This window comes from Heteronotia binoei, chromosome 5 (genome assembly GCF_032191835.1).
Source record: "Heteronotia binoei isolate CCM8104 ecotype False Entrance Well chromosome 5, APGP_CSIRO_Hbin_v1, whole genome shotgun sequence".
Classification (NCBI taxonomy): Eukaryota; Metazoa; Chordata; class Lepidosauria; order Squamata; family Gekkonidae; genus Heteronotia; species Heteronotia binoei.
In genome coordinates, this window is record NC_083227.1 from 22,413,616 (window position 1) to 22,484,116 (window position 70,501).

General features: G+C 45.5%; 4 protein-coding genes across 4 annotated transcripts; all 4 read left to right on the forward strand.

The window, feature by feature from the left end:
• Positions 1–730: 730 nt before the first annotated feature.
• Positions 731–4,717, forward strand: LOC132571834 (zinc finger protein 75D-like). The gene is made up of 2 exons (XM_060238628.1): positions 731–1,690; positions 4,577–4,717. The coding sequence occupies exons 1-2, from the start codon at positions 941–943 to the stop codon at positions 4,715–4,717; spliced, it is 891 nt and encodes a 296-aa protein (XP_060094611.1). The 5' UTR covers positions 731–940.
• A 122-nt stretch (positions 4,718–4,839) lies between these two features.
• Positions 4,840–26,222, forward strand: LOC132571835 (zinc finger protein 420-like). The gene is made up of 7 exons (XM_060238629.1): positions 4,840–4,852; positions 7,318–8,106; positions 13,715–13,818; positions 16,982–17,111; positions 17,567–17,757; positions 21,137–21,266; positions 24,316–26,222. Exons 1-7 carry the CDS (start codon positions 4,840–4,842, stop codon positions 26,220–26,222), a joined length of 3,264 nt encoding a protein of 1,087 aa, XP_060094612.1.
• Positions 26,223–47,308: 21,086 nt separating this feature from the next.
• LOC132571836 (zinc finger protein 665-like) lies at positions 47,309–48,882 on the forward strand. Its single transcript, XM_060238630.1, has one exon. The coding sequence runs from the start codon at positions 47,410–47,412 to the stop codon at positions 48,880–48,882; it is 1,473 nt and encodes a 490-aa protein (XP_060094613.1). The 5' UTR covers positions 47,309–47,409.
• Positions 48,883–57,372: 8,490 nt separating this feature from the next.
• On the forward strand, positions 57,373–65,817 carry LOC132571156 (zinc finger protein 709-like). Its single transcript, XM_060237834.1, has 5 exons — positions 57,373–57,460; positions 58,386–58,515; positions 58,939–59,069; positions 59,786–59,915; positions 62,009–65,817. The coding sequence occupies exons 1-5, from the start codon at positions 57,380–57,382 to the stop codon at positions 64,549–64,551; spliced, it is 3,015 nt and encodes a 1,004-aa protein (XP_060093817.1). The 5' UTR covers positions 57,373–57,379; the 3' UTR covers positions 64,552–65,817.
• Positions 65,818–70,501: the final 4,684 nt, after the last annotated feature.

A 70,501-nucleotide genomic window follows, 5' to 3' on the forward strand; every position in this document is an offset into this window, starting at 1 on the left:
TTATTGGCATAGAAATAAAAAGTACAGCATAGCAAATTCACATAGAGTTTCAGCTATAAAAACCAGTCAAACATCAAGAAGGGGAGCTAGTCATTTGCTCCCTGATTATTGTGGCAGCCAAGAAGTACTTTGCAACTAGCCTTGTGATTTGGGGACATTGGTCAGATAGTAGAAAGAAAACTAACTTTGCCTCAGGTAATCCATAAAGATTAGACAAAATAGGTTTGATTACACAGTCCTGCACTTCCCCATAAAAATCACAGTGAAGTAAGACATGGGTGACTGTTTCGAAGTGCCTTCCATTACATGGGCAGAATCTTTCCTGATAAGGGATATTGGCAAACCTCCCAGACAGTACTGCTGAGGGTAAGTTAATTTATGTGTCCTGATGGGTTACCCTGAAGTTTCCTTGATGGAACAGTAGTGGTTCTTTGGGGTAAGTTCTGGTCAGGAAAATGGCATGCCGGGTAGAGCTTGAGCCATCTTCCCCACAAGCTGTGGTCTCCTTTCAAGTCAGGCTGACACAAGCCTGAGTACTCCCTGGCTTCATAGGACACAGGCCAGATGAATGTATGGTCAGTTCCTCAGGAGGTTGGTTTTGTGGGAGACTCTGGAGAGTTGATAACAGTCAGAAGAGTTGATACCAAGCTAGATGGACTGATTAAATACTGGGATTTCTCCTGGCTCTTCTTTGACAGTCTGTTCTCTCTCTCTCTCTCTTTTTCAGGGCAATGTCATTTACTAGAGCCACAGCGTTGTCATGGTCTACAAAATGTCTGCCAGTCTGGGAGCATTAACCACCTGATGCATCTCTCAGGCATCCTGCCATGTTTTGGTGGGTCATTCTGTGAGGTAGATGGCCTTGAATCCAGCCCACATGAACAAGGGTTGAGAAGAAGAGGTATTGGGCTTGAGCTGAGATTGGCCTTTTCTAGGTGTCATGGCCACAGAGCTTACACACAAGCATAATGATTCCCCTAGGATTAAACTGGAAGAGCCTGATCCAACCGCCCTTGAACCAGGGGGAGGGTTGGAGTCTGATGGAAAACCCCTACATCCTGTTCAGGCCGGGAGTATCCAGGAATTTCTCCACACCACAACACCCTCGCAGGTGAAGCAGGAACCGGATGAGGAATTACCACAGCTTTGGGAAGCCCAGTGGCAGGAGTTCCTGAAGGTGGTAGAGACTCCCCGTTCAAGGTGGGTCCACCATGCGAAGCGGCCAGAGTTGACATTGTGGGAAGATACGAAGATGATTCCAGCCCTCTGTGAAGGACAGGCCAATGCTAATCGACTCCTTCAAAGAGAGGGCAAAGCAAAACCACTGGAAGGCCTCCTCATAATAGATGGAGGTGAGGAAGATGATAGAAAAGTGAAGGAAGAAACCCTTGAGGAGAATCACACCAATGTGGTCCCGCAGGGCCACCAGTTCTGGCACTTCTGCTATCAGGAGGCTGAGGGTCCTCGAGAGATGTATGCCCAGCTCCGGGAATTATGTTACCAGTGGTTGGCGCCGGAGAGGCACACCAAGGAGCAGATCCTGGAGCTGGTGATCCTGGAGAAGTTCCTGGCCATCTTGCCAGCAGAGATCCAGAGCTGGGTCCGAGAAGGAGGACTGGAAAGCTCTGCCCAGGCTGTAGCGCTGGCGGAAGGCTTCCTGCTGAGGCAGCTGGACAGACCAGTAAAGCAGGTGAGAGCTTGAAAGAATACCCAAGGGCCCAGAAAAGAGCAAGAGTACAGGAGCACCTCGGAGACTAACAAAATTTGTGGCAGGGGGGAGGAGCTTTCGTGCGTCACTGCTCACTGCCTCCAATGCAGCTGGAATATGAGTCCTTCTGTCATATATTGGAAAGTGGAGTGATTTCAGATGCTGAATGACAATAGCAGGCAAATGATATTAGCAGGTGCGATTGGATTAGATGTGATCAGGAATTTTTTGAGCAGGAACACCGTTCTGGCTGGCTTGGTGCTGGGGGTGTGTGGCCTAATATGCAAATGAGTTCCTGTTTGTAGAAAAAGCCCTTAGCGAAACAATGGTGACACCAGGGGCTAGGGCCTAATATTCAAATTAGTTCCTGCTGGACTTTTTCTACTCCATGGAGGTCCCTGCCCTCTCCTGCCGCCATTCCCAAACCTCCAGGAGTTTCCCAACCTGGATCTGGCAACCCTGCTCCCCCCGCATTGCCCGCTGGTGGAGGGCAGGAAGGACCTGGCAGCCCCTGTTCTCCTTGTTTATATTTTGTTCTGTATTGAGAGCATTAAGCGAACACCTGTTGTTCTAGAGCAGGGGTGTCAAACATGTGGCCCAGGGGCCAAATCAGGCCCCCGGAGGGCTCCTATCAGACTCCTGAGCAACTGGCTCTTGTGTGCTTCTTTTGCCCTCTCTCTTGCTTTCTTCTGCATCTCAACATCTCAAGGCTTGCTCAATCGCACAAGGGGGGTGGCGGCGGCCGCAGGCATGGACAGCTTCAGGAGGGGAATGGATGGGCATATGGAGCAGAGGTCCATCAGTGGCTCTTAGCCACAGGCAACTCTCTGTCTGGGGCAGTGATGCTCTGTATTCTTGCTGATTGAAGGGGGTCACAGTGGGAGGGCTTTTGGAGTTCTGGCCCCACTGGTGGACCTCCTGATGGCACCTGGGGTTTTTTGGCCACTGTGTGACACAGAGTGTTGGACTGGATGGGCCACTGGCCTGATCCAACATGGCTTCTCTTATGTTCTTATGAGTTACAGAGCAAAAGCTCGATTTTCTCCATTGGTTGAGGGTTCTCCCCCTCCTGGTCCCCTGGGGACGGAGGGAAATAGCCAGAGCTTCTTAGTTCCCTGGATCTCATGGGAGAAATACAAAGAAAGCACCTTTAAGACCAACAAGTGCCAATGTTTTAGGCATGTTTTATTTTAAGGGTTTTTTTTAAAAAGCTCTTTAGTCTTGTTTGTCTGTGTCCTTTGAAATCTTAAATAGGTACAAACATGGCCCAGCCCAACATGCCCCGGCCCAGCCTAACAAGGTCTCACTTATGTCAGATCTGGCCCTCATAACAAATGAATTCGACACCCCTGTCCTAGAGGCTCCTTGCAACTACATTTGGATTGGCTGCCCTTGTGGATCTGGTCAATCAGGTAACATTGGGTTGAATGAAGCCCATGCAAATGAAGGCAGCAGGCACCTGTTTTCCTATTGGTGAGTTTGTATTCCACTTGTGTTTCCTATTGGTGACTTTGTATTCCATTTGTGTTTCCTATTGGTGCGTTTGTATTCCGTGGGGGGGTGTTTTGGGTTGAGGGTTTCTGTATATATATGTGGCTTGCCGCTTGTGTTGTAAGCCAAGCATCTGAAGAAGTGAGCAGTGACTCATGAAAGCTTGTACTCCGCCACAGATTTTGTCAGTCTTTATAGTGCTGCTGGACTCTTCCTCATTTCTAATGCTGCAAACAGATGGGGCTCCCCATCTTGACCTGTCTCTGGAGAAACAGTCCAACGTGGAATATACAAGCAACACACCATAGAGTTGACCACAGGGGGGAGAGTAAGCTGTGGTTCAGGAGAATGAGACTTTAGTACACCCATTTTATTCCAACAATTTAGACCTCCTCTCTTGATACCCAGGGCTCCACCAATCAGTAGATACAGAGCTTTTTTTGTCGCAGGAACTCCTTAGCATATTAGGCTACACCCACCTGATGTAAGCAATCCTTCAAGAGCTTACAAGGCTCTTCTTACAGGGCCTGCTGTAAGCTCCAGGAGGATTGGCTACATCAGGGGTGTGTGGCCTAATATGCAAAGGAGTTCCTGCGACAAAAAAAGCCCTAGTTATACACATTCCAGGCTCTGCCACTGCAGTACCAGCTCCCAGAGTGTCAGTCAGCATCCAGTTTCTCCCCTCCAACATGGCTTTCCCAGCCCCCTTTCCCAGACCTGAACAGGATCCTCTTTGCCAGGGGTGTCAAACATGTAGCCTGGGGGCCGAATTAGGCCCCCGGAGGGCTCCTGTCAGACCCCCAAGCAACTGGCTCTTGTTTGCTTCCTTCTCCCTCTCTCTTGCTTCCTTCTGCATCACTCCATTCAAACCTGCATCACAGCTTGCATTGCAAGGCTTGCTCAATCGCACAGGAACTACAGAACTACATCTATTTTCTCCATTGGCTGAGGCTCCTCCATGGTGACAAAGGTCGGGAGGAATAGCTTGCTGTGCCAGGCTCCCTCAATTGCACAGCAAAGCTGCTGAGCTATGCCTCTCTTCCTTCTATTCGCTGAGGCTCCTCCCCCTCCTGGTCCCCTGGGGAAGGAAGGACAGAGCCAGAGCTTTCTTTGCCCAGTTCCCTGGATCCCACAGGAGAGATACAAAGAAAGCACCTTTGAGACCAACGAGTGCTAACGTTTGAAGCATGTTTTAAGTTTTTTAAAATATATTTGTGTTTGTCTGTGTCCTATCTAAAGTGTATATCTCTGCTACCTAATCTTAAAGAGGTACACACATGGCCCAGTCCAACATGGCCCGGCCCAATAAGGTCATTTATGTCAGATCTGGCCCTCATAACAAAATGAGTTTGACACCCTTGCTCTTTGCTATTTCAGGCGCTGAGCCCATTTGAAGAAGGAGCTTTAAATTCCCGGGCGCCCCTGCTGGCCGTCACAGCAGATGTTCGCAGGGATGCAGGCTTGCTGAGTAAGACTTTGAATCCCAGAATTTCACAGATACCTGAGCAAGATGTTTGACTATTATTAACATTCCCATTAGAAGCTCTGTGTTCTTGGGAGTTGGGAGGAGTCAGGCTTACTGGGAAGGGCTGTGGCTCTGTGATAGTGCGTTTGCATTGCATGTGGAAGGTCCCAGGTCCATGGCATCTCCAGGTAAAAAGATCGGGGAGTAGGCAATGGGGAAGATGTCTACCTGAGACCCTGAAAAAGGCCTGCCAGTTTGAATAGACAGTACTGACCCTGGCAGACAAAGGCGCTGACCGTCTACAAGAGATAATCATGGCTCTGTCTTCATTTGCTTCATATTTGGCTCAGTGGTGAAGGCCCTGCTTTGCCCAGTTTACTTCCCCTGGCATCTCCATTTCAAGAATATCCACAAGCAGAGACTGAGAAAGACCTTAGAATGGGGGTCTCTCCTTACCCGGGCAGCTAAGCGGTCCATGACTCTCAGCCGTTCCTGGCAACAGTGGTGATCAGCTGGTGGTGGGGACGGTGACATCAGTTTGGTATACAGTGCAGTACACCACTGGTAGGCGGTGATAGGGACAGAGCCAGTTTGGTGTAGTGGTTAAGAGTGGCGGACTCTAATCTAGTGAACCAGGTTTCATTCCCCACTCTTCTACATGCAGCTACTGGTGTGACCTTGGGTCAGTCACAAGTTCTCTCAGAGCTGTTCTCTCAAGAGGGGTATAAATCCAATCTCTTCTTCATTTAACATCCTAAGAACATAAGAGAAGCCATGTTGGATCAGGCCAAATTTCCCACCCAGTCCAACACTCTGTGTCACACAATGACCAAAAAACCCAAGTGCCATCAGGAGGCCCACCAGCGGGGCTAGAAGCCCTCCCACTGTGCCCCCCCCCAAGCACCAAGAATACAGAGCATCACTGCCCCAGACAGAGAGTTCTAACAATACACTGTGGCTGATGGATCTCTGCTCCACATGCTTATCCAATCCCCTCTTGGAGCTGTCTATGCTCGTAGCCGCCACCACCTCCTGTGGCAGTGAATTCCACGTGTTAATCATCCTTTGGGTGAAGAAGTACTTCCTTTTATCAGTTCAAACCCAGCTGCTCAGCAATTTCATTGAATGTCCACGAGTTCTTGAATTGTGAAAAGGGGAGAAAGGGACTTCTTTCTCTACTTTCTCCATCCCATGCATTATCTTGTAAACCTCTATCATGTCACCCCGCAGTCGACGTTTCTCCAGGCTAAAGAGCCCCAAGCGTTTTAACCTTTCTTCATAGGGAAAGTGTTCCAATCTTCTCTCTAGGGCCATCCTAATCAGAGTTATCACTCTTCCAAGCTCCTTGAAGTCAGTGGGCTTAGAAGGAAACAGCTTTGGTTAGGGGTGCCTGGCGATATTCCCTCTAAGCTGCAGAGTCTTGTGAGCAAAAATTCCACTTTGTGAGCTCCTGGCATTAAAGTTGTGAGCTCCTGACATTAAAGTTGTGAGCTACTGCATAAATTATTGTGCTCTGGGGCCATTTTTTCCTGAGCTAGGACAAAAATGTGTGAGCTGGAAGCTAAAAATCTGTGAGCTAGCTCACGCTAACTCAGCTTAGAGGGAACACTGGTGCCTGGTAAGTTTCCTGCCCAGGGCTTTTTTTGTAGCAGGAACTCCTTTGCATATTAGACCACACACCCCTGAGGTAGCCAGTCCTCCAAGAGTTTAAAGTAGGCCTTGTACTCCGTATAAACTCTTGGAGGACTGGCTACATCAGTGGGGTTTAGCTTAATATGCAAAGGCGTTCCTGCTACAAAAAAAACCCTGCCCATCTTTAACTAAGGAGAGGCAGTCATCTAATTTTTTTGTCCTCAGTGTCCCTCATCTGGAAAATGGGTGTATTGATTGGGTTGCCTGTGACCAGTTCTCCATATAGCATTTTTAGTTGTTCCTGGAATCACTGTGCATAGAAACTGAGAGATGAATTTGTAGGGGCAGATGTTGCGGTGTCATGATAGGTAATTGCAGGTCTTGAATTCAACAGGAGCACAGCTCCTGAACCCTTCCAAAAGTTCCCAAGGTGCAGTTGCATGACAATTCCTGGATTAGGAGAGCAGCCGACCAGCCAGCCAGCAGGGGCTTTGTCACCACCACCCCCCACAGCCCTCATTAACCTCTGGAGAAGCCCCCACCTCCCTTTCTCCAATTCTTATGTGATTTTGGATGGCGGGTGGCTTCCTGGCCTTTTGACTGGGCGGTCGGTGGCCATGGAAAGCCCCTAGCAAGTGAGGCCTGCTTGGGCTGGCTGGATCTCTAGCCAGCCCAAGCAGGCCTTGCTCGCTCACGGCTCTCCTTTCCTGCATCGGGTTGCTTTTGGCTGGGGGGGGCATATGCTAATGAGTTATGCTAATGATCGCCGCCTGTTTTTCTACAAAATGACTCCTGGGTAACTGTGATTGGCTCCATCTTTTGAGGGGGGAGCCATTTTGTAGCTGGCCCCGCATTTGGGAGAAGCCTTCAAAGAGCAGCTCCGCCACCGAGGAGGACCCTCTTTGCAACTGGCTCCAGCTGGTGAACTATGGTGTTTTAAAAAAAAGCTCTCTCTAATCTCATGTCTTGTATGTACTGTTGTAGAGAACGATCTCAAGCAGGAATTGTGTCTTTGTTCCAGGAGGTGGACCACTGAGAGAAGGTGGGAAGCTTTTGCAGGGGGAAGATTCCAAAGCTGCGCGTCGACATGGAACGCTTCCAGAAAGAGGACAGAACGGAAATCAGTCAGAAATTGAGAGGTTACGGGAAAATAACTTGGAAGAGATGGTGGATATTTGGGAGACAGGCTGGAACGAAACCAGCCGTCGGCGAAAAATCCATCAGGAGACTACTCCAGAAATACGTGCTGAGAGTTGTGAGAACTTAGGCCCCGTCTCAGTCTTGACAAAGCGCAAGAGGATTGAAACGGGCGAGAAGCTCCATATCTGCTCAGAGTGTGGGAAAAGCTTCAGCCGAAGGTCGGACCTCATCAGGCACCAAAGGATCCATACGGGGGAAAAGCCTCACAAATGCTTCGACTGTGGGAAAAGCTTCTGCCAGAGGTCGCAGCTCCTTGGGCATCAGCGGACGCACACGGGAGAAAAGCCGTATGTGTGCCTGGCCTGCGGGAAAAGCTTCGCCCACCACTCGACCTTCATCGCCCACAAGAGGACCCACACGGGGGAGAAGCCGTACAAGTGCTTGGCGTGCGAGAAGAGCTTCGGCAACCGCTCGGTCTTGATCAAGCACGAAAGGATCCACACCGGCGAGAAGCCGTACCAGTGCTCCGAGTGCGGGAAGCGCTTTAGCAACCGGACTGGTGTGTTGAAACATGAGAAGACCCACCAGAAGGAGAAGGCCCGTGGAGGCCCAGGCCGTGGGAAAGACATCCGCTTCTTCAGTCACGAACACAAAAGTGTTGGCAGAGACTGACCTGATCCCCCTTTCACCTATGTTTTTTGGTCAGGGAAGCAAAAGGGGCTGAAATGATGAGTACTTAGGCTAACAACTTAGGAAAAGCAGAAATTGAAGGAGCTGGAGTTTGGGAGAGTATGTTGGTTCATGCTTGCAGAAAAAAAACAAGGAAGCAGTGATGCTCTGTATCCTTGGTGCTGGGGGGGCCACGAGCAGGGGGGGGACTTCTAGAGTTCTGGTCCTGCTGGCGGACCTCCTGATAGCACCTGAGTTTTGGCCACTGTGTCACTGTGTTGGACTGGATGGGCCATCGCCCTGATCCAACATTGCTTCTCTTATATTCTTAAATATAGAGGAGGAAGAATGAACTACACCCTTTCACACTGCCAACAGAGGAATCCCTTTTTTGGACAGCTCCCTCCTGTTTAAAAACTCCTTGCTATTGGAAACACATTGTGGCATACAATGAGAGCAGATAGAATTCATTTTTTTTTCTTTGTGGCTACTCTTCTAACCTACCTATGTGCGGGTGATGCTTTTTAAAAAAAAAGTTCTTCAGGACTGATGTCTTTGGTTTCGAGCTACTTTCCACATTCTCCCTTCCTCCTCGCTTAAGAAACTCTCAGACACAATTGTTTCACTAAATGTGCATGTTTGTTTTTTTTACAAATCTGCTTTCTCTAAGGGCCGTGTGGGTTTCGTTCCATCCTGCCTGCAGTAGGGTTGTGGTCTTGTACTTCTTTGTTGGGGTATCCTGATGTGCGGGAGCCAGTGAGGTGTAGTGGTCCAAGTGTCCGATCAGGACCTGGGTTCAAATCCTTACTCTGCCAAGGAGCAACCTTGAGCCAGTCACACTCTCAGCCTCTCTTCCCTCCTCAAAAGCAGTATTTTTTTTTAACATTATGGAGTGAGTCTTGCAGAGCTTTTCATCTGCCTTTGCTTGAGCTTAGAAAAAAAACAAACCATTTGAGTTCTGACATTATGGCCTTAGGAGTATTTGCTATTCTCAAAGGAGAAAAAGGTATGCTCTACAAGATGACTTGTGCAAGAAATGACATGGGTGCACCCACATCTGAAATTTCATATGGTCTTAAGAACAGGGGTGGAATTCTAGCAGGAGCTCCTTTGCATATTAGGCCACACACCCCTGATGTAGCCAATCCTCAAAGAGCTTACAAGGCTCTTTTGTAAGCTCTTGGAGGATTGGCTACATCAGGGCTGTACATTAAGCTGAGTGTGTGTGTTTGGGTCTTTTATAAAGTTTATATCTCCCTGATCTGGCATTACATTTTATGATACACTTGGCCCATCCCAACAAGGTCAAGATCCAGCCCTCATAGCTTATGAGTTCGACACCCCTGGCCTAGAGCATCCCTGACAAGTGTTTGTCCAGCTGCTGCTTAAAGACTGCCAGCTGAGTCTACTGTTCAGCAATTCTTACTGTAAAAAAGGTTTTCCTAGTATCCAGTTGGTGCCTTCCCGCTCTTAATATAAACCCATCATTGCAAGTCCTCTCTTGCTTCCTACAGGAACAGCTCCCTGCCCTCCTCTAAGTGACAGCCCTTCAAATATTTCAAGAGAGCAGTCATGTCCCCCCTCAACCTCCTTTTCTCCAGACAGAACATTCCAGAGTCCCTCAGTCTTTTCTCACAGGGCTTGGTCTATCTAGCAAGATCCACCTGAGCCCACTGAGGGACAGGCAGGTTATAAATATAAATAAATAGGCAACCTTATTGGCAGCCCTAATAACATTACTACTTCATGGTACAAAGGAAAGATCCTTACTGACTTTGCCTCTCCTGTTTACCCAGCAGGAAGGAATTTGCCCTCCAGCTCTATTTTTGAGACATGGCCTTGTCAAGAGTCGCTCCATTTTGCTCATTTTGTTCCTCTTGCCATATGTATTCAATTATACGATGCTATGCTGTGTTTTTTATGCTTTTGATATACGGTAACTGTTACTTGCTACTTATCTGGAGGGAGGTTGGCATGTCTGGGAAATGGCTAGTTGCTACGTAACCAAGGTCAAAGAGCTGGAGGAGACGCGAACCATGAACTGATAGTAGGCACCTGTGGTGATGAGAGCTTAGCAAAAACCCTGTGCAAAACCCCCGCTTTTGCTTGGCGCGCTTTGGCTTGAATTATAACGGTCAGGGCAAAGGTTTATAAGTTGGAGGGACTGACAGAGAGGTCAGTTCCGACAACACGTGTGTATGCCCATGAAGCTGGAATAAAGATCTTGCACTTCAATTGTCTTTTCCTTGACTCTGGGTCTGACAGGCCTTCCTCTGCCCACAAGTGCCCATCATTTGAAAGGGAGAGAAATATGGAATCTTTCTTACCTGCTCTTGGAAAAACTATTCCCTTTAATAGGTCAATGACTGGGAAAGTGCAACATGAGAACAAAGTGCCATAAGAAATCCTGAAGATTTGGGTAGAAGATTTTTTCCTTCTCCATCACCTTTGTCTCTTTTTCAGGATTTCACCAGCAGGTCTCATGCAGTGAGGCCATCATAGAAAGGTGCCCCACACAGCCCTTGATGTTTGAGGAAACCTTGACTGTTTCCACATACGTCCAGACTTCCATGCGGTGTTCTTAAATCATCATTTTTTGTCAGTTTTTCTGCAGGACTTTTGGCTGCTCCAGGAGTTGTTCCAGATCTGTTGTCCCGTTAACACGCAGTTTTCAGACTCGCTTTCCCCATTTTCTCTCTCCCCGCCCCCCTTAGGTATTCTTGCACTTTTCCAATGTGAATTTCCCAATTTCAGTTTTTGTAGCTGCCCTTGTAGCGTCAGTATTGCATTGACACCCAGCCCACTGCTACTCCTTTATTCTCCCCGTTGAACAAGCTACTTAATCTTTAATCCTTCTACTGATTGTATTGCAATGCTGATTTTCAAAAGGAACAAATTACAATATTACTGCATTGTAATGCTGAGACAAAAGGGGCAGCGTGGTTCAATTTCCGTGGAATTGCCCATCCGTGAACACTTGGTATAATTTTTACGGTCTTCTGTTGTGTTGCAAAGCTGATTTTTTTAAAGAAAAAAATTACAATAGTACTGCCCTATAGTGCTGGGACAAAAATAAAGGTGATAGGGATGCCGCCCTCCAGGTAGGATCTGGGGATCCCCTGGAATTGCAGCTCGTCTCCAGATGACATTGATCCGTTCCCCTGGAGAAAATGGATGCTTTGGAGGGTGCACTCTGTGGCATTGTGCCCCACTAAGGTTTCTGTCTTCCCCAGGCTCCACCAGGGCCAGATTAACAATTAGGCCAAGTAGGCACTGGCCTATGGGTCCCCACGCCTTTAGGGGCTCTAGGACGGCTCCCCCCGCCCCGGTTTTCCCTCTGCTTGCAGCCCTCCCAGCCTGCACACACTGAGCTGCTCTTTGCCCGACTTGCCTGGTGCGGCTGCCGCTGGCATCGTCACCAAGTTTCCCTCTCTCTGCCTGTCCCCCGCAGCTTTGTCAGAGGGGCTTTCGAGAAGATGCCTGCAGGCTGCAGCGGGGCTCCAACTCTGAGATAATTTGCAAGGCCCCCCTAGAATTCTGAATGCCTACGGGCCTCCACAGGGTTGAATCTGGCACTGGGCTCCACCCCCACATCTCCAGGAGTTTCCCAACCTGGATCTGGCAACAGGACAGGCCTAATTTTGGGCAGGAGCTCACAGGACCGGAGCTCTGGAACCTCTAAATCAGGGGTGTTGAACTCATGAGGGCTGGATCTGACATAAATGAGACCTTGAGGGGCCGGGCCATGTGTGTACCTATTTAAGATTAGGTAGCAGAGATATAAATTTTATAAAGAACACAAACACAAATATATATTTTTTTAAAAACTTAAAACATTCTTAAAACGTTAGTGCTCATTGGTCTTAAAGGTGCTTTCGTTGTATTTCTCCCATGGGATTCAGCGAATGGGGCAAAGGAAGCTCTGGTTCTTTCCTTCCTTCCCCAGGGACTGGGGGTGGGTGGGGAGCCTCAGTCAATAGAAGGAAAAGAGGCTTGGCTCTGTAGCTCTGTTGTGCGATTGAGAGCCTGGCAAAGCAAGCTATTCCTCCCCACTTCCTCCCCAAAGGAGGAGCCTCTGCTAATGGAAAAAATAGAGGTTTTGTTCTTTAGCTCCTGTGCAATTGAGCAAGCCTTGCAAAGTGAGCTGTTATGCAGAAGGAAGCAAGAGAGAGGGAGAAGGAAGTAGATGACAGCCAGTAACTCGGGGTCTGATAGAAGCCCTCCGAGGGCCTGATTCAGCCCCCGAATTGCATGTTTGACACCCCTGCTCTAAATTGTATTATGCTCTTTCTTTCTTATCCTCCCCCCCCCCCCAAAAATACTTGCTTCTGGGCTTCATTGTTCAACCCCCCTGTGAGAATTTTGCTGAACTTTTAAGGTTTGACAAACTTTCCCATATTCCCTCCCCCGCACACAAAAAATGGGAAAATAACCCAAATATATAAAGCAGACAGTTGGAAATCTTCCTCATGCCACTGTGGTCACCTGGGAGAAAGCAATTTAAAAAGTATGATGGGAGTCAGGTTTTATTATAACAATTATAATTCAAGAAGCATTTGAAGGCAGATGCTGAGCTGATATAATTTAGTACACCTTCTGGTAATGTCAGGGGATGTGTGACATATGCAAATGAATTGTGCCAGTGAGCTCCAGCACCTCTTTTTTTCTACAAAATGACCCATGGTAGGAAAGACCTGGCACCCACTGTTCTTCTTCTTGTTGATATTTTGTACTTATTTGTTTTTCCTTTCTTTAATCAATTTCGGGCTTTTGCGGGTAGGGTAGGTTTTGTTGCCTATCGCTGCTTTGTTTCTTCAGTCCCATCACCCCCACCCCTCTTTCCCAGTTTCTGTCCCTATGTTTTTGATGAACGTTCAGTCTTGGAAACAGTTTTATTAATAATGGAAAATTAAGATGTGTAGTGTTTCCAATTAGTGTAAGGGTTGCCAAGTCCAATTCAAGAACTATCTGGAGACTTTTGAGTGGAGCCAGGAGACTTTGGGGGTGGAGCCAGGAGCAAGGGTGTGACAAGCCTAACTGAACTCCAAAGGGAGTTCTGGCCTTACATCTAAAGGGACCGCACACCTTTTCAATGCCTTCCTTCCATAGGAAATAACAGGAGCACCTTCTTTTGGGGCTCATAGAATTGGACCCCCTGGTCCAATCTTTTTGAAACTTGGGGGATATTTTGGGGAGAGGCACTGGAAGCTATACGGAAAATATGGTGCCTCTACCTCAAAAAACAGCCCCCCCAGAAACCCGCAGATCAATTCTCCATTATCTATGGGAATAAGTTTCCATAGGGAACAATAGCGTTCCCAGCAGACATTTCCCTCCCTTCGCCTCCGCCCCGCTTTCTGATGACCCTGAGGATTAGCAACCCTAATTCGCGTCCATTTTTCTAAAAAAAATTATTAAACGGATGCAGTTACCCTGCTGTGTCCTATACAGTTCGAGGAAATGCTTCTCTTCACTCCTCGGGAGGGGGGAGGTGTCGGGTTATTCCAGGGAACTACATTTCCCAGAAGGCCTTGCGAACAGCAGGGGCTCCCCTTCTGCTGGTGGACCGCGCGGAAGGGTTTTAGGTTTGTTTGTTTTTAAATATTGAGGCGGAGAAGCAAAAATGGGAGCCGTGGAATCTAGCAGCGCTCCTCGTCTTCCTCCTTTGCCCCGGCTGGAGGGAGAATCCGGTTTCTGCACCGTTGTAGGAAAGGTGAGCCGAGCATTTCCTAAAAGAGATCATTTGCAAAGAGATAGATCCTGGTGAGCAGCCATGTTGGTCTGAAGCAACAGGACAAAGTAGGAGTTCAGTAGCACCTTTAAGACCAACAAAGGTTTATTCAGGATGGAAGCTTTCGTATGCATGCATGCCTCAGCAGAAAGTGGAATGGGGCAAAGTAAACAACGCTACTTGTTCTCGGTTTAACCCAGACTGCAGGAACAATAGAGCAGAGGTGGCCAAACAGCGGCTCGGGAGCCAGCGTGGCTCTGGAAGCCCCACCGCCCCATCAGCCAGCTTGGAGAAGGCATTTCTCTCTTTAAATCACTTATCCAAGCAACCAGTGGCCAAATGACATGCATTTAAAGTTAAAGTTGCTTTTATCAAAGTTTTCAGGTTTTCACGGCTGGTAACATCATTAGGGTTTGTAAAATCTTTCGGGCTCAAGTGCCGTGTTCTACTGGAGAAAGTTTTTCTTCCAGACGTTTCGTTCTCGGCTGCGGAGAACATCCTTAGTGGCGGAGGATGTTCTCCGCAGCCGAGAACGAAACGTCTGGAAGAAAAACTTTCTCCAGTAGAACACGGCACTTGAGCCCGAAAGATTCTACAAACCCTAATAAAGTTGCTTTCTTTTCATCTCTTCTTACCCAATTTATTTGCCTTTCTGTTTTGCGGCTCTCAAGCGTCTGACATTTATTGTATGTGGCTCTTATGTTAAGCAAGTCTGGCCACCCCTGCAATAAAGATGATGATACTGGATTTATGATATTGGATTTATAACCCACCCTCCATTCTGAATTTCAGAGTCTCAGAACCACTCACAATCTCCTTCACCTCCATTCCCATAACAGACACCCTGTGAGGTGGGGGAGGCAGAGAGGGCTCTCACAGCAGCCGCCATTTTAAGGACAACTCCTACAAGAGCTATGACCCAAGGCCATTCCAGCAGGTGCAAGTGGAGGAGGGGGGAATCAAACCCGGTTCTCTCAAATAAGAGGCCGCACATTTTACAGCAAGTTGGCTCTCAGAGCAATTAAACAGACTGCATTTATTTCCTTGTGACACTCTCACCATCATTCTCCAATTCTGCCTTTGTTGTTTTCCCATGCAGACGCTATCCAGACCAAATGTTCTTTCAATTTGTTAATTCCAACTATTTTGCTGTTGGATTCTAACTTTATACCACTTTGCATTCTGAACCACTGCCCACCAGCTATATGTACCACAGCCCACCAGCTCACTGCACCCCATTTCACTGCACCCCATTTCATTGTCTGATGAAGGTGCTTGTTGTTGTTGTTGTTCAGTCACACAGTTGAGTCCGACTCTTTGCAGCCCCATGGACCAAGTCACGCCAGGCCCTCCTGTCTTCCACCATCCTCTGAAGTCTGCTCAAATTCGTGTTTATTACATCAGTAACGCTGTCCAGCCATCTCATCTTTTGCCACCCCCTTCTTCTTTTGCCTTCTGTCTTTCCCAGCATCAGGGTCTTCTCCCTTCTCATTTGGTGGCCAAAGTATTTGAGCTTCAGCATCTGACCTTCCAGGGAACAGTCAGAGTTGTTTTCCCTTAGGACAGACTGATTTGATTTTCTTGCCGTCCAAGGACTGGACTCCTACTTCGTTCATTTGCAAGGAGGGAAGAGCAAATCCAGGTGAAGGGGAGTGGAAGAAAAGGAAGAGGGGGAGCATCCAGACACAGAGAAATCTAATTTCTCCAGTAAGCGTGCTGTACATACTTTCCAGCTACAAGACGTGGTTAGGTTTGTCACAGCAAGTTAAGTCCCTTCTAGGTCATTCTAGATTAGTTTAGTTTATTTGATTTATATCCTGCCCTCCCCGCCGAAGCAAGCTCAGGGTGGCTCACAATACATAATAAAGTAACAATAAAAACAGTTAATTTAAACATTTAGATTAAAGCAATCTGAAACAGTTTGGTGCTAATATCATACAATTTAAAGATGGCATTCAGTGTTCTTAAACATCCATTTAGATCTAATATCTCAGTTGAAAAGCTAATTGAAATAATATCCTCTTGCAGGCCTTGCGGAATTTGGCAAGGTCCCGCAAGGCTCCAACCTCAGGCAGTTGGTTCCACCAATGGGGGGCGGCGATTGAGAAGGCTCTTTCTTCAGTCTTGCCTCCCTCAGCCCGGGGATGATCGATAGTGTTCCTGACCTGAGTACCCTCTGGGGAACATGTGGGGAGAGACGGTCCCTAAGGTAGGCAGGTCCTTGGCCATGTAGGACTTTAAAGGTAACAACCAGCACCTTGTAGCGAATCTGGTATACCATGGGGTGATTAAACAGCTACCATCCAGTTCAAGAAACCTTCATATGTTGATTGTAATTTGTACAGTGCCATTCTGTGCAGAATTGCTCCAGACCAAGAGCAGCCCCAACACCTGCTGTTTTTTCAAAATGCAAGTGTTGTAGTTTCTGTCTCCAGGCAAGAGCAACTTTCTGTAGTCACAGAGGGAGAGCTGTGTCAATCGACTGCTGCAAAATTACACAGAAGATCTGTGCATGAGCAGTGGGGCCGGTGGGGGATGGGGAATGCTTCTTTTTTCAGCCCCTCCAGTGTGTTCCCTGAAACCGGGCTGGACTTCCCTTTTATTCGTAACACCTGGACGGACCCCCAGATGGATTCAACAGGCTTTCTTGCCTGCTCTTCTTGGGCCCTCTGAGATGGCTGCTCTCTTAGCTGGCCATTTTGACATTTAATTGGACTGGACCAAGAGTAGCCTGATTATATGCAATTTTCTGAATTTGTATTTCTTGGAAATTTTCAATGTATTATAACCCGGGCTTCTTTTGTAGCAGAAACTCTTTTGCATAGTAGGCCACACACCCCTGATGTAGCCAATCCTCCTGGAGCTTACAGGGCTCTTAGTACAGGGCCTACTATAAGCTCCAGGAGGATTGGCTAAATCAGGGGTCTGTGGCCTAATATGCAAAGGAGTTCCTACGACAAAAAAAAAGCCCTGATTTATCAAGCCAACAAAAAAAATATCAAGCCAAAAAAGTTAATGGAATTTTCCTTGCTACCGGTTTGATGTCTGGCATTCTTTTAATCAACTGAGTGGGTGATAAGATCCTTCTTCTTGAAACTCAGGTACAGGAATAGATGATCAAGCAGGCCCTATTTTCCTCTTTCAGAGATCCCGAGTGTCCTTTGAGGAGGTAGCTGTTTCCTTCACGGAGGAGGAATGGGCTCTGCTGGATCCAGGCCAAAGAAAGGTCTTCTGGGAAATAATGGAAGAAAATTATGAGACGGTGGCCTCTCTGGGTAAGGCTCTTTCTCCTTTTATTATGAACATGGCAGAGAAGGGAGGGGGTGGCATCTTCCTTGACCCTCTTGGATTTAAGAACATACTTTCGCACTCCCCCTCCTTGTTGTTCAGCTTCCCCTTAGTGACAAAATGTTCTTAGGGTAGGAAGTGTAAAGGCTTTGGGTTGCTGCTATGAGTTGAGTGTTGCATTGATCCTGAAGAGATCACTGATGAAAGGGGTTTGATAACACAAGAAAGGAGGGTTGAAGAAGAAGACAACTGCAGATTTATACCCCGCCCTTCTTTCTGAATCGGAGACTCAGAGCAGCTTACAATCTTCTCCTCACCCACAACAAACACCCTGTGAGGTGGGTGGGGCTGAGGGGGCTCAGGAAGCTGCCCCAGAAAGTGGTAAATAAGCATGTTCCTCAATACATAGTTGTTTTCTTCTGTTTGGGTGTTGATGTTGCAGGGGACTACATTTCCCAGAAAGAACTGCAAGCGCCAGAAGGGTCATACCTGCTTTTCCCAGGTGTCCATGGTATGGTTCTTCCTCATGAAGGATGCGGAAATGTTTGGGATCTGCAGTTCCGCAGGGCCTCTCTTCTTTCTTGTTTCCCCCAGCTGGAAGGAGAATTTGGGTCTTGCACATCTGCAGGAAAGGTGAGTTTTATCTGGAGCTCTTGGGCAAGAACAGGGGAGGGAGAGAAGATATGTGTGAAGAGGAGTGGAGGAGGAAGAGCTGACTGAAGAGAATCGCTGCTGTGGAGGTTGGGTGCTTTTGTATCCGCTCCCTACAATCAGCCTGGACTTCGTTTTATTTTTAACATCCAGACAGACCCTTGGTCTAATCCAACTGGGTTCATTGCCCGTTCAAACTGGCCTTTGTAGCTTGCTTCATTCTCCATTTTGTTTTTCCTATGCTCTGCGGGCTAACCTCAAAAGATGCATTGGGCCATATTCTGCTCCTATGATGGAAGTATTTTAAACACCTACTGTTGCTTCTTCTAGAGCAGGGGTTCTTCACCTGGGATGGATTTCAGGGGGCCTTGAGCTTGATTGAGAAACAACTTACATTTTTGTTTTCCCTTCCTGAAAGTTAGCATTTTCTTCAATGGTGACTGAAGGCAATGAACAACAGTTGTTGTAGAAGTGCATGTGACTTTGTCATCAGTAGGAATAACATGGTTTCGTAGCACATTGTGTTGTTGCAGATGTGTTGAGATATCATCTACACTAATTAAAAAAAACATTTTGAAGAGGGGTCTATGTGCTTCATGGGAATGCCAAAGAGGCTCAGGGTACACGAAGGGTTAAGGCCTCCTGCTCTAGAGTGATTCCAATGAGCCTCTCCCTCAAGAACATCTCTGAATTGAAAACCCCAAGGATCACATTGCTTTGTTAGGTCAAAAATGAACAAAAACCATTGAGGAAGAATCAACATGGATTGTGAATGGGGACATCTTGTCTCACTAACATGTTAAAAGTTCTTTGAGGGGGTGAACAGGGCTTTTTTTTGATAGCAGGAACTCCTTTGCATATTAGGCCACACCCCCTGATGTAGCCAATCCTCCAAGAGCTTTCAGGGTTCTTAGTGCAGGGCCTACGGTAAGCTCTTGGGGGATTGGCTACATCAGGGTGTGGGTGGCCTAATATGCAAAGGAGTTCCTACTACCAAAAAAAGCTTGGGGGGGTGAACAAACTTGTGGTCCAGAGTGACCCAATAGATATAGTTTGCCTAAACTTCCAGAAACCTTTTAATAAAGTTCCTCATCAAAGGCTCCAGAGTAAACTCAGCAGACCTGGAATATGAGGACAAGTCCTCTTTTGGATTAAAAACTGGTTAATTAACAGGAAAGAACAGTGAGTCTAAATGGGCAGTTTTCACAGTGGAAGGTGGTAAGGTGTGGGGAACCGCTGGGTCCAGTGCTTTTTTAACTTTTTAATTAATGATTTGGATCTGAGAGTAAGCAGTGAAGTGGCTAGGTTTCCGAATGACACTAAATTGTTCAGGGTGGTGAGAACCAGGGAGGATTGTGAGGCTCCCCCAACGGATCTGTTGAGTCTGAGCAAGTTGGCAATAACATGGCAAATAAGGTTCAACATGGGCACATGCAAAGTAAGGCACACTGGAGCCAAAAATCCTAACTTTGAATTCACAATGATGGGGTTTGAACTGGTAGAAAGTGTCTAAGAGAAAGCTTGCAGTTGTGCTAGATAACTCACTGAAAATGTTGACTCAGTGTGCAATGGCAAAAAAAAAGGGCCAATGCTATGCTGGGGATTATTAGATAGGGAACTGAAAACAAATCAGTCAATATCATAATGTCCTGTATAACCTATGACCTAACAACTGGCTGCTGGTCGCATACCGGGTTCGGTACAAAGTGCTGGTTATTGCCATTAAAGCCCTATATGGTCGAGGGCCTGCCTACCTGAGGGACTGTCTCTCCCCATACGAACCCCAGAGAGCACTGAGGTCAGTGGGAAAGAACCAGCTGAACATCCCTGGGCCGAGGGAGGCCAAATTGAAGAACACAAGGGAACGGGCCTTCTCTGTCGTAGCTCCACACCTGTGGAATCAACTTCCGGATGAAGTGCGGGCCCTGCAGAGTCTTGACCAATTCCGCAGGGCCTGCAAGACTACTCTTTTTAAGATGGCCTTCACTGAATGCTGAGTTAATGATAGATTCGCTGCTGTTGTATTCTGCCATCAATTTATTAAAAACCTGAAATTTAGCACCATAAATGTTAATTTTAATTGGAATGTTGATTTAAACAATGGTTTTATAATGTAGTATTTATTGAATTATATGATTTTATTGTATTATATTGAATTAATATGTTGTGAGCCGCCCTGAGCCTGCTTTGGTGGAGAGGGCGGGATGTAAATAAAAAGTATTATTATTATTATTAAAGGGATCTACATGTTTTATGAGGGGGGAGCAAAATTAAAAAATGGCACCCCCTTATGGGTCATTCTGTCTTATGGTCCTATAGAATATAATGGGCTCCATTCCCAATTTGGCATCCCCCTCCGTAGGCGCCCTCTGCCCCGCCCCTAGATCCAGCCCTGCTCACAATAGAAGAACTTGTGGACATTCAATGAAATTAATGAGAAGTAGGTTTAGAAAGATAAAAGGAAGTCCTTCTTCACCCAAAGAGTAATGAACGTGTGGAATTCTCTGCTGCAGGAAGTGGTGGTGGCCAATATTCCCTCCAAACTGTGGAGCCTTGTGAGCAAAAAAGGAAGTACTTCTTCATCCAAAGGGTGATTAACACGTGGAATTCACTGCCACAGGAGGTGGTGGTGGCTACAAGTATGGGCAGCTTCAAGAGGGGATTGGATGGACATATAGAGCAGAGGTCCATCAGTGGCTCTTAGCCACAGCGTATTGTTGGAACTCTCTGTCTGGGGCAGTGATGCTCTGTATTCTTGGTGCTTGGGAGGGGCAACAGTGTGAGGACTTCTAGTGTCCTGGCCCCACTGATGGACCTCCTGATGGCACCTGGGTTTTTTGGCCACTGTGTGACACAGAGTGTCAGACTGGATGAGCCATTGGCCTGATCCAACATAGCTTCTCTTTTGTTCTTAAAAACAGAACAAAATACATAAAGACTTTAATTAGGCCAATTCATGTTTACAGAGCTGGATGCAAGCTTTTGAGTAACACAGGACCCTTCTGTTGACAAAAGTGTTCCAAGAAGAAACCACTCGAAGCACAATTTCCATGTATTTCTGGAGTTTAACATACAAAGTAGTGTTATTTCAGCTATATTGTCTATCCCCCCACCCTGCTTTTAAAGGGTCTTGACCAAGAGAAGTCCAGTTCCTTACAACAGTCCAAGTTGATGTTTCTTGGAGACTTTCAGTAGACTATACGTGTCAAAGGCTGAAAAATGAACGAATGCAATCTCCTTGCTATCAGTTTGAAGTATTGCATGTTTTAATTTGTGGACTAGCCAATGGGATTCTTCTTTCTTTCTTAAATAGTTGGAGAAAGGAACAGATGATCCACTGGGCCATATTTTCCTCTTTCAGATCTCCCCAATGTCCTTTGAGGAGGTAGCCGTGTTCTTCACGTTGGAGGAATGGGCCTTGCTGGATCCAGGACAGAAGAAACTCTACTGGGATGTTACAAAGGCAAATTATGATACTGTGGCCTCTCTTGGTAAGGATCTTTTCCATTCTGTAACATTCATCTAAGAAAAGGGAGTGGGGCATCTTCCTTTGAACCTCTTTCATTTCAGGGCACACTTTGATTTGCCACAGGGGAAAGAACAGAGTTCCCACATTTGGGGATCTTAAAGCTTCTGAGGGGGAAAAAGCATAAAGTACATTCACGTGGTAAAGAGAATCATGTTGGTGAAGAGAGCACTAATTGGAAGAAATGGTCAGTACCCACTCAAGTTCCTGACAGGAAATCCCAACAGATTCTGCTTTATTCTTCTGCCTCTGTGTTTTGACCAAGAATGACTTTCCTGCAGTCCTTTGAGTGAGTGAGGCTGACAGGAAGAAAGGGGAAAAGGCGTCATTGATTTGACTAGGCCAGAGGAGGGGCTCTTGCTCAGTAGTGAAGTTTATGATCTACCTATTGAAAATTCACTCCACAGCCATTGAAACGGAGATTTGGAGGAGAGACTCTTTAGTTTTACGGCTGGGGAAGCCCCTGTCTGAGGCTCTCCTGAGGCATCACCCTTTGATTGGAATTGGCTGGGATGCATGGAAAGTTCTAGAGAAAATCTTGGTGGAGGAGAACAAGAGAGTCAACTGTGAGGAAGTTGGTAGGCAGGGGACTAGAAGCCAGGCAAGAGGCGCTGCAGCCTCCGCCCTCCTTCCAGGTGATGAGTGGGGATTTTGGAGGCAGAAGTGCTTTTCCTCTTAACTGTACGCTCTTTCTTAGCTAGTTCACAGCAGGCCCCAGTCAGTGTTCCCTCATAAGCTAGCTCACAGATTTTTAGCTTCCAGCTCACACATTTTTCTCCTAGCTCAGGAAAGATGACCCCTAATTTTTACTGTAGCTCACAACTTTAATGCCAGTAGCTCACCAAGTAGAATTTTTGCTCACAAGACTCTGCAGCTTAGAGGGAGCTTGGAAGACAAGTTGAGTTAACTCTCCGCCCTGCCTGCAGGAGTGTGTGTGTGGGGGGGAGAGGCGCGATTCAGTTCAAGCAAAACCCAATAACCAGAGATGCCCCCTGTGCTGCAGCACTCACCTCTGACCAAGGCCACCAGTGATCTGTGGCGGGGTGATGCTGGGAGTTTAACCCAGGGGACTACCTTTACTTTTAACCCTCCAATGTACTCCTCTCCCAGATTTTTCTGCAAGCCTGGGTCATTTTCCAGCTTTGTAGAAAGATGTACCTTGTCTGTTCATGTCTCCAGTCTCTAGATGTGTTTTATATTTTACTAGGAATAAGGCCCAACGGTCTCTAGAAAGAGGCTCTGGGTTGGTGCCATCCAACCTCGCTCTCTTCCCACCCACCCAAGTGAAGGCATTCACTCCCCCACCCCAAAGGGAGCTGACCTCTGCCGTCTGGAGTGCAGTTGTAATTCTGGGTGATCTCCAGCCCTCCCCGGGAGACTGAGAACCAGAGAAAACTGCCGTGTATATAATAATATTTGATAACAGTGATCACACTATCAATTACAACGACTTAACAGCCAAAACTCACTTACTAGATCACATTTACTAAAATATGTTTGTCACTTGTTTCATAACAATAAAGTTCATAAAGTTTGGCAAAATTACATAAGAGAACAAAAAATACTTCAAATCTGCATGGAATGCTCATAACAGAGTCCAATAAATTAAATTGATTTACTCTCTCCTTGCGATTGCTGCACTATCCAACTTGTAACAAAGGCACAAACAGTCTTTATGCAGACTGAAGATGCATATAGGTGCTGAATAATTGTGTTTCTAAGTTGCAGCATGGTGACGTGCTTCCTTAGTTCAATCTTCACGTGTTTCGAAGTGACCTTCACACGTAACGTTTATTCTGGAACTGAAATAACATATTTCAGTAAAACGCAAGATTTTTTAAGCGTTTCTTTTCCTATTCTGTTTTATGTGTTCCCTGAACAAACGCCAGAAAATGTACTAATCTTAGTGTGATTTCAAGATCAACTTTCTGCAACAGAAGCAAGAAATCTGCCTCTTCCTTTGGTCATCTGTTTCTCCTTTCCCAGCTCATTCTGGTCTGTGTTTAAATATTGCTGAGGTTTTTAGGACTGAACTGGATAGTCCATGCAAGTCCAATCTCATCAGATCTCGGAAGTTTAGGGCCAAGCCTGGCAAATATTTGGGTGGGATACCTCCAAGGTAAACCAGGGGCAGGACACAGAGCAGGGGTGAGGAACCTTCATCTCGAGGGCAGTATATGGTCCTCAAGGTCACTTGGTGTGGCCCTTGGGGATTGCTGGACAGATACATAGATTGCCATGTGGCAGCCTCCCTGGGGCCTGGCTAGCCAGCGAGGATCATGGGGCCCAGCCACTCAGTGCAGCAGCTTCCCCGGGGCCAGGCAGGGATCACAGGGCCCAGATGTACTGTGCAGCAGCCTCCCTGGGGCCTGACTGGCTGGCCAGAATTGCTGCAGGGCCTGGAAAAGTTACTGTCACAGTTCAGTTTGCACTTGATTATCCCAGATGGTGTGGCCTAATGTGCTAATGACTGTGTGACCTAATATTAGGGGATGTGGTCTAATATGCTACTGAGTTCCTACTGGGCTTTTTCTACAAAAAAAGCCCTGGACCTACCTATTTGCCTAGGGTGGTGGGCTGTATGTGTGTGTCAGATTAGGCTCTCCCCACATAACTTCAAATAGAAGGACACTTATTTGCATTAATTTTGCTGGCCTGAATCATTCTCCCTCGGCGGAACACTGTTTTTTAAGTTGATAATTTTTTATGGCCCGCGAATGATGTTTTAAATATCCATATGGCCCTTGGCAGAAAAAAGGTTCCCCACCCCTGACATAGAGACAGGCAATAGCAAGCTACCTCTCCTCTCTGAAATGTTCAGGTCCACTAGGGGTCACCAGAAGTCAAACCAGAGGTTTTTCCAGGCCCCACATTCTCCTGATAGAAAATAACATTCACTACTCACTCTAACTATTAACTGGCTTATGTACCTGCTGATTCTTAATGCTTTGTGAGTGTGAGTGTATTATCTAAATAAATAAATGAATTACTAGATTTCTGTCTCTCTTCTGCAGTTGTAGATGTGACGAAGATGCGTCATGAGAAGGAATCAGGAAGGAGACTTGTGGGAAAAGACAGCAGTCTGCAGGTGGAAGCAAAATCTGGAGATCAAGTGGCCCCAAAGAGATATTGCAGAAGAAAAAGGGAAATAAAACAAAAGCAAAAGGAAGAATATACCTGTCAGAGCAGAAATAAGCCTGAGGTATCAGCCCAAGATGAAACAGGCAAGAGAAAGACAAGGTCTAAGGGTGTCATGAACCAGAGAGGGTTCAGCTCCAAATGCAGTGTTAAAACATATCAGAATGCTACAACATGCTGGAAAAGGTATAAATGTGTGGAATGTGGGAAGTGCTTCCATTGGAGCAGTGCAAGAAGTAGGCGTCAAAGGATTCACATGAAGGAAGAGCCATATAAATGCTTGGAGTGTAGAAAGTGCTCTCAGAAGGGTGAGCTAACTGTACATCAAAGGTGTCACACAAAAGAGAAGCCATATAAATGTGTGGACTGTGGAAAGTGCTTCTTTCAGAGACACCACCTAACTGTACATCAAAGGATTCATACAGGGGAGAAGCCTTATAAATGCTTGGAGTGTGGAAAGTGCTTCTCTAGCAGTAGCAACCTAAAAACACATCAAGAGATTCATACTGGGAAGAAGCCATATAAATGTTTGGAGTGTGGCAAGTGCTTCCCTCAGATTGGACGCCTAAAAGCACATCAAAGGGTTCATACTGGGGAGAAGCCATATGAATGCTTAATGTGTGGAAAGTGCTTCTCTAACAGTGGCAACCTAAAAACACATCAAGAGATTCATACTGGGAAGAAGCCATATAAATGTTTGGAGTGTGGAAAGTGCTTCCCTCAGATTGGACGCCTAAAAGCACATCAAAGGGTTCATACAGGGGAGAAGCCTTATAAATGCTTGGAGTGTGGAAAGTGCTTCTCTAGCAGTAGCAGCCTAAAAAAACATCAAGAGATTCATACTGGGAAGAAGCCATATAAATGTTTGGAGTGTGGAAAGTGCTTCCGTCAGATTGGACGCCTAAAAGCACATCAAAGGGTTCATACTGGGGAGAAGCCATATGAATGCTTGGAGTGTGGAAGGTGCTTCTCTAACAGTGGCAACCTAAACAAACATCAAAGGATTCATACTGGGACGAGGCCATATGAATGTTTGGAGTGTGGAAAGTGCTTTCATCACAATGGTGACCTAACTAAACATCAAAGGATTCATACAGGGGAGAAGCCTTATGAATGCTTGGAGTGTGGAAATTGCTTCTCTCGCAGTGGCTTCCTAAAGAAACACCAAATGATTCATACAGGGGAGAAGCCATTTAAATGCTTGGAATGTGGGAAGTGCTTTTCTCGGACTGACTGCCTAAGACTACATCAGAGGATTCATACTGGGGAGAAGCCATATAAATGCTTGGAGTGTGGGAAATGCTTCTCTCGCAATAGTCACCTAAAGACACATGAAACGATTCATACTGGGGAGAAACCATACAAATGCTTTGAGTGTGGAAAGTGCTTCTCTTTGAAATCCAGCTTAACTACACATCAAAAGACTCATACTGGGGAAAAACCATACAAATGCTTGGAGTGTGGAAAGTGCTTCACTTTGAACATTGGCCTTACTTCACATCATAGGACTCACACAGGGGAGAAACCATATAAATGCTTGAGGTGTGGAAAGTGTTTCTCTCACAGTAATGCCCTAAGGATACATCAAAATAGTCATACAGGGGTAAAGCCATATAAATGCGCGGAGTGTGGGAAATACTTCTCTCAGAATGCGCACCTAACTATACATAAAAAAATTCATACTAGAGAGAAGCCATATAAATGCTTCGAGTGTGGAAAGTGCTATTCTCGGAAAGACTGCTTCAGAGCACATCAAAAGAGTCATGCTGAGGAGAAGCAATAGAAATGCTTGAAGTGTGGAAAGTTCTGTCAGGGTGGCTGTCAAGAAAAAATTTATTCTTACCTCTCCCCCACAGGGGAGATCCAACTGACAGGTGAACCCACAGAGAAGGGGCTGACTTATTCAGCTCTTTCTCATTCCAGCAGGGGCAGCATTGGAGAAATGGAGGGCTTCTGCTGCTAAAATCAACCTCCTCAACTCTTGTTATCTTTTCTCTCTTTTTTAAACCAACCTGTAATATATGTGATCTATGGCTGATTTTTTTTTTACAAATTATCAGATTACAATTCTAACAGAGAAGATGAGGAGACTGCCAGCAGTGCCTAACCATAGAAGTACGAGGAGACATCTTGAAAATGTATGGCTTTTAAATTACAGATATTTAACAAAAGGTTTATGTGAACAGTGCAGAGATAAATGACTGAACTGTCATTGCCTTCCAAGAAAGCCTTTAGGAAGCAGAGCAGAAATATTAACTGAGCCAGACCAAAGTATAGCAAGCTTTTTTTCCTTTTCCACTTCTGGATGAAACCTATTCTGTATCATTGTGGATTATCCTTTCTGCGGATCATACAATGGGTTACATTTCTCTTTTCTCTTGATTTAAAAAAACCTGTTTATTTAAAAGATTCAGTGCCTTGCCTATGGCATGAGGTAGTAAAGAAAGCAACAGATCGATTGGCTGATTCCCCAAAAGGCTGCTCAAGGGAAATGTGGGCTACAGCTTTAGCTGGGAAGGCCACAAGCATGTTTATGTAACATCCTTAAGGGTTAACAGTGGCTTGACTGAGAAGAAGTAAAGACAGACCGGTTACCAGCATTCCAGTCTTAGCAATAACATAAATATAACCTGCACTGTGCCTTATTGAATCTGTACTAAACAATAGGATTGCCAAATCCAATTCAATATCTCTGGATTTTGGGGGTGGAGCCAGGAGCAAGATTATGACAAGCAGTGTTTCCTCTAAGCTGAGTGTGAGCTAGCTCAGATTTTTAGCCTCCTGCTCACATATTTTTGTCTTAGCTCAGGAAAAATGGCCCCAGAGCACACTAATTTATGTATTGGCTCACAGCTTTAATGCCACTAGCATACAAAGTAGAATCTTTGCTCGCAAGTCTCTGCAGCTTAGAGGGAACATTGGTGACAAGTATAATTGAACTCCAAAACGACTTTGGGCCATCACATTTAAAGGGACCACACACCTTTTAAATGCCTTCCCTCCATTGGAAATAATGGATAGAGGGACCTTTGTTTGCAATTCATAGAATTGGACCCCCTGGACTAATCTTTTTGAAACTTGGTGGGTTGTTTGGGGAGAGGCACTGGATGCTGTGCTACAAGTTTGGTGCCTCTACCTCAAAAAACTGCCCCCACAGAGCCCCAGATACCCGCACATCAATTCTCTTGTATCCTATGAGAATCATGGAGTGCCCAGCAGACCTTTCCCCCTCCCCTGCTTTCTGACTACCATTAAGCATGAGAGGGCCTCCAAGCAGGGAGCATCCCCTGCCCACACCTAGGTATTAGCAAAACTCCTAAGCAACCATAAAGGTAAGGGGGTTCTCAGAGCCCAAACTGGATTTATCTGGTCAGGGCGGCACATGCAAAGTCAATTTCCTGCATTAATTAATCCTGGCCAATAAGCTGGCAAAGCATATCAGTCCTGTGTAGCTGGCTCTAGCAATTTAATTAAGCTGGCTGCTGCAACCAATTAGTATGTGTATTATTAATGGCTTTTGTGGCTGGTAGGTTTCTAGGGCTGCTTTCTTTCTTCATTCCGCCCCCCCCCCCCGCCACTTTCCCTATGTTTGCAATGACTGTTCAATCTTGGAAGATTTTAGAATAATGGACATTTAAGATGTGTCGTATTTCCAGTTCGCTTCCATTTAAAAAAAAAATATTAAAAGGGCGAAATTACGCTGCTGTGTCGTACACACTTGGGTCGAACTACATCTCTGCAGCCCCCCGGGTCTGGTTGTTGCGGAGAACTACATTTCCCAGAAAGCCGTGCGAGGGACAGTGCAAGTCAGTCCTGCCTTTTGCAGGTGGGCAGCCGGAGAGGGTTTTTTAAAATGACTGAGAGGGAACAGCAACTGTAGGAGGCGATGGCATCCACCAGCGCTCCTCGCTTGCCTCCTTTGCCCCGGCGAGAGGGAGGATCCGGCGTCTGCACTTTTGCAGGAAAGGTGAGTGGAGCGTTTCCTAAAAGAGATCATTTGCATGGAGGAAGCAGAGAGAGGCTTCCCCTTCCCCGGGCGAGATTTGGGCATCAGCGGAATGTGGGTGCGCTTTTTCCAGACCCTCCAGTGTGTTCCCTGCAGCCAGGCTGGACCTCCCTTTTCTTCTGAATCCCCTCGTAGACGGACCGCAAGTCTGACCCAACAGGGTTCCCCGTCTGCTCTTCCTGGGCATCTTCGCGGGCTGCCCTCCCGGTGTTTTTTCGCACATTCCGCGGGCTGACCCCGCCCCTCCCTCCAATAATCTGGCCTTGTAATTGTATAAATTAAACACTCATAGCAACGCCTTATTATTTTCTTCTTTCATAGTACTATATGTCTATCTTGATTGGCTGTATTTTGCTACAGAAATGATTGCCATCATTTTAATTCTGCATAAATCTTGCCCTTTCTCTGTGGCAAGAGATATCTTTTATAATTAGTGTGTTTTGTTACATCGATATAGGGAAGTTTTTTGTCCTATGATTTTTTTAAGAGTCGAAAACGACTGGTGCTTGCACAGGGGACTACCTTTATCTTTATGTATGTATTTGTGCTTGTATTAACTTGTTTCCATAAGATTTTTTAGATGTATGTTTTAAAAAATACATTTTTAGATGTATTTTTTAGATGTATCATATTTATTTGTTTCCTTCAAAATTAATAAAAATGTTAAAGGTATATTCAGTACATCCTGTTGCATTAATGAGCATCACCCTCAAGAAGACCTCTGAAGTGGAAAGGGGTCTAAAGATTGGTTTTGTGAAGGAGGGAATGCGCTCCCCTCTCTCTGGCTGGGCTGTCTCCACCTTCCTGCCTTCTTGGAGGCAGTTTGGTGTAGTGGTTAAGTACATGGACTCTTATCTGGCAGAACCAGGTTTGATTCCCCACTCCTCCACTTGCAACTGCTGGAATGGCCTTGGGTCAGCCATAGCTCTGGCAGAGGTTGTCCTTGAAAGGGCAGCTGCTGTGAGAACCCTCTCTGCCCTACCCACCTCACAGGGTGTCTGTTGTGGGGGGAAAAGATGTAGGAGATTGTAAGCCGCTCTGAGTCTCTGATTCAGAGAGAAGGAAAGGAAAGATCCCCTGTGCAAGCACCAGTCGTTTCCGACTCTGGAGTGACGTTGCTTTCACATTTTCACGGCAGACTTTTTTATGGGGTGGTTTGCCATTGCCTTCCCCAGTCTTTTACACTTTCCCCCCATCAAGCTGGGTACTCATTTTACTAACCTTGGAAGGCTGAGTCAACCTTGGGCCAGCTACCTGAATCCAGCTTCCGTCAGAATCGAACTCAGGTCGTGAGCAGAGAGTTCAGACCACAGTACTACTACTACTTGGGAGTCAACCCTCTCCTTAATTGCCAAATACTAAAGGGTTTCTGTGGTTTTCTGGTGCCTATGTGGACCAGGATATGTTCAGTCCCTTTGTTTTGGCATTGTAGCTCCCACAGTCATACAACCCAACGCCGAGGCTCCCAGCTTGCACTTTATTATGGGGAACCCCCCCTTTTGGTAATTTCCCTGCAAGTTTTTTGTTCTATTGAGATGGTGCAGAGGTAGCTCACTTGCTGTTCCTGGGCATGTTGTGCAAACTGCCAACCTTCCACCAGGCACAAAATCCAATGCAGGGTTATAGGGTGGGGGAGACTTGTCTTTGTAGTAGTATGTGCAAAAAGGATCTAGGGGTCTTAATAGGTCATACACTAAACATGACTCAACAGTGTGATGCAGTGGCTAAAAAGGCAAATGCGATTTTGGGCTGTATTAGCAGAAGTGTAGTGTCCGGATCACATGAAGTGATGACTGGAGAAGGCAATGGCAAACCACCCCGTAAAAAGTCTGCCATGAAAATGTTGTGAAAGCAATGTCACCCCAGAAATGACTGGTGCTTGGCTGCACAGCTTTACCTTTTTTTGTTTACTGAGCAGGGTGTAAGTTTTAGGGTAACCCAGGAAGCCTCTGCAGAAAGAAATGTTTAAAGCAGAAAGTGGAGTCCCTCAAGGATCTGTTCCGGGGCCTGTTTTGTTCAACATCTTTATAAGTTATTTGGATGAAGGAATAGAGGGAATGCTTATTAAATGTACAGATGGTACTAAATTGGGAAGGGTTGCAAATACAGTAGAAGACAATATACAGGATCTTGACAGGCTGGAAAACTCAGCTAAAACCAATAAAATGAATTTTTTACAATGCAAAGTTATGCATTTAGGTAGGAAAAATCCAGCACATGGTTATAGAACGGGGGAGACTTGTTTGCCAGTTGTATGTGCGAAAAGGATCTAGGGGACTTAGTGTACCGTATGCTGAACATGAGTCAACAATGTGATGCGGTGGCTTAAAAGGCAAATGCAGTTTTGGGCTGTATTAACAGAAGTGTAGTGTCCAGATCACATGAAGTGATAGTATCATTTTGCTCTGCTCTGGTAAGACCTCACCTGGAGAATTGTTCAGTTTTGGGCACCAAATTTTAAGAAGGATATAACTAAACTGGAACCGGGGTCCGCACATGCAAGTTGGCAAGGTAGGCATTTGTCTAACTCAGTAAACTTTCCAGAAGGATCTGGCTGCAAGTTGGCTTCTCCCCAACCCCTGCCATGCCGATCTGAAGCCCCTACAGCAGGGGTGGCCAACGGTAGCTTTCCAGATGTTTTTTGCCTACAACTCCCATCAGCCCCAGCCATTGGCCATCCTGGCTGGGGCTGATGGGAGTTGTAGGCAAAAACATCTGGAGAGCTACTGTTGGCCACCCCTGCCCTATAGTAAAAATACTGCTCTTGTTCAGAGTGGCGGCAAGTGGTGTTGAGCAAAGGGGGCAGACTGGAGACTCTCCAATGGAGGGGCCATACAGATGGAAGGGGGATTGAATGGGCGGCCTCCCCCCCCCCCCCATGGCTACGGGCCTGACCGACATGCCAAAAGACTGCTCAAGGGAAATATAGGAAACAGCTTTAGTTGGGAAGACCACAACATAAGAACATAAGAAAAACCATGTTGGATCAGGCCAGTGGCCCATCCAGTCCAACACTCTGTGTCACACAGTGGCCAAAAAACCCAAGTGCCATCAGGAGGTCCACCAGTGGGGACAGGACACTAGAATCCCTCCTGCTGTGTCTCCCCCCCCCAAACACCAAGAGTACAGAGCATCACTGCCCCAGACAGAGTTCCAACAATACGCTGTGACTAATAGCCGCTGATGGACCTCTGCTCCATATGTTTATCCAGTCCCCTCTTGAAGCTGGATGTCTTATGTTAAAGTAACATCCTTAAGGGTTCACGCACACAGCTAGGCCTGACTGAGAAGAAATAGACAGAAGAGCTACCAACATTCCAGTTTTTTCAATAACATAAACATAACTTGCACTATGCTTTACTGAATCTGTATGGTGTTTCTAAGCAATAGAGGTGCCAAGCCCAATTCAAGAAATATCTGGAGACTTTGGGGGCGGAGCTAGGAGCCAGGTTGTGACAAGCATAACTGAACTCCTAAAGGGCTTTTGGCCATCACATTTAAAGGGACCACACACCTTTTAAATCCCTTTCCTCTTCTATTGGATATAATGGATAGGGGCACCTTCTTTTGGGGCTCCTAGAACTGGACCCCCTAGTCTAATCTTTTCGAAACTTGGTGGGTGAGGAGAGGCACTGGATGCTCTGCTACAAGTTTGGTGCCTCGACCTCAAAAAACTGCCCCCACAGAGCCCCAGGTACCTGCACATCATTTCTCTATTACATCCTATGAGAATCCATCTCCATAGGGAATCATGGAGTACCCAGTAGAGTCTAGACCAGGGGTGGCCAACGGTAGCTCTCCAGATGTTTTTTGCCTACAACTATCAGCCCCAGCCATTGGCCACGCTGGCTGGGGATGATGGGAGTTGATGATGGGATGATTGGCCACCCCTGGACTAGACCTTTCCCCCTCCCCTGCTTTCTGATAACCCTGAAGCAGGCGGAGGGCCTCCAAACAGGGGGTATCCCCTGCCCCCACCTGGGGATTGGCAGCCCTACTAAGCAACAATAGAAGGGCTTCTCAGAGCCCAAACTGGATTTATCTGGTCAGGGCGGCACGTGCAAAGTCGATTTCCTGCATTGATTAATCCTGGCCAATCAGCTGGCAAAGCATAGCTGGCTCTAGCAATTTAATTAATGTGTAGCTGGCTCTAGCAATTTAATTAAGCTGGCTGCTCCAACCAATTAGTATGCGTATCATTAATGGCTTTTGTGGCTGGTAGGTTTCTAGGGCTGCTTTCTTTCTTCATTCCTCCCCCGCCCCCTCCCCCAGCCACTTTCCCTATGTTTGCAATGACTGTTCAATCTTGGAAGATTTTAGAATAATGGACATTTAAGATGTGTCGTATTTCCAGTTCGCTTCCACTTAAAAAAAATTATTAAAAGGGCGAAATTACGCTGCTGTGTCGTACACACTTGGGTCGAACTACATCTCTGCAGCCCCCCGGGTCTGGTTGTTGCGGAGAACTACATTTCCCAGAAAGCCGTGCGAGGGACAGAGCAGTCAGTCCTGCCTTTTGCAGGTGGGTAGCCGGAGAGGGTTTTTTAAAATGACTGAGAGGGAGCAGCAACTGTAGGAGGCGATGGCATCCACCAGCGCTCCTCGCTTGCCTCCTTTGCCCCGGCGAGAGGGAGGATCCGGCGTCTGCACTTTTGCAGGAAAGGTGAGTGGAGCGTTTCCTAAAAGAGATCATTTGCATGGAGGAAGCAGAGAGAGGCTTCCCCGGGCGAGATTTGGGCATCAGCGGAATGTGGGTGCGCTTTTTCCAGACCCTCCAGTGTGTTCCCTGCAGCCAGGCTGGACCTCCCTTTTCTTCTGAATCCCCTCGTAGACGGACCGCAAGTCTGACCCAACAGGGTTCCCCGTCTGCTCTTCCTGGGCATCTTCGCGGGCTGCCCTCCCGGTGTTTTTTCGCACGTTCCGCGGGCTGACCCCGCCCCCTCCCAATAATCTGGCCTTATAATTGTTCTGTGTTTAGTTCATTTAAACGCTCATAGCAGTGCCTTATTATTATTTTCTTCTTTTATAGTACTATCTTTATCTTTATCGGCCGCATTTTGCTACAGAAATGATTGCCATCATTTTAATTCTGCAGAAAGCTTGACCTCTCTCCCTGGGAAGAGAGATCTTTTATGACTAGTCAGCGTGTTTTGTTACATCTATATGTTTTTTGGGGCCTTCTGTGACAGGGGTGGCCAAACTGAGGCTCAGGGGCCACATGTTTAAAGTTAAAGTTGCTTTCTTTCCCCCTCCACCTCCCCCATCTATTTGCCTTCCTTCCTTCCTTCCTTCTTTCTTTCCTTGTGGCTCTCAAAACATCTGACTTTCATATATTGTGGCTCTCCAACATCTGGCATTTATTCTATGTGGCTCCTACATTAAGCAAGTTTGGCCACCCCTGTTCTATGATATTTTATTATATGCATGTAAGTATTTGTGCTTGTATTAACCTGTTTCCATAAGATTCTTTAGATGTATGTTCATATTTATATTTGTTTACTTCAAAATTAATAAAAATATTAAAGGTGTTTTCAGTACATCCTGTTGCATTAATGAGCATCATCCTCAAGACGACCTCTGAAGAGGAAAGGGGTCTAAAGGTTGGTTTTGTGGAGTACAGAATGCACTCCCCTCTCCCTGGCTGGGTTGCCTCCACCTTCCTGCCTTCTTGGGAGTCAACCCTCTCTTTGATTGCCAAATACTTGAGGGTTTCTGTGGTTTTCTGGGATCTATCTGGACCAGGATACATCCATTTTTTGGCATTGCAGCTCCCCCAGCCATCCCAAACCCAACGCTGAGGCTCCTAGCTTGCATTTTATTATGGGAAACCCTCCCCCTCCCTTTTGGTAATTTTCTTGCAAGTTCTTTGTCTTTGTTCTGTTGAGATGGTGCAGCAGTAGCTCACTTGCCTGTTCCAGGGCATGCTGTGCAAACTGCGATCCTTCCACCAGGCACAGATTACCTGAAAAGGCCTTTGAGAAGGCCAGTTTGTGCTGGATGGTCTGTGCCCTCCCCCCTCACCTGTGAATGAGCACGCCTTGGGTTTGTTCGAGGGGGGAAAACAGAACAAAGGGCACGATGAGCTTAATTAGGCCAGATTAATTAATTAATCAGGCTCGTGGCGCAGAGCTGTAAAGCTGCAGTACTGCAGTCCTAAGCTATAATATAGTGGGTTCAATGCAAGGAAGAGGCGAGGTGGTAGTGATCATCAGCTCTTTATTAGGCACAGCATAGTATAGGGCTAAGATGCCCCATGGTGCAGAGTGGTAAAGTGCAGTACTGCACTCCGAACCCTCTGCTCACGACCTGAGTTCGATCCCCGTGGAAGCTGCATTCGGGTAGCTGGCTCGAGGTTGACTTCCAAGGTCGGTAAAATGAGTGCCCAGCTTGCTGGGGGGAAAGTGTAGACGGCTGGGGAAGGCAATGGCAAACCACCACATAAAAAGTCTGCCATGAAAACGTCATGATACGACGTCACCCCAGAGTCGGAAACAACTGGTGCTTTCACAGGGGACTACCTTTTTAGTATGGGGCTGCACTCAAAGACTGACTAAAGGGGCCCACAGGGCCAACTATATTCAACTCAGGGTTCCCACGCAAGCACGTTATTGGATCATTCAAACCAGCAGGGGGCTTGTGATTGGAGCACAGCAGCAGGGATTTGGATTCTGCTGCCTATTGTTCCCAAGTCCCCAAGCTCACTCCTTATGGCTCCAATGAGCCTTGCAGGAACACCCAATAAGTCTTCACAAAGTTCTGCATACACAACATAAGTTCTGCTCATGACCTGAGTTTGATCCTGCGGGAAGCTGGGTTCTGGTAGCCGGCTAGAGGTTGACTCAGCCCTCCATCCTTCCAAGGTTGGTCAAATGAGTACCCAGCTTGCTGGGGGGGGGAGTGTAGGTGACTGGGGAAGGCAATGGCAAACCACCCTGTAAAAAGTCTGCCGTGAAAACGTTGTGAAAGCAACGTCACCCCAGAGTCGGAAACGGCAGGTGCTTGGTTGCAAAGGGGACTATTTTTACCTTTTTTTTTGCTTACTGAGCTGGATGTAAGTTCTAAGGTAACCCAGGAATCCACTGCAGAAATAAATGTTTAAAGCAGAAAGCGAAGGATGGTGGCTCAGTAGTAGAGCATCTGCTTGGTAAGCAGAAGGTCCCAGGTTCAATCCCCGGCATCTCCAACTAAAAAGGGTCCAGGTAAATAGGTGTGAAAAACCTCAGCTTGAGACCCTGGAGAGCTGCTGCCAGTCTGAGTAGACAATACTGACTGAGGGTCTGATTCAGTATAAGGCAGCTAATATATTCAAATACTCATATGGATACCTCAAGGATCTGTCCTGGGATGTGTTTTGTTCAACATCTTTATAAATGATTTGGACGAAGGAATAGAGGGAATATTGATTAAATTTGCAGATGATACTAAATTTGGAGGGGTTGCAAATACAGTAGAAGACAGGATACAGGATGATCTTGACAGGCTGGAAAACTGGACTAAAACCAATAAAATGAATTTTAACAGGAATAAATGTAAAGTTCTGCATTTAGCTAGGAAAAAAATCCAACACATGGTTATAGGATGGGAGAGATTTGTCTTGGCAGTAGTATGTGTGAAAAGGATCTAGGGGACTTAGTGGACTATATGCTGAACATGAATCAACAGTGTGATGCGGTGGCTAAAAAGGCAAATGCCATTTTGGGCTGTATTAACAGAAATGTAGTGTCCAGATCACATGAAGTGATAGTATCATTTTAGTCTGCTCTGGTAAGACCTCATCTGGAGTGTTGTGTTCAGTTTTGGGCACCACATTTTAAGAAGAATATAGATAAGATGGAACGGGTCCAGAGGAGGGTGACTAAAATGGTGAGGGGTCTGGAGACAAAGTCCTATGAAGAAAGGTTGAGGGAGCTGGATATGTTTAGCCTGGTCTCTATGACAGCCCTTTAAGTACTCCTCATAGGGAGGATTGTGCAGAATTGTTTTCTGTGGCCTCAGAAGATAGGACCAAAACCAATGGGTTGAAATTAAATTAGAAGAGTTTCTGGCTCAACATTAGGAAGAACTTCCTGACAGAGCGTTTCCTCAGTGGAACAGGCTTCCTTGGGTGGGGGTGGGATCTCTTTCCTTGGAAGTTTTTAAACATAAGCTAGATAGCCACCTGACAACAATGCTGATCCTGTGAATTTAGGGGGAGGTGTTTGTGAATTTCCAGCATTGTGCAGGGAGTTGGACTGGATGACCCTGGGGGACCCTTCCAATTCTATGATTCTATGTTAGGGTTGCCAAGTCCAAGTCAAGAAATATCTGGGGAGTTTGGGGGTGGAGCCAAGATCAAGGCTGTGACAAGAATCATTGAACTCCAAAGGGAGTGCTGGCCATCACATTTAAAGGGACGGCACACCTTTTCATTGCCTTCCTTCCATAGGAAATAATGAAGGATAGGGGCACCTTCTTTGGGGGCTCATAGAATTGGACCCCCTGGTCCAATCTTTTTGAAACTTGCGGAGTATACTGGGGAGAGCCACTGGATGCTATACTGAAAATCTCAAAAAACAGGGCTCCCAGATACCCGCAGATAAATTCTCTATTGTTTTCTATGGGAATAAGCCTTCTTAGGGAATCATGAGTTCCCAGCAGACATTTCCCTCCCCTCCCCCTGCTTTCTGATGACCCTGAAGCGGGGGGAGGGCCTCCAAACCGGGGGATCCCCTGCCCCCACCTGGGGATTGGCAACCCTATTCTATGTTGGGGGGCGGTTAAACGTGCAGGGTAACATAGCAAACAGTGTTATACAGTCAGAATTTTTACATATATACTGGTGTACTAAGAATGTAAATGCTTACAATATATGAGTATATGTGATTATCGTAGGAATAATAAGCAATGACAATACAATGAAGAAAACCCTCAGCCAGAACATGACGTTTGTCAGAACTCACTTCTGACAGCGGGTCCCTGTCTATGAGGACCCTACAAACAGCACATATTCCGCTTGTATTGTGTGAGTTGTACTGACTTTGTCCGGAGTACCCGATCAGGTTCAAGGTTCTGGTATTTTATTTATTTATTTATTTGGGATTTATATCCCGCCCTTCCCACGAATGGCTCAGGGCGGCTTCCAACAATTAATCAAACTTAAAAGTAAACAATTTCAAATATAAAACAGTTAAATAATTTAAGCAGTTAAAACATTAAAACAGAGTAATTCAGTTTCCTATGAACAGATGGCTGGCCAGTTTCCTCAAGTTGTTATCCTAGCTAAATGTAGGCTAGGTATAGGCTAGCTGAAAGAGGGTCGTCTTACAGGCCCTGCGGAACTGCACTAAGTCCCGCAGGGCCCTCACCTCTTCCGGCAGCTGATTCCACCATACGGGGGCCATAACGGAGAAAGCCCTTTCCCTGGTGGCTTTCAGACGGGCTTCTTTTGGCCCGGGGATAGTGAGGAGATTTTGTGTTCCTGACCTCAGTGCTCTCTGGGGAACATGTGGGGAGAGACGGTCCTTCAGGTAGGCAGGTCCCAGGCCATATAGGGCTTTAAAGGTAATAACCAGCACCGTGTACCGGACTCGGTATATCACTGGAAGCCAGTGCAGAGTCCGGAGACCCGGCTGGATGTGTTCCCACTTTGGGAGACCCAATAACAGCCGGGCCGCGGCATTCTGCACCAGCTGCAGTTTCCGGGTCCGAGACAAGGGCAGCCCCATGTAGAGGGCGTTGCAGTAGTCCAACCTTGAGGTGACCGTAGCATGGATCACTGTTGCTAGGTCGTCGCGCTCCAGAAAGGGGGCCAGCTGCCTTGCCCGTCTAAGATGAAAAAATGCGGACTTGGCAGCGGCTGCTATCTGAGCCTCCATCTTTAAAGAAGGCTCCAATAGCACCCCCAAGCTCCTGACCCTGTCCGCCGCCATAAGCGGCGCACCATCAAAAGCCGGCAGGGGGATCCCCCTCCCCGGGCCGCGGCGGCCCAAGCAAAGGACCTCTGTCTTCGTAGGATTTAACTTCAGCCCACTCAGTCTGAGCCACTCAGCCACGGCCCGTAGTGCCTGGTCAAGGTTTTCCGGGGCGCAGACAGGCTGGCCATCCATCAGCAGATAGAGCTGGGTGTCATCAGCATACTGGTGACACCCCAACCCATACCTTCGGGCAATCTGGGCAAGAGGCCGCATGTAGATGTTAAATAACATCGGGGAGAGAACCGCCCCTTGGGGCACACCACAATCAAGTGAGCGCCTCCGAGACAGCTCCCCCCCAATTGCGACCCTTTGTCCCCGACCTTCCAGGAAAGAGGAAAGCCACTGTAAGGCCAACCCCTGAATCCCTGCGTCGGCGAGGCGGCACGTCAGTAGCCGATGGTCGACCGTGTCGAACGCCGCCGACAGGTCTAACAACATCAGCACCGCCGAGCCACCCCGATCCAGATGCCGTTGAAGGTCATCCACTAAGGCAACCAACACTGTCTCCGTCCCGTGTCCCGGGCGAAAGCCGGACTGAAATGGGTCGAGGACGGAAGTGTCATCCAGGAAGGTCTGTAACTGCTTCGCCACTGCCCTCTCAATAAGTTTACCCAGAAAGGGCAAATTTGAAACCGGCCGATAGTGTGTCAATTGGGCCGGATCTAGAGATGGCTTTTTTAAGAGGGGTCGGACCACAGCCTCTTTAAGTGGCGTTGGAAAGTGCCCTTCCGTTAGGGATCTATTTATGATATCCCGCACGGGATATCTAAGGTCCCCCTTGCAAGATTTAATAAGCCAGGAAGGGCATGGGTCTAATTTACAAGTTGTTGGGCGAGCAGATACAAGAATCCTGTCAACTTCCTCCAGACTGAGGGGGTCAAAGCCATCCAGTATATAATCCGAGGACAGGCTCGGGGCCTCAGGTTCGCTAACTGTCTCCAAACTGGCAGGGGAGTCGGGGCGGAGTGATGCGACTTTATCCGCAAAAAATTTCGCAAAAGCCTCACAGCCTATTTCCAATTCAGTAGAATTTAACCTGCCTTGCGGCAGCGTAGTAAGTCCTCTAATTACGTCAAATAATTGTGCCGGGCGCGAAGTTGCGGATGCAATCTTAGCCGCAAAGAATGCTCTCTTTGCGGATTTGATTGCCATCTCATAGGCCTTCAAACTCTCTCTATAAGATGCTCGGGTCACTTCGTCTCGAATACGCCGCCATTGCCTCTCTAGTCGTCTGAGCCCCCGCTTTTGTTGCCGCAGCTCCCGGTTAAACCAGGGCGACGGTTTCGGGCGGGGGCGCAGAGGGCGCCTGGGTGCGATCTCCTCGATGGCCCTGGAGAGCCCATTGTTCCAGGACTCTACCAGACCATCCAGGGAATCACCAGTGGGCCAGGTATCCCGTAGAGCCGTTAGGAACCGTTCCGGGTCCATCAGGCTCCGCGGGTGAGCTAAAATATGCTCTCCGCCTAAACGGGTTTTGGGTGATACCTCCATACGGGCCTTGAGGGCAAAGTGATCTGACCATGGCACTGCTTCCATAGCAATATCAGTCACTGATATTCCGGCCGCAAAGACCAGGTCTAACATGTGTCCCGCCTGATGGGTGGGTGTTGTAACAACCTGGGAGAGTCCTAGTGTCGCCATGGATGACACCAGGTCCATCGCCTGGCTGGATGCCGCGTCATCGGCATGGACATTGAAGTCACCCAAGACCAAAAGCCTTGGGTGCTCCAACGCCCAGCCCGCCGCGGCCTCCACCAGGGATGGTAAGGCGCCGGCCGGTGCGTTAGGCGGTCGGTACACCAGCCAGATCGCCAACCCCTCCCCAACATCCCACATCAGGCCAACACATTCAACACCCGGGATCTCTGGAGCCGGAAGAGCCCTAAAGGAGTAAGCCTCTCGTATGAAGAGTGCCACCCCGCCCCCCCGCCCGCTAGTCCGTGACTGGTGAAAGACCGAGTATCCCGGGGGAACGGTCTGGGAGAGAGCTACCGTCTCCCCTTCGCGCACCCAGGTCTCGGTCACGCAAGCCAGGTCCATATCCTGTTCAATCAGGAACTCCTGCAGGACAGAGGTCTTATTATTAATGGACCTGGCGTTGCATAACACCAGTGACGGAGGCGAGTAATTCAACCTGGCCCCACTACCTGTCACCGTCGGGATGGGACGAAGGCTGGAAGGGGGTCGAGCACTGTTGTGTCTCGATCTCCTTCCTTTATAATGCTGCCTCGTCCCACCGTCATATCTTCCCCTCCCCAGGAGCACTGGAATCCTCAGGCCATTCATCTCCAATTAATGTCCCCTTAAATTGATGGAACCGTCCAGCTACCCTCTCTTCCGCCCCCTCCTCCCAGCTGATCTATCTATTTTAACTAATCTGCCATTTACTAATCAGCTATTTTAACTAAATCTTCTCTAAACTTCTCAACAATTATTAGCTAAATTTAAATTAACCTTTAAGGCTCTTAATGGTCTGAAACCCTTTGGGACTGCCTCTCCTTGTATACCCCCTGAAGAGCATTACACTCCATGGAAGAGAACCTTCTTGTGGTTCCCGGCCTGAGAGAAATCCAGCTGCCCTTGGCCAGAACCAGGGTGTTTTCCGCCCTGGCTCCAAAATGGTGGAACTCTCTGCTGAATAACATCCGGGCACTGTGGGACTTAATGCAATTCCACAGGGCCTGTAAGGGAGAGATATTCTGCCAGGCTTATTACTGAGGACAGCAATGGTTTCCATCCGGCTGACAGTCTTGTCTCTTCCTTCCTCACGCCCCATGAGCCACTGGCACAATTGGAAGTTTTTGCGCCATCAAATTTAGATTGCTCATTGTTTATTGGTTTTATACATGCATTTAGCATACAAATGATGCTCACTGTTGTACACCACTCTGAGGGGGAGGGGTGGTGATTTAGAAGCCAGATTTAACAAATAAATAAAGGAACTTTTGATTTTACATTTAATTGGACTGGAGCAAGAATAGCCCAGTTTTCTGCAGCTTTCTGCATTTGTATTTCTTAGAGACATTCAGTGTATTAGAACTGTCAATCAGAAAAAGATTTGAGTTTTCCTTGCTATCGGTTTGGTGTCTTGCATTGTTTTAATGGAGTCCTTCTTTCTTCTTGAAAGCTCAGGGACAGGATCAAGTGGCCCTATTTTCCTCTTTCAGAGATTCCGAGTGTCCTTTGAGGAGGTGGCTGTTTCCTTCACAGAGGAGGAATGGGCTCTGCTGGATCCAGCCCAAAGAAAGGTCTTCTGGGAAGTGATGGAAGAAAATTATGAGATGGTGGCCTCTCTAGGTAAGGGTCTTTTTTCTTCTATTATGAATACGGCATAATAATTTTTGAACTGAAGTTCAAACAGTTCCACACTGTTTTCTTTTTGTTCTCGTGGTATACGGCTTCCCCTCAGTGACAAGATGATGTTAGGGTGGGAAGTGTAAAGGCTTTGGGTTGCTACTGTGAGGTAAGTTTTGTCTTGATCCTGAAGTGGACACAGATCACTGAAGAAAGGGGTTTGATGACAGAAGACAGAAGAATTATTCATATTCATTTGCCACAGAAAGTGGCAAATGAGCAAAGAACTTCTGTTCCATGTTCCCAAATACTTAATTTTTCAATTATGTTTGGGTGTTGCTGTTGCAGGGGACTACGTTTCCCAGAAGGAATTGCAAGCCCCAGAAGAGTCATCCCTGCCTTTTCCAAGGGTCCAGGGCAGGGGCATTCCTCAAGAAGGATGCGGAAATACATGGTATATGCAGTTTCACAGAGCCTCTCTTCTTTCTTGTTTCCCCCGGCTGGAGGGAGAATTTGGGTTCTGTGTGCCTGCAGGAAAGGTGAGTTTCATCAGCAGCTGTTGGGCAAGAATGGGAAGGAGAGAAAATCTGTGTGGAGAGGAGTGGAGGAGGAAGAGCTGGCCAGAGGGAGCATCGGGGGAGAGGCTTCTGGGTCAAATCCGTGCTGTGGAGGTTGGGTAGTTGTGTTTGCACCCCACAGGGGTGGCCAAGGGTAGCTCTTCAGATGTTTTTTCCCTACAATTCCCATCAGCCCCAGCCATTGGCCATGCTGGCTGGGGCTGATGGGAGTTGTAGGCGAAAAACATCTGGAGAGCTACCCTTGACCACCCCTGCCCTAGAATGTGTTCTTTGTCTTCTTTTTATTCTTAACATCCAGACAGACCCTTAGTTTGAGCCAGCTGGGTTCATTGCTGTACTCAATGTTCCATTTGTGGAAGAGTATGAACTTTTGTGAGTCACTGCTCATCTTTTCAGATATGGCGCTGTGGTCCCTCCGTGGCTATTAGCAACAGGGTATAGATGGAACACTCTGTCTGAGGCGGTGATGCTCTGTATTCTTGGTGCTTTGGTGGCAATAGTGGGAGGGCTTCTGGAGTTCAGGTCCTGCTGGTGGACCTCCTGATGGCACCTGGTTCTTTTGGCCATTGTGTGACATAGAGTGTTGGACTGGATGAGTCACTGGCCTGATTCAACATAGCTTCTCTTATGTTCTTAAAAACAGAACAAAATACATAAAGACTTTAATTAGGCTAGTTCATATTTACAGAGCTGGTTGCTAGCTTTAGAGTAACACAGAACACTTCTGTAGACAGATGTTTCAAGCAGAAACCACTCAAAGCACAATTTCCGTGTATTTCTGGAGTTTAACATGCAAGGTAATGCTATGTCAGCTATATACTTTCTCCCCCACTTTTAATTGGTCTTGACCAAGAAAAGTCCAGTTCCTTCCAATAGTCTGAATTTGTTTTTTGGAGACTTCCAGTACACTATGCCTGTCAGAGGCTGAAAAATAAACTAATACAGTTCTTCTTGCTATCAGTTTGACGTATTGTATTCTTTAATCAGTTGAATGACTAACGGTATCCTTCTTTCTTTCTTGAGTAGTTGGGGAAAGGAATAGATGACCCACTTGGCCATGTTTTTCTCTTTCAGAGCTCCCCTGCATTCTTTGAGGAGGTAGCCATGTTCTTCTCGTTGGAGGAATGGGCTCTGCTGGATGCAGGCCAGAAAAAACTCTACTGGGATGTTCTAAAAGCAAATTATGAGACCCTGACCTCTCTTGGTAAGGATCGTTTTCCTTTCTGTAACCAGGGCTTTTTTTTTTTGAGCAGGAACGCACAGGAATGCAGTTCTGGCTGGCTTGGTGTCAGGGGTGTGGCCTAATATGCAAATGAGTTCCTGGTTTGCTTTTTCTACAAAAAAAGCCCTGTCTGTAACAATCATGAAGGAGAAGGGAGGGAGTGGCATTTTCCTTTGAATCTCTTTGATATCAGGGCACACTTTGATCTGCCACAGAGGAAAGAATGGCGCTCTCACACTTGGGCATCTTAAAGTTCCTGAGGTGAAAATATGCATAAAATCCATTCAAAAGAATCCTATAGATGAAGATAGCTCTAATCGGGAAACAACAATATCCAGTCAGGTTCCTGCTAGGAAATCCCCACAGTTTAGGGTTGCCATGTCCCCTCTGCTCCCTGGCGGGGGACACCTGAAAGTGATGTCATCGCACAGGCGACATTGCGCGGTGGCCACTCTAGGCATTTTCGGGAAAACTCTATTGTTTTCCCGGATGCTCTAGCCATTTGGGAGGGGAAAACTCTATGGTACCTGTTGTACCATAGAGTTTTCCTTCCCAAAAGGCTAGAGCTGCTGGGAAAACCATAGAGTTTCCCCAGAAATGCCTAGGGTGGCCGCCGTGCGACGTCGCCTGTGCGATGATGTCACTTCTGGGTGACATCATTGCACCAATGAAGTCAGGGGAGCTTCCCCCTGCTGGCCCAATGTGGGCTGGCGGATTGGGAACCTCCCGGGCTGGGGAATCCCCGCTTAAACCGGGGGCGTGGCAGCCCTACCACGGTTCCTGCTTAATTCTTCAGGCTCTGTATTTTGACATAGAGTGGGTTTCCTGGGCTAATAACAGACAGGCTTTTAAAGCTGCCTGGAGGGCGGGAGGCAGGTGGACCAGAAAAGCGTGTCCACACACACACATCTGCCTCCCGTCCCCCTCCTAGCCCTGAGTCGCCCCTGGCTTGCTGGGAGCTGGCTTGAAAAGGCACCACTTTAAAGTGGTGTGTTTTCACTGGGGCGCTTCCAAGGCATCTCCTGGCCGTCTGGAAGGCTGGGGAGCCACGGATGGGACGCGTAAGTGTTCCAGATGCTCTCCAGGTGCCCACGGCTCACCGCTTTTCCAAGCACCGTCCGGAAGCTCTGGGGTGCTCTATTTCTGACTGGCTCTCTTTGGGGAGGCATCAAGCTGCCCCGAGCTGGCCATTTGTTATCAGCCCTGTAGTCCATTGTTTGAGTGAGTGAAGCTGACGGGAAGAGAGGAAGACAGACAGCATTGATTTGACTAGGCCAGAGGAGGGGCCTTGCTCAGTGGTGGAGTTTATGATCTACCTTTTGAAAGTTCACTCTGCAACCATTGAAATGGGGATTTAGAGGGGAGAATCTTTCATTTTAGGGCTGAGAAAGCCCCTGCCTGAGGCCCTCCTGAGGCACCACCCCTTGGATTGGAATCAGCTGGGCTTCATGGAAAGTTCCAGACAAAATCTTGGTGAAGAACAAGAGAGTCAACTGTGAGGAGGTTGGTAGGTAGGGAACATGAAGCCAGACAAGAGACACTGCACCACCACCCTCTTACAAAGAATGAGTGGGGGGTTGGGAAGCAGAAGTGCATTACCTCCTAACTTTCTGCTGTTTCTTGGCCAGTTCACAGAATGTCCCAGTGGGAGCCAAGCCAGGCATCGACTCTGCCCAGGTCCTCTTTGACATGCAAGTTGTGCGGTATCACATGGCCTGGCTCTGTTTGCTGCTGGACCTGGCCCAGGGGAGGCTTCCCTCAAAGGCCAAAGTAACCCTCTAAAGCAGAGGTGTCGAACTTTATCAGTGAGGCTGCCACAGAAGGGAAGGGGTTCTGCTTGACTGTTGCAGATGAGGTTATTCTGCCGTGCTGAAGCCACAATTGGAGGGACCCCTCCCACTCACACACCCCCCCCCCCAGCAGCCTCATGGTCCCTCCATTGCACCAGTTGCTCTAAGGTCAGATAAGAACCTTGGATGGGCCTGTTTGGGTCCCCGGGCCGTAGGTTTGACACTCCTGCTCTAAAGGGCACTGTTGTCTGCCCTGCCTCTAACTTATAGAAGCCAAGGCTGACAATACTGTCTGGTGGCCTTGCAATGGCCACTGAAGGACTTTGTTTCCAGTGTTACAGGCAACACTTCTGTTATTTTGGGGCGTTCTAACCCTCCAGTGTACTCCTCACCCCAGAATTTTCTGCAAGCCTAGGTCATTTTCTAGGTTTGTAGAAAGATGTACCTTGTATGTTCAGTCTCTAGATGTGTTTTGTAGTTTACTAGGAACTTTGGTTGCCTAGCAACAGTCTCTGGCTAGCTGCTTTCCCAGACTGGGATGGGGAATGAGTGAGAGGAAAGATGTGGCTGCCATGGCCTCTGACTTTGTGTATTTCCCACCAACCTGGAACTGGCAGCCCAATGAGTTCTCAGGAAGTCTCTCTGTCTGTTTCCCTTCCAGAGGGGGAGGGGGAGAAGCCCTCAGCCAGTTGAGGGAAGGATTTCTTTCTCTCCTCTGCAAAGCAATGTGACAGGTGGCTTCGCCAATGGGAGAGTAGGGAGAGCCAGACACTGTTAGAACCAAGGTGGGTTGCCTTTTACTGACAGAATCAGCTTGGCTGACTAGCAACAGCCACTTGGGCAGGAGAGAGGAGCAGACTCAACCAATAGCAGTCAAGTACTCTTGATTGATGGTCAGATGGGCCAAAGACTGATACAGTGCAGTCCCAACTAATGGGAGAGCTATGTTTTGCCAAGACAAAAGGGCAATTATATATATATCATATATATATGATTCTTTTTTAATCAAAAAATATTTCAGAAAAACTCAAGATTTTTTAAGCATTTCTTTTCCTATTCTTTTTCATGTGTTCCCTGAATAAACTCCAGAAAACTTACTAATCTTAGTGTGATTTCAAGATCAGCTTTCTGCAACAGATCTGCCTCTTCTTTTGGTCATTCATTTCTTCTTTCCCAGCTCATTCTGGTTTGTGTTTAAATATTGCTGAGGTTTTTAGCCCTGACCTAGTTAATCCAAGCTTTATCTAATCAAATCTCAGAACTTAAGCATGGCTGACTTCAGCAAGTATTTGAGTGGGAGACCTCCAAGAAGAAGAAGAAGAATTGCAGATTTATACCCTGCCCTTCTCCCTGAATCAGAGACTCAGAGCGGCTTACAATCTCCCATATCTTCTCCCCCCACAACAGACATCCTGTGAGGTGGGTGGAGCTGAGAGGGCTCTCACAGCAGCTACCCTTTCAAGGGCAACCTCTGCCAGAGCTATAGCTAACCCAAGGCCATTCCAGCAGCTGCAAGTGGAGGAGTGGGGAATCAAACCCGGTTCTCCCAGATAAGAGTCCATGCATTTAACCACTACACCAAACTGGCTCTCTCCAAGGAATATCAGGGGCAGAACATAGAAGCAGGCAATACCAAGTCACCTGTATGAAATGTCCAAGTCTGACTCGGGGTCTCCAGAAGTCAACCATGACTTCCAGACATATGCACAAAATAAAAAAAAATTATTGCTGAGGTTTTTCCAGGCCCCACATTCTCCTGGTAGAAAATACCATTAACTTCTCATTTTATCTATAAACTGGCATTTGTACCTTTTGATTCTTTCTGCTTTGTGCGTTTGTGTGCTATCTAAATAAATAAATGAATTACTAGATTTCTGTCACTCTTTTCCAGTTGCGGATGTGAGGAAGATGCATTATGAGAAGGAATCAGGAAGGAGACTTGTGAGAAAAGATAGCAGTATGCAGGTGAAAGCAAAATCTGGGGATCAAGTGGGATCAAAGACACACTGCAGAAGGGAAACAAAACAGAAGCAAAAGAATGAATTGGTAACCTGTCAGATTAGATATAAGCCTGAGGTCTCAGCCCAAGATTACACAAGCAAGAGAAAGACAAGACCTAATGGTGCCATGAACCAGAAAGGGTTCAGCTCCAAATGCAGTGCTAAAACATATCAAAATGTTAGAACATGCTGGAAAAGGTATAAATGTGTGGAATGTGGAAGGTGCTTCCATTGGAGTAGTGCAAGAAGTAGGCATCAAAGAATTCACACAAGGGAAGAGCCATATAAACGCTTGGAGTGTGGAAAGTGCTTCTCTCAGAAGGGTAAGCTAACTGTACATCAGATGTTTCACACAGGGAAGAAATCATATAAATGTGTAGAGTGTGGAAAGTGCTTTTTGCGGAATGACCGCCTAATTATACATCAAAGGATTCATACAGGGGAGAAACCTTATAAATGCTTGGAATGTGGATATTGTTTCTCTCACAGTAGCCCCCTAAAGAAACACCAAAGGATTCATACTGGGGAGAAGCCATATAAATGCTTGGAGTGTGGAAAGTGCTTCTCTCAGAATGAATACCTAAAAGCACATCAAAGGATTCATACTGGGGAGAAGCCATATGAATGCTTGGAGTGTGGAAAGTGCTTCCCTCACAGTAGTAACCTAAGAGCACATCAAAAGATTCATACTGGGGAGAAGCCATATAAATGCTTGAAGTGTGGGAAGTGCTTTTCTCAGAATAGTGAGCTAACTAAGCATCACAGGATTCATACAGGGGAGAAGCCATATAAATGCTTTGATTGTGGAAGGTGCTTTTCTCAGAACAGTGAGCTAACTAAACATCAACGAATTCATACAGGGGAGAAGCCATATGAATGCTTAGAATGTGGGAAGTGTTTTTCTCGGAATGACAGCCTAAGACTACACCAGAGGATTCATACTGGGGAGAAGCCATATAAATGCTTGGAGTGTGGAAAGTGCTTCTCTCGCAGTAGCCACCTAAGGACACATGAAAAGGTTCATACTGGGGAGAAGCCATATAAATGCTTAGAGTGTGGAAAGTGCTTCTCTCGCACTAACCACCTAAGGACACATGAAAAGATTCATACTGGGGAGAAGCCATACAAATGCTTTGAGTGTGGAAAGTGCTTTTCTGTGAAATTCAGGTTGACTACACATCAAAAGATTCATACTGGGGAAAAACCATACAAATGCTTTGAGTGTGGAAAGTGCTTCTCTTTGAACTGCAGCCTTACTGCACATCATAAGATTCACACAGGTGAGAAGCCATATAAATGCTTGGAATGTGGAAAGTGCTTCTCTCGGAATGTACGCCTAACTTTACATCGAAAGATTCATACTGGAGAAAAGCCTTATCAGTGCTTAGAGTGTGGAAAGTGTTTTTCTCTGAATGACTGCCTAAGAGTACATCAAAAAATTCATCTTGGGGAGAAGCCACATAAATGCGTCGAGTGTGGAAAGTGCTATTATCGGAAGGACAGTTTAAGAGCACACCAAAAGAGGCATACTGGGGAGAGGCAATTTAAATGCTTGAAGTGTGGGAAGTGCTTCTGTCAGGGTGGCTGTCAAGAAAACTGAGCCTCCAGTTCAATTTCTAGTCCTTGCATTAAATCATTGGTTCAGGCTTCATATTAAAACCTAGGGCTGAATCATTGAGGAAGACATCAAAGGGAAACATCTTGGGGGGTTTTCTTGAGAAACCTGGCAAGTCTGACTTTGTGCATTTGAATAACAGTGACAAGCAGCTACATCATTTGTTGCTGAACACAAACCTGGAGGTTTGGTGTCATCATGGCGGCTTCAGCAGCCCCTCAGTTACTGTCTCCAGAGGGACGCTGAACCATGCGGTTCAAAGGGCTTGAGCAACTCCGAGTCCTGAGGAAACTCTTGGGGAAGGGTCTATGACATCCGTGGTGTGACTGAGAACTCTTCTTCTGGTGGCAGCCAGAGGGATTGAGACTCTACAGCCTGCCCTAGGGCCTGAATCATAGCAGGAGCCATCTTTGGCAGAAAGCTGTGAACACCAGAGAGGGGGAAGCTTTAAATGTAACCGGAGCCCTTAAAACAGCAGTGAGAAACTACCTGTGCTGGACTCTGTAAATCTGCTTTTATTCAACCTAATCTAAACCTCATCTTGAACTGGAAGATTACACTTTACCCAAAACAGAATTTTCCCTGAAAACATAAGATGGGGGTGAATTGGAAACTTGCCCCCCTCCAGAGAAAAGGCGGCTTTCACTGTCTCTGTGAGTACTTTAAACTGAAACGATATAATATAAATCTATTCACCGACAAAGGGAACCTGATACGTAATAATTGACTAGGTTTAGAACATAAAACATTCTTTTGCATTTATAATGAAGAAAAAAAAGAGGAAAATTGGAAAAGAAAACCCATGGCCATAGAGTTGAAAACAAAAATAAAGTTTTTACAGAATCAAATTAATAGCTTGTTGATGGAAGAAACTGCTAAGGAAATTTAAATTTGCCTAACAAAACTATTTTGAAAGCATGAATAACTAGGAAGATGGCTGGCAGAATAGAAAGAGAAAAGAACAATCTGTTAATTCAGGGATGAAGAGGCAACTGAAAAATATATTCATACAGATTTGAAAATAATTCTGGGAAATTTTTATTAAAAACTATCAAAAACAGATTCCTCTGGAGGAACAGAAATACTATTTGAAAAAAACAAACTTGGACTACTCTAAATGATCTGAGAAAAGTGTTAAATGAAACCATAACAATTAAAGAAATTGCTGATGCAATTAACAGCCAGAATAAAGGAAAATCACCAGGCCCAGATGGACTTCCCATAGAATATTACATAACACTTGAAGACTCCCTATTGCTACTCTGTAAACAGGTTATAGAAAGTGTGGTGCAAGAAGCTAAATCACCAGATTCTTGGAATGAACCTAACATAAGAACATAAGAGAAGCCATGTTGGATCAGGCCAATGGCCCATCCAGTCCAACACTCTGTGTCACACAGTGGCCAAAAAAAAATTTATTTATATATATACACACACACACACACACACACACACACATATATACACTGTGGCTAATAGCCACTGATGGACCTCTGCTCCATATTTTTATCTAACCCCCTCTTGAAGTTGTCTATGCTTGTAGCTGCCACCACCTCCTGTGGCAGTGAATTCCACATGTTAATCACCCTTTGGGTGAAAAAGTACTTCCTTTTATCCATTTTAACCTGACTGCTCAGCAATTTCATCGAATGCCCACGAGTTCTTGTATTGTGAGAAAGGGAGAAAAGTACTTCTTTCTCTACTTTCTCCATCCCATGCATTATCTTGTAAACCTCTATCATGTCACCCCGCAGTCGACGTTTCTCCAAGCTAAAGAGCCCCAAGCGTTTTAACCTTTCTTCATAGGGAAAGTGTTCCAACCCTTTAATCGTTCTAGTTGCCCTTTTCTGGACTTTTTCCAATGCTATAATATCCTTTTTGAGGTGCGGTGACCAGAATTTGTGTTTAGGGTCTGAGCTTTCTTTATATATTAAAGAAGGGAGAAATTATAGACCTATATCACTACTGAATGTAGACTACAACATCTTTGCATCTATTCTTGCCTCCAGGCTGAAGAAGATACTCACCTAAATAATACATCAAGACCAGGCAGGTTTCTAACCCAAAAGACAAATGAGGAATAATGTAAGTACAATACTAAACATCCTGGAATACTATGAAGCACATCTGGAAAAACAAATGGTGCTTATATTTTTAGATGCTGAGAAAACCTTTGACAATGTGAGCTGACAATTTATTATTGAACAATAGAAAACTCTACGAAGTGGAGATAAATTTATTCAGATGGTCAAACCATATACACTGAGCAGTGTGTCAGAGTGTGTATAAATGGTGATTTAACAGACACTATTTCTACCGAAAAAGGAACAGGACAGTTATGTCTCCTGTCACCGCGGTTATTCATTCTTATCCTTGAAATATTGACCAATGTGATCAGATGAGATAAGAATATAAGGGGAACAACAATAAGAGGGAAGGAATATAAACTACAAGCCTTTGCAGATGACTTAGTATTTATCCTGGAAGAACCTATGAACTCAATTGAGTATCTGAAGGCTAACTTACAAGAATTTGGTGCAATGGCAGGAATGAAGGTAAACTATCAAAAAACTAAGATTGTCACAAAAAAATATGATAAAGACCTCAATTCAAGATTTAGTAGAAAAGAAAATCAAATACTTAGGAATTCTGCTGACTAACAAATCCTGTTCCTTGATGGAAGACAACTATGTTAAGTTGTTCAATGAAATTCAGAAAGATTTGGAGAAATGGAAAGATCTGCATCTATAACAGGAAGAGTAGCTGCAATAAAAACAAACATTTTACCGAAACTAATCTTCTTTTACAAGACTATTCCAATTACTTTGAAACAAACACTTTTTCCAAGCCTTAACAGAATCATTTCTAAATTTATCTGGCAGGGTAAAAACCCAAGAATTTAGCTTACAGCTATTCAAGACTGTAAAGAAAGAGCTGGATTTGCACTGCCAAACTAGGGTCTTTATTATAAAGCCTGTATATTAGTTTGGATTAGAAAATGCATGAAAGCTGAAAATACAAGGCTGCTAAAGTTGGAAGGACATGTCCTTAAATTAGGTTGGCATGTCTTTCTCTGGTATCAAAAAACCAAAGTCATAAATATTTCAACAACCGTTATATAAATAGAGCTTTGATAACTACATGGGAGAAAAATAAGACATCAAGTATATGATAAGATCCCGACTTGGGTCACCACATTGGAAACCTTCACTCAACCGAATTTATTCGATTCTAAAGAAATACTTAGATATGAAGAATAGGAGAAAGATGGTATATTGAAACCATTAGATGCTATAAAAATACAGAACACAACTCTGTTGGTGGTCGAAAATGCAATCTGGATCAAGATATGCTAAACACAAACCCCAGAGCGATACAGAACAGACTTCTTTTGATAAGCTATCACTTAGATGAAAAGTTAATAAAGAAAATGTGTATCTTTATGTTACAGCTAAAAATGGAAAATGAAAAGGTAAAAGACTGTATGATTAAATGGGCACAAAGCATTCCTTATAATATAGAACTTGATCAATGGTCAGAGGCATGGAAGGTTAATGTAAAAATAACTAGATCTATTGCTTTTAAAGTAAACGTGTATAAAATGTTTTATAGATGGCATGTAATGCCAGAAAAACTAGCTGAAATGTTTATAGGAATGTCAAATATCTGTTGGAAATGTAAGAGGGTACCTTCTTTCATTTGTGGTGGTTTTGTAAAAAAAAAAAAAAAAGCTATGAATTACTGGGAAATGATATGCTGCAAAAAATGTCATTATCGTTGCCATTTAACCTGTTTTCATTGAATATATTGCCTGAAGCAATGGAGAAAGATGGCAAACATTTGTTTGTAAATATAATCACAGCAGCTAGGATAATATATGCTAAGTATTCGAAGAAGGTTGAAACTCCCACAAAATAAGAACTTTTTACTGCCTATGTCTGTAAGACTGTTTACTGTGCTGCTCCTGTTTTGTAATGTCTGTTTTTATGGTATTGTTTTAACTGTTTTATTGTTGTGAGCTGCCCTGAGCCCGCTTGCGGGATAGGATAGGCTATAAATCTAAAAAATTAAATGAAATGAAATCCCAGAAATGGCTGATCTTTTGAGAGAAAACAGTAAACAAGATACAAAGGAACTTTGGTTACTATTATATAATTAGGTATATGCAAATGATTGAACTGAGACTCTTCCATGTAATGATAAATGTGAAATGTATCTGAACACGAACATTAGGTAAATTAAGGTACAGGAGTATAGGTAAAACATGATTGGAAACCTCTAATGGACTTACAGAAACTACTGTGATTCTTGATGAAATATTAGTATATCTTAATTTTGATCTAGTGGAACGATGTAAACTGTGATGGAATTCAACCCCCGATTTCCTTTTCCCTCCCCTTCCCCATTTTAAATTAATAAAAATATATATTTAACTGAACACTCGCCTCACTTCTTTTGATGCTCGCTTTACACTTCACAGAGAGAAGTATCTGTCATAAAACTGTCTGTCTGCCAGTGTTCCTTCGAAGTTGTTAGCATGAGCTAGCTCGCAGATTTTTAGCCTCCAGCTCACACCTTTTTGTCATATAGGGTTGCCAAGTCCAATTTAAGAAATATCTGGGGACTTTGGGGGTGGAGCCAGGAGACTTTGGGGGTGGAGCCAGGAGACATTAGGGGTAGAGCCAAGATCAAGGCTGTGACAAGCATAATTGAACTCCAAAGGGAGTTCTGGCCATCACATTTAAAGGGACAGCACACCTTTTCAATGCTTTCCTTCCATAGGAAATAATGAAGGATAGGGGCACCTTCTTTTGGGGCTCATAGAATTGGACCCCCTGGTCCAATCGTTTTGAAACTTGGGGGATATTTTGGGGAGAGGCACTAGATGCTGTACTGAAAATTTGGTGCCTCTACCTCAAAAGACAGCCCCCCCCGAGCCCCAGATACCCACAGATCAATTCTCCATGATTTTCTATGGGAATAAATCTCCATAGGGAATAATAGAGTTCCCAGAAGACATTTCCCTCCCCTCCCCCCGCTTTCTGATGACCCTGAAGTGGGGGGAGGGTCTCCAAACCGGGGGATCCCCTGCCCCCACCTGGGGATTGGCAGCCCTCTTGTCTTAGCTCAGGAAGAATGACCCCAGAATAATTTATGCAGCAGCTCACAACTTTAATGCCAGTGGCTCACCAAGTAGAATTTTTGCACACCAGACTCTGCAGCTTAGAGAGAACATTGCTCTCTGCTGAACTGTCTGCTATCAGATCCAAGTTAACATACCATCACTGGTCTAATCTTTGATCAGGCAGGTGGCCTCTGCCCTTTCCAATCTAGGCTTTAAAATGAAGAGTTTTATAGTTCTTTCTTTCAGCTAACATGAGGTGATGAGATGACCTAGGAAGGTACCAGGTATACTCTTTTGGGACAAAGTTAGTTGGCAGGATGCTGGACTTCTCCCAAGAAGGGCAACCTATGATAGCTATAATTTTGGGTATAATGTGTAGCTAGAACTTATTATTTAGATTTCTTGTTTGCTTTGTTTGTTGGTTTGCTCTTTTTGACATTATCCTGTTCTCTTTAATAAAAATATACTTTTACTCTGTCTGGTTGTTCTGTACTTCAGAAGGTGTAATCTAAATTCAGTACCTTAAGGTGTCCATCTACTGGCTATACTTTGCAGAAGCTCCCGTATGAACAACGCCACCCCTCCCCCCCGCCCGTTGCTCCGTGACTGGTGAAAGACCGAGTATCCTGGGGGGGTCATCTGGGAGAGAGCTACTGTCTCTCCGTCCCGCACCCAGGTCTCGGTCACGCAAGCCAGGTCCACATCCTGTTGGAGCAAAAACTCCTTGAGGGTTGAGGTCTTGTTGTTAATGGACCTGGCGTTGCATAACACCAGTGACGGAGACGAGCATTTCCTCTTGGCCCCACTATCTGCCACCGTTGGGATGGGAAGTAGACTGGAAGGTGGCCGAGCACCGTTTTGTCTCTGTCTCCTTCCCTTATGGAGAAATGGTTGGCTTCCGTTGTTAAAATCAACCTCCTCCCAGGACTGGATCTACATGTTTTTTGAGGGGGGGCAAAATTAAAAAATGTCGTCTGCTTATGGGCCATTCTATCCTATGGTCCCATAGAATACAATGGACTCCATACCCAATTTGGTGCACCCCCTCTGCCGCCCCCCCCCCCCCCCGATCCAGCCTTGCCTCCTCCACTCTTGTTATATTTTCTCTTTTTTAACCGATCTGTAATATATGTGATCTATGGCTCATTCTTTACAATTTACCAGATTACAACCCTAACAGAGAAGATTGGGAGGCTGCCAGCAGCACCTGACCATAGAAGTAAGAGGAGACATCTTGAAAAATTATGGCTTTAAAATTACAGATATTTAACAAAAGATTTATGTGAACAGTGCAGAGATAAATGACTGAGCTCATGTCATTGCATTCCAATGACAGGCCTTTACAAAGCAGAGCAGAAATAGATCCAAATAGTCAGCCGTGTTGGTCTGAAATAGTAGAACAAAATAGGAGTCAAGTTGCACCTTTAAGACCAACTTAGTTTTATTCAGAACGTAAGCTTTCGTGTACTCTCTAAGCACACTTCATCAGATGAGGAATCCGGTACAGTGAGCAAAGCCACACACAGCTGGTAGTCAGTGGCTCAGAATGCAAACTGGTACAAATTTAAGATCCAATGACAGTATAGTAAAATTGTCTGGTAGGGAATGGTTTAGAATGAAAAATGGTAAAAATTAAAATTCAATAACAGAATAGTAAAATTAACAAATTGAGCAAACCTTTGATCTGAGTAGCATGAGCATGTAAAAGCAATAAAACAGTAATATGTCAAAATGTGAGTGTCTGTTAATGACTATATTGTATTAAGCCTGGGTATAGCAAGTTTTTTTCATTTTCCACTCTTCAGGATGAAACCTATTCTGTATCATTGTGGATTATCCTCCCTGTGATTATCAGTTTTGGGAAACAGGTGATTAGGGAAATTTTCAAGATGTTAAGATTCCATTTTCTCCAAGTTTTATTCTTCTAAATCTATGGGAATCTGGTTCTGCCTCAAAACAAGATAGTTTATAATGAATTTACTTACAGCAGCTAAAGCAGTCATTGCTTGTAAATGGAAAGATGTGTAGTCTCCCAATATTCAGGTTTGGTATCTCAAAGTTTGGGATTATTTTACTATTGATAAGATCACTGAAGAGGTGCAGTCACGTGCTATAACACCTCAGTATAAGTCTGTAATGGAAAAGTGGTCACCTTCTTAAAGAATTCATTTTGCTAATTATTGAACTTAGATTTATATTTTGTGTTATTATCTATGTGCGGAATTTAAGCTGTATCATATTTTGAAGCTTTATGATTTTATGTAAGCTGTTTGGATTTTCAATAAAGAAAATTTTGAAATAAAAAAAAATCCTCTCTTTGGATTATACAATTGATTGCATTTCTTTTTTTCTCTTGATTAAAAAAATGCTTATTTAAAAGGTTCAGTGGCTTGGCCATGGCATGGTGTAGTAAAGCAAGCAAGATAAATTGACACATTCACCAAAATGCTGCTTAAGGGAAATGTAGGATACAGCTTTAGTCCGAAAGGCCACAAGCAGGCTTTTTTTTTTTTTAAGCAGGAACGCAGTTCCGGCTAGCTTAATGTCAGAGGGCGTGGCCTAATATGCAGACGAGTCCATGCTGGGCTTTTTCAACAAAAAAAACCCAGTGTGAAGTTATGGTGGGTCAGGGGTGTGTGGCCTAATATGCAAATGAGTTCCTGCAGGGCTTTTTCTATCAAAAAAGCCCTGGCCACAAGCATGTTTAAGTAACATCCTTAAGGGTTAATGCGCACAGCTAGGCCTGACAGAGAAGAAATAAAGACAGAAGAACTACCAACACTGCAGTCTTATCAATACCATGAACATAACTTGCACTATGCCTTACCGAAACAATAGGAGGGGTTCTTAGAGCCCAAACTGGATTTATCTGGTCAGTGTGTGTGCAAATTCAAATTTCTGCATGATAAATCCTGGCCAGTGAGCTGAGCTGGCTTCTGCAACCAATTCGTATGTGTGCCTTTTATGGTGTAGATTTTGTGTAGGAATGGGATGTTGCAACCAATTCATGTGTGTGCCTTTCATTGTGGGTAGGTTTTGTTACCTAGGGCTGCTATGTTTCTTCATTCCACCCCGCTCTTCCCCTGCCACTTTCCCTACGTTTGCGACGGCAGTTCAGTCTCGGAAATTTTCATATTAATGGCATTTAAGACGGGCGTAATCACGCTGCTGCGTCGTGCACACTTTGACGAACTACGTCTCTGCATCCCCCCCCCCCCCCACGACTGGTTGTTGCAGAGAACTCCATTTCCCAGAAGGCCATGCGAAGGCTAGAGAGGTCAAACCCAGCCTTTTCCAGGTGGGCAGCCGGGGAGGGTTTTTAAAAATTATCGAGGCGAAGAAGCAAGCTTGGGAGCCATGGAATCCCGCAGCGCTCCTCGTCTTCCTCTTTTGCCTCGGCTGGAGGGAGAATCCGGTGTCTGCACTTTTGCAGGGAAGGTGAGTTGAGCATTTCCTAAAAGAGATCCTTTGGGAAAAGAGGGAGAGGGGGCCGGAGGGAGCAGCAGAGAGAGACAGAGAGGCTTCCCCGGGCGAGATCTGGGCATCAGTCAGCGGAGTGTGGGTGCGCTTTCTCCAACCCCTCTAGTGTCTTCCCTGCAGCCAGGCTGGACTTCCCTTTTCTTCTCAATCCCCTTAGATGGACCGCCGGCCTGACCCAGCAGGGAACTTCCTAATCTGATCTTCCCTGGCCCTCTTAGCCTTGCGGCGTTGTTTTTTCGCGCACTCCACGGGCTGAACCCCCATGGGGACTTTTGGACATGATCTGCCCTTGGAATTGTATTTTGAATACATCCTCTTGCTATCTCCGGCCAACGATTCCAATGAGCGTCACCCTCGAGAAGACCTCTGAACTGGAAAGGGGACTAAAGGTTTTTTTGGCGAAGGAGAGCCAGTTTGTGTAGTGGTTAAGTGTGCGGCCTCTTATCTGGGAGAACCGGGTTTGATTCCCCACTCCTCCACTTGCACCTGCTGAAATGGCCTTGGGTCAGCCATAGCTCTGGCAGAGGTTGTCCTTGAAAGGGCAGCTGCTGGGAGAGCCCTCTCCAGCCCCACCCACCTCACAGGGTGTTTGTTGTGGGGGAGGAAGGTAAAGGAGATTGTGAGCCGCTCTGAGACTCTTCGGAGTGGAGGGCGGGATATAAATCCAATATCATCTTCTTCTTCTTCTTCTTCTTCTTCTTCTTCTTCTTCTTCTTCTTCTTCTTCTTCTTCTTCTTCTTCTTCTTCTTCTTCTTCTTCTTCTTCTTCTTCTTCTTCTTCTTCTTCTTCTTCTTCTTCTTCTTCTTCTTCTTCTTCTTCTTCTTCTTCTTCTTCTTCTTCTTCTTCTTCTTCTTCTTCTTCTTCTTCCCTTTTCCTCTTTCAGAGATCCCCAGTGTCCTTTGAGGATGTAGCTGTTTCCTTCACGGAGGAGGAATGGGCTCTGCTGAATACAGGCCAGAGAAAGGTCTTCTGGGAAGTGATAGAGGAAAATTACGAGATGGTGGCCTCTCTGGGTAAGGCTGTTTTCCCTTTTATTATGAACATGGCAGAGGAGGGAAGGGGTGGCAACTTCCTTTGACCCTCTTGGATTTAAGGACGCATTTCCACACAGTTTTCTTTTTGTTCTTTTGATACACAGCTTCCCCTCAGTGACAAAATGTTGTTAGGGTAGGAAGCGTAAAGGCTTTGACTCACTGTTATGATGTAAGTTTTCTATTGATCCTGAAGAAGATAGAGATCACTGAAGCAAGAGGATTGATAACAGAAGGAAGCAGATTTATTTATACGCATAGGAAGCTCCCCCAGGAAGCGACGGATGAGCAAAAGACCCCTTCTATTCCGTGTTCCCAAATACTTAGTTGTTTTCTTCTGTTTGGGTGACTACATTTCCCAGAAGGAATTGCAAATGCCAGAAGGGTCATCCCTGCTATTTCCAGGTGTCCAGGGCAGGGGCATTCCTCAAGAAGGATGCAGAAATGTATGGGATCTGAAGTTCCACAGGGCCTCTCTTCTTTCCTGTTTCCCCCGGCTGGAGGGAGAATTTGGCTTCTGCGTATCTGCAGGAAAGGTGAGTTTCATCAGCAGCTGTTGAGCCAGAACAGGGGAGGAAGAGAAAATCTGTGTGGAGAGGAGTGGAGGAGGAAGAGCTGGCCAGAGGGAGCATCGGGGGAGAGGCTTCTGAGTCATATCACTGCTGTGGAGGTTGGCAGTTATGTTTTCACTCCCTTGAATGTGTCCCCTACAACCAGCCTCGGCTTCTTTTTATTCTTAACACCTAGACAGACCCCTCGTCTAATCCACCTGGGTTCATTGCCAGTTCTAACTGACCTTTGTAGCTTGCTGCACTCTTAATTTTGGAGCCAGTTTGGTATAGTGGTTAAGTGCACGGACTCTTATCTGAGAGAACTGGGTTTGATTCCCCACTCCTCCACTTGCAGCTGCTGGAATGGCCAGCAGATATTGGATTTATATCCCGCCCTATACTCTGAATCTCAGAGCAGTCACAATCTTCTTTACCTCCCCCCCCACACACACACAAAACAGACACCCTGTGAGATAGGTGAGGTAGGACAACTTTGAGAGCGATAGCTGACTCAAGGCCATTCCAGCAAGTTCAAGTGGAGGAGTGGGAAATCAAACCCAGTTCTCCCAGTTAAGAGTCCGCACACTTAATCACTACACCAAACTGGCTCTCAGTTAATTGGCCAGTGGGATTCTTCTTTCTTTCATGAATAGTCAGGGAAAGGAATAGGTGATCAACTTGGCCATGTTTTCCTCGTTCAGAGACCCCGAGTGTCCTTTGAGGAGGTAGCCATGTTCTTCACATTGGAAGAATGGACTCTGCTGGATCCAGGCCAGAAAAAAATCTACTGGGATGTTATGAAGGCTAACTATGAGACTGTGGCCTCTCTTGGTAAGGATCTTTTCCCTTCTGTAATGATTATGGAAGAATATGGGGGCGGGGGTGGCATTTTCCTTGAACCTCTTTTGATTTCAGGGCACATTTTAATCTGCCTCAGAGAAAAGAACAGAGTTCCCACATTTGGGGATCTTGAAACTCGTGAGGAAAAAACCCCCATAAAATATGTTCATGATGTAAAGAGAAACCTGTTGATAAAGAGAGCTCTGATTGGAAGATGTGCACAATATCTGAGTGAGTGAGGCTGATAGAAGAGAGGAGGAAAGGCATTTCTGATTTGACTGGGCCAGAGGAAGAGGCTGTTGCTCAGTGGTGGAATTTATGATCTACCTTTTGAATGTTCACTCCACAGCCCTTGATGTCGGGATTTTGAGGGGCAAATCTTCCATTTTAGGGCTGGGAAAATTCCAGAGAAAATCTTGTGGAGGAAAACAAGAGTGTTAACTGTGAGGACATTGGTAGTTAGGGGACGGGAAGGCAGGCAAGAGACTCTGCAGCCCCCCCCCCCCCTTCCAGATGACAAGTGGGGATTCAGTAGGCGGAAGTGCTTTTCCTCCTAACTTTCTGCTCTTCCTTGGCCGGTCCCACTGGGGGCCAAGCAGGTCCCACTGGAGGCCAAGCCAGGCATCGACTCTGCCCATGTCCTCTTTACCACATCCTCTTGATCCTCAGAGAATCAGAGGCGATAAATGAAGGCCAAGATGGATTAGGGGACGAGGTCCCCATCTCTTTACTCCATTCTGCTCTGGAGAGGACATGGAGGCTGAGGCCTTCACCAGATGCAGCCTTCTGACCCTGGTATTCTCAGGTTTACTGCCTCTGAATGTGGAGGTTCCCTTCAATCACCATGGCTCATAGACATATGTTTCTCTCCTGCAGGTCTGAACTGCTTTCTTTGCTCACCAGCCCCAAAACTCTCTGTGCTCTTGTACTTTGTTTTCTACCTTTCACATTCTACCTTTCACATCCTTTGCTTCCATTATGAAAAGTAGAGGCATTTTGTTGATTTCGATGCCACATTCTTCCCCAGTGGAGACACAAAATTGCTCTTTCTCCTCCATTTTATCCTCAAAACAACACTGTGAGGTACATAAGAACATAACATAAGAGAAGCCATGTTGGATCAGGCCAACGGCCCATCAAGTCCAACACTCTGTGTCACACAGTGGCAAAAAATGTTATATACACACATACACTGTGGCTAATAGCCACTGATGGACCTGTGCTCCATACACTGTGGCTAATAGGTAGATCTGGCTGAGATGATGTGTCCATGGAAGAGTCCTGGGTGTTCATAGCTGCGTGATAAAACTCTGTATTCACGACACCCCAGGGCATCTGATAGCTCAGGGAAGGTTTTGAATTATCTTTGTTGTGTACAGGGTGGGGTATTTACCACCACCACCCTGTTTGTGATGCCTCCTGGCTTCTCAGAAGGAACCGTTGCTTATGTTTTAAACACTGCCGAGATAGTCTTGGCCAGGATGTTGCAGTTCCCATCATTTTTAGCATTGTGTTCCCTGAATAAAACACCAGAAAGCTTATTAAACTTAGTGTGATTTCGAGATCAAATTTCTGCAACGGAAGCAAGAAATCTCATGCCTCTTCCGTTGGTCTTTCGTTTCTCTTTTCCCAAGTCATTCTGGTTTGTGTTTAAATATTGCTGAGCTTTTAACCCTGACCTGAATAGCTCAGGCAAGCCCAATTTCATCAGATTTTGGAAGTTAAGCAGGGCCTATCCTGGCAAGTATTTGGGTGGGAGACCTCCAAGGAGTACCAGGGGTGGGATACAAAGGCAGGCAATAGAAGCCACCATTCTGAAAACGCCAACCCCCATGAGGGGTCACCAGATGTATATATCTAAGCAGGGCTTTTTTTGTAGCAGGAACTCCTTTGCGTATTAGGCCACACACCCCAGTAGGCCCTGTAAGCTCTTGGGGGATTGGCTACATCATGTGGGTGTGGCCCAATATACCACACCCACATGATGTTCTCATTGTAGAAAATACCATTGTCTATACACTTTACCAGTTAACTGGCTTTTGTACCTTTTTGATTCTTACTGAATTTCTGTCTCTCTTCTGCAGTTCAAGATGTGAGGGTGACAGGTCATGAGATGGAATCAGGAAGGAGATTTGTGGGAATAGACAGCAGTCTGCAGGTGGAAGCAAAATCTGGGAATCAAGTGGGACCAAAGAGACATTGCAGAAGAAAAAGGAAAGCAAAGCAGAAGCAAAGACCAGAATCGGTGGCCTGTCAGAGCAAAAGTAAGGCTGGGGTCTCAGCTCAAGATGGAATGGACAGTAGAAGGAGAAGACCTAATAGTGCCATGAACCAAAAAGGGTTCCACAGCAAATGTGGTGTTGAAACATATCAGAACATTACAGCATCCTGGAAAAGGTATAAATGTGTGGAATGTGGAAAGTGCTTCCATTGGAGTAGTGCAAGAAGTAGGCATCAAAGGAGTCACACGAGGGAAAAGCCTTATAAATGTTTGGAATCTGGAAAGAGCTTCTATAACAGTAATAGATTAACTTGCAAGGGAATGATTCATACTGGGGAGAAGCCACATAAATGCTTGGAGTGTGGAAAGTGTTTCTCTCAGAATTGTGAACTAACTATACATCAAAGGATTCATTCAGGGAAGAAGCGATATGAATGCTTAGAGTCAGAAAAGTGCTTCTCTGAAAATGGGCTCCTAAAAGCTGATAATAGCATTTATACAAGGGAGAAGCGATATAAATGCTTGGAGTGTGGAAAGTCTTTCTTTGGGAATGGACCTCTAAAAGAACATCAAAATGTTCATACTGGGGAGAAGCCATACAAATGCTTAGACTGTGGAAAGTGCTTTTCTCAGAGTAGCAACCTAAAAACACATCAAAGGAGTCACACAGGAGAGAAGCCATATAAATGCTTAGAGTGTGGAAAGAGCTTCTATTGTAGTAATAGACTGACTTGCCATCGAAGGATTCATACTGGGGTGAAGCCATATAACTGCTTGGAGTGTGGAAAATGTTTTTCTCGGAATGGCAGCCTAAGGATACATCAAAGGCTTCATACTGGGGAGAAGCCATATAAATGCTTAGACTGTGGAAAGTGCTTTTCTCAGAGTAGCAACCTAAAAACACATCAAAAGAGTCACACCGGAGAGAAGCCATATAAATGCTTAGAGTGTGGAAAGAGCTTCTGTCGTAGTAATAGACTGACTTGCCATCGAAGGATTCATACTGGGGTGAAGCCATATAACTGCTTGGAGTGTGGAAAATGTTTTTCTCGGAATGACAGCCTAAGGATACATCAGAGTCTTCATACTGGGGAGAAGCCATATAAATGCTTAGAGTGTGGAAAGTGCTTTGCTAAGAATGGCAGCCTAAGAGTACATCAAAAGATTCATAATGGGGACAGGTCACATAAATGTTTGGAGTGTGGAAAGTGCTTCTCTTTGAGTGGTGACTTAAGAACACATCAAAGGATCCATACTGGAGAGAAGCCATATAAATGCTTGGAGTGTGGAAAATGCTTCCCTCACAGTAGTAGCCTAAGAACACATAGAAGGATTCATACAGGTGAGAAGCCATATAAATGCTTGGAGTGTGGAAAGTGTTTCTCTGAGAATGGCCACCTAAAAATACATCAAAGGATTCATAGTGGGGAGAAGCCATATAAATGCTTGGATTGTGGAAAATGCTTTTCTCGGAATGACAGCCTAAGAGTACACCAGAAGAGTCACACAGGGAACAAGACATATAAATGCTTGGAGTGTGGAAAGTGCTTCTGTTTTAACCGCAGCCTAACTGCACATCAAAAGTTTCACACTGGGCAGAAGCCATGTAAATGTTTGCAGTGTGGAAAGTGTTTCTGTAGCAGAAATTCCCTAAAGAAACATCAAAAGATTCATACGGAAGAGAAATATAAAGGCTTGGAGTCTGGAAAGTGCTTTTCTCAGAATGTTGAGCTAACTACACTTCAAAATATCCATACACTGGAAAAGCCATATAAATGCTTAGACTGTGGAAAGTGCTTTTCTCGAAATTACTGCCTAAGAGTACATCAAAGGATTCATAGTGGGGAGAAGCCATATAAGTGCTTGGAGTGTGAAAAGTGCTTTTCTCGGAATGACTGCCTGAGATCACACCAGAAGATTCACACAAGAGAGAAGCCATATGAATGTTTGAAGTATGGAGAGTGCTTCTCTCAGAATGGACCCCTAAAAGTACATCAAAGGTTTCGTGCTGAGGAAAAACTATATGCATGCTTGGACTGTGGGAAGTGCTTCTCTGGGAATGAACCCCTAAAAGTACATCGAAGGATTCATACTGGGGAGAAGCCATATAAATGCTTGGAGTGCGGAAAGTGGTTCAGTCAGAGTGGTGACCTAAGGACACATCAAAGGATCCATACTGGGGAGAAGCCATATGAATGCTTGGAGTGTGGAAAATGCTTCTCTCAGAATGGTAGTCTAACTATACACCAAAGGCTTCACACAGGAGAGAAGCCATATAAATGCTTGGAGTGTGGAAAGTGCTTTTCTCAGAATTGCAGCCTAAAAGTACACCAGAAGATTCATACAGGGAAAAGCCATAAAAATGCTGGGAGTGCGGAAGGTGCTTCTCTCAAAATGGTATCCTAACAACACATCATACTGTTGACAAGCTGCATAAATGCTTGAAGTGTGGAAAGTGCTTCTCTGAGAACGGAACCCTAAAAACACATCAAAAGATTCATGAAGGGGAGAAGCCATATGAACACTTGGGGTGTGAAGATAGCTTCCCTCACAGTAGCCACCTAAGACACATTAAAAGATTCACACTGGTGAGAAGCGGAATCAATGCTCGAAGTGTGAGAAGTGCTCTCTGTTGGAGTGGCTGTCAAGAAAATGGATCCTGCAGTTCAGTTTTTTGTTCTTGGGTTGAAACATTCCTTCAGGCTTTGTATCAAAACCTAGGCCTCTGAAACATAGGGGAAGAGGTCAAAAGGGAAACATCTGGGGGGTTTCTTGAGAAACCTGACAAGTCTGACTTGGTGCATTTGAATACCAGTGACAAGCAGCTACACTATTTGTCACGGAATACACACTTTTGATGCTTGTTTTACACTTCACAGAGAAGAAGCATCTTGTCTTAAAACTGCTTCTATACTGAACTCTCTGTTATCAGATCCATGTTAAGAGAACATCACTGGTCTAATCTTTGATCGGGCAGATGGGTCCCTGCCATCTCCAATCTGGGCCTTAAAATGGATAGTTTATGGTTCTTTATTTCGTATCTGCTTTCAGCTAACATGAGGTGACGAGATGACCTAGGAACGTACCAGGCATACTCTTTTGGACAAAGGAAGTTGGAGGGTTGCTGGACTTCTTTCAAGACGGGCAACCTATGATAGCTATAATTTAGGGCAGGGGTGTCAAACATGCAGCCTGGGGGCTGGATCAGGCCCCCAGAGGGTTTCTATCAGGCCCACAAGCAAGTCTGCTTCCTTCTTCCTTTTTCTTGCTTCTTTCTGTGTCCCAACTTGCTTTGCCAGGATTTCTCAATTGCACAGAAGCTATAGAGCAAAGCCTCTATTTCCCCCATTGGCTGAGGCTCCACTCTTTGGGAGGAAGTGGGGGTGGGGAGGAAGGAGAGCTTGCTGTGATACCACAATAAGTTTTATTTTAAGGTTGTTTTTTTTTTTAATTTGTGGCCTTTATAAAGTTTATATCTCCGCTACCTGCCATTAAATTTTACGGCACACATGGCCCGGCCTGACAAGGTCTCATTTATGTCTGATGCGGCCCTCCTGATTTAGGGTATAATGTGTAGCTAAAACTTATTTAGATTTCTTGTTTCCTCTGCTTATTGGTCTGTTCTTCTGACAATATTCCTGTTCTCATTAATAAAAATATACTTTTACTCTCTCTGGTTGTTCTGTACTTCAGAAGGTGTAATCTCAATTCAGTACCTTAAAGTGTCCACCCACTGGTTTTATATTGTGAAAGCTCATTCTGCAAGTGGCCAACCTTGCAGGGTCGACTTTCTGGTAATCCCAGAAAGACCAGGAGTCTGCCCACTGCCTTCTGATCATAGGGATAGTCAAATGGGTTGGTGGAAGGCTATCATGCTGGGGGTGGGCAGGGGGACACACTACCTAGGATTTTGTAATTTTGAGCTCTTCCACCCCGCTCCCCCAGCAAAGACTCCCTGGACTGGGAATTCTTAACAGTGATGACCTAAGGAAACATCAAAGGACTCATACTGGAGAGAAGCCATATAAATTTTTGAGTGTGAAAAGTGCTTCTTTCTGGATGTTAACCTAACTGCACATCAAATACTAGGAGTGTGGAAAGCGCTTCTTTCGGAATGGGGTACCTGACTACACATCAAAAAGATTCATACTGGGGAAAAGGCACATAACTGCCTAGATCGGGAGCCACATGTAACTTTCATACATAGTTTGGGGCCCTCAAAGCCCCCACCACCCCATTGGCCAACTTGGAGAAAGCATTTCTCTCTTTTTAAAACACTTCTTCAAGCCAAGCCAGCCAGCAGCTTTGAGAATGCAGTTAAAGTTGCTTTCTTTCCACCTCTCCCCTCCCCATCTTCCTTCCTTCTTTTCCTTCCTTCCTCTCTCAAACATCTGACGTCCATGTCTTGCGGCTCTCAAACATCTGATGTTTATTCTATGTGGCTCTTCCATTAAACAAGTTTGGTCACCCCTGGACTAGATTGTGGAAACTGCTCCTCTCTGAATTGCTCCCTAACTACACATCAGAAAGCTCAGATGGGAGAAGCCATGTAAATGGATGGAGTGTGGAAAACGGTTTATTCAAAATGGCACTCTAACTACATCAAAAGGTTCATATGGGGATACTTCTGGGGGAAGTGGGGGCCTTAAGGGAGCAGGTTTCAAAGCCCCCAGACCCATCTTGCTGTTGAACACGACATATCAGGAAAGGAGAGGCTTTATTTCCCCTTATTCCTCCTGCACAGGGGAGACCCAACTGACAGGTGAACCCATAGAGAAGGGGCTGACATATTCAGCTCTTCTTCATTCCAGCAGGGGCAGTGGAGAAATGGTGGGCATCTGCTGCTAAAATCAACCTCCTCAACACTTGTTATCTTTTTCTTTTTTTTATAACCAACCTGTAATATTTATGATGTATGGCTCATTCTTTAGATTTTACCAGATTAAAACCCTAACAGAGAAGATTGGGAGACCTCTCCATAATCATTTCCTTAATAATGAACATCCTTGTATGATCAAAACAACTTTTATATTAATTCTCTTTATGGTTAAATATACTTCGGCATTGAATCTTTGTATAAACCATGCTGTGTGTGTTTTCCACAAGAACCATGCTGTGACCTTTGTCACTCAGGTGGCTTCTGGCAAACTCCTCTTGCCCCCTCCCATCCAGAAAGGGACTTTTTGACCCAAGCTAATTTTGGCTTACTGCCCTTCCTCTGATTTCTTCTCAATGTATATTCAAGTTAAAGAGTTTCAACGTAGCCCATTCCTTTTTCCAGTCTTCCTGGAATCAGCAGCACTATTGGGGTGTCTAATTAAGAGTCTTGAGACTCTTAAAAGAAGATATTAATTCATTTTACTCCCATCTCATTATCCAAGCCATCTCTTTCCACCGCCTCCTGTCTTCATAAGACGAGTTTATAAAACGCTCTGGCATTCGTCCCAACAATGAATCAATATTTTTACATGTTTACTTTTAGTCTTCTGTTGACTGAAAGTCTTGGTTACATTTTAACGGGGTTCTGCTGACCCGATAGAGATTTCTGTCTCTTGCTGAAATCAGGTTTGAACTGAAACTTCAGCTTGCAGCATGCAGGTTGAAGTATAGGTCATGAAAATACGTTTGGGAATCCATACATCTTATTCCAGCAATATAGGCATGGCTAACACTTGGGACCTGTTTTGTTCAACATCTTTATAAATGATTTGGATGAAGAAATAGAGGGAATGCTTATTAAATTTGCTAATGATACTATATTGGGAGGGGTTGCAAATACAGTAGAACAGGGTTTCCCAAACTTTTATTTCCTGTGGCCCGGTTATTTTTACACTTCTCCTTCGTGGCCTACTAAAATTTGGGGGTGGAGCCAGGACACTTTGGGGGTGGAGCCAGGAGACAGGTATTATGTCATTTCCTGTAGTGTCACTTCCAGGGGACACTGAACCAAAACTCCACCAAAACCAAAACTCCACCTTTTCCTGTGATGTCACTTCCAGGGCACTCCTCCAAATCTGCCTCTTCTTCTGAAGTAACTTCGTTTTTAGAAAAAATTATCTGAAACTCATGCTGAGCCAAAATGGTGGTGGAAAGTGGGTGGTCTGCAACTTTTTCATACATTCCCAGGGTCCTCTCTTTCCACCCTCACACCTGCATGCACCTATCTGTTTGTGTGTTCTTCTCCAGCTTGCAAGCACTCCTAATGCCCATGTTCAATTGCCTGCACCACCTACATACCCCTTCCTCAACAGCACTGGCCAGTGTATGCAGCTGGGAGTGCTGTTGCCATTGCCATCAGGAATGCCAGTGCTGTGTATCACCCACACTGGGCCCTGGCAGCTGCTCTACCTCAAAATATGCTGACACATTTAGTAGGCCCTTCCTTCAGCTGCTACTACTGGAACCCTTCCTCAAGCTACAACCAAGCTTGCTTGGATTCAAGAAAATCTTTTGACAGCTGTTTTTCATACTTTTCCTTGACTGAAACACTGGGAAATCGCTGTGAAAAGTAGCGGAGAATTGTACTGCAATTAATAAATTAATTTAAAGTTATATAAAGTTCATACAACCTTTTCTGCAGTTATCCCAAAAAGAATATTTATGAGGGGCTTGCAGTTCTTTACTGGCTGTGTTTCCCATGCCTTTAAAAGCAACCTGTTGTACAGATATTTAGCCAGTGAACTTCTTTCATCCTTTTCAATATCTACAGGAGGAGTTTAGTATTGTGTCAGAGAGCTGTTAAAAGCAGGACCAGTAAAATTTTGCCAAGTTCATAGTACCATCATTTCCAGTGCTGTTGAGATATACAGCAGTAATCTCCAATAATCTCTGCCCCACACCTCTAACTCTCACTCACTCACACAGAAATCTCATAGAAAGGCCAGCTGGCTACAACTGGGGGTGCCAAATTTTCATTGACAGAGCTCCTTTGTCTGCAACAACAGTATGATGAACAGAAAAGTTTCATCCAGTAAAAATGGAAGGAAAGAAAGAAAGGGAAAGAATGAAGTGGAAGAAAAGGAAAAGAAAGCCATAAGAACAAAAAAGAAGCCATGTTGGATCAGGCCAATTGCCCATCCAGTCCAACACTCTGTGTCACACAGTGGCCCAAAAAATAATATACACACACACACACACACACACACACACACACACACACACACACACATATATATATATATATATATATATATATATATATATATATATATATATATATATATATATATATATATATATATATATATATATATGCACTGTGGCTAATAGCCACTGATGGACTCTTGAAGCTATCTATGCTTGTAACCACCACCAGCTCCTGTGGCACTGAATTCCACATGTTAATCGCCCTTTGGGTGAAGAAGTACTTCCTTTTATCCATTTTTACCTGATGCTCAGCAATTTCATCGAATGCTTACGAGTTCTTGTATTGTGAGAAAGGGAGAAATGAACTTCTTTCTCTACTTTCTCCATCCCATGCATAATCTTGTAAACCTCTATTATATCACCCCGTAGTCGACGTTTCTCCAAGCTAAAGAGCCCCGAGCGTTTTAACCTTTCTTCATAAGGAAAGTGTTCCAACCCTTTAATCATTCTAGTTGCCCTTTTCTGGACTTTTTCCAATGCTATAATATTCTTTTTGAGGTGCGGTGACCAGAATTGCATACAGTACTCCAAATGAGACCGCACCATCGATTTATACAGGGGCATTATGATACTGGCTGATTTGTTCTCAATTCCCTTCCTAATAATTCCCAGCATGGCGTTGGCCTTTTTTATTGCAATCGCACACTGTCTTGACATTTTCAGTGAGTTATCTACCACGACCCCAAGATCTCTCTCTTGGTCAGTCTCTGCCAGTTCACACCCCATCAACTTGTGTTTGTAGCTGGGATTCTTGGCCCCGATGTGCATTACTTTGCACTTGGCCACATTAAACCTCATCTGCTACGTTGACGCCCACTCACCCAGCCTCAACAGATCCCTTTGGAGTGCCTCACAATCCTCTCTGGTTCTCACCACCCTGAACAATTTAGTGTCATCTGCAAAACTTGGCCATTTCACTGCTCACTCCCAACTCCAAATTATTTATGAACAAGTTAAAGAGCATGGGATCCAGTACTGAGCCCTGCGGCACCCCACTGCTTACCGTCCTCCACTGCGAAGACTGCCCATTTATACTCACTCTCTGCTTCCTATTAATTAGCCAGTTTTTGATCCACAAGAGGACCTGTCCTTTTACTCCATGACTCTCCAGCTTTCTAAGGAGCCTTTGATGAGGAATTTTTATCAAAAGCTTTCTGGAAGTCAAGGTAAACAACATCTATTGGGTCCACATGTTTGTTCACCCCCTCAA

What these genes read in the sequence shown, in the direction of transcription:
- LOC132571834 (XM_060238628.1), top strand. Translation starts at nt 941, where the DNA reads ATGGCCACAGAGCTTACACACAAGCATAATGATTCCCCTAGGATTAAA. An exon ending in TGGACAGACCAGTAAAGCAG is followed by an intron (nt 1,691 to 4,576) that starts GTGAGAGCTTGA and finishes TTGCTATTTCAG; the next exon opens with GCGCTGAGCCCATTTGAAGA.
- LOC132571835 (XM_060238629.1), top strand. An exon ending in CAAAAGTGTTGGCAGAGACT is followed by an intron (nt 8,107 to 13,714) that starts GACCTGATCCCC and finishes TTAAATATTGAG; the next exon opens with GCGGAGAAGCAAAAATGGGA. An exon ending in CTTGCACATCTGCAGGAAAG is followed by an intron (nt 17,758 to 21,136) that starts GTGAGTTTTATC and finishes TTCCTCTTTCAG; the next exon opens with ATCTCCCCAATGTCCTTTGA.
- LOC132571156 (XM_060237834.1), top strand. Translation starts at nt 57,380, where the DNA reads ATGGAATCCCGCAGCGCTCCTCGTCTTCCTCTTTTGCCTCGGCTGGAG. An exon ending in TCTGCGTATCTGCAGGAAAG is followed by an intron (nt 59,070 to 59,785) that starts GTGAGTTTCATC and finishes TTCCTCGTTCAG; the next exon opens with AGACCCCGAGTGTCCTTTGA. An exon ending in TGAGACTGTGGCCTCTCTTG is followed by an intron (nt 59,916 to 62,008) that starts GTAAGGATCTTT and finishes TCTCTTCTGCAG; the next exon opens with TTCAAGATGTGAGGGTGACA.
- LOC132571836 (XM_060238630.1), top strand. Translation starts at nt 47,410, where the DNA reads ATGAACCAGAAAGGGTTCAGCTCCAAATGCAGTGCTAAAACATATCAA.